The sequence below is a fragment of the Neophocaena asiaeorientalis genome, unplaced genomic scaffold (assembly GCF_003031525.2).
Source record: "Neophocaena asiaeorientalis asiaeorientalis breed wild unplaced genomic scaffold, Neophocaena_asiaeorientalis_V1.1 scaffold83, whole genome shotgun sequence".
NCBI classification, from domain to species: Eukaryota; Metazoa; Chordata; class Mammalia; order Artiodactyla; family Phocoenidae; genus Neophocaena; species Neophocaena asiaeorientalis.
The window spans coordinates 2,572,388-2,635,200 of NW_020172867.1; the positions used below are offsets into that span (position 1 = coordinate 2,572,388).

General features: G+C 41.7%; 1 protein-coding gene, 1 non-coding gene and 1 pseudogene across 3 annotated transcripts; 2 read left to right on the plus strand and 1 right to left on the minus strand.

The window, feature by feature from the left end:
- Nucleotides 1–40,440: 40,440 nt before the first annotated feature.
- Nucleotides 40,441–59,545, minus strand: EAPP (E2F associated phosphoprotein). 2 transcript variants are annotated; one of them, XM_024742001.1, is made up of 6 exons: nt 59,318–59,543; nt 55,959–56,140; nt 54,787–54,882; nt 53,658–53,775; nt 46,701–46,814; nt 40,441–41,019 (listed from the first exon to the last, which is right to left on the minus strand). In XM_024742001.1, exons 1-6 carry the CDS (start codon nt 59,389–59,391, stop codon nt 40,743–40,745), a joined length of 861 nt encoding a protein of 286 aa, XP_024597769.1. In that variant the 5' UTR covers nt 59,392–59,543; the 3' UTR covers nt 40,441–40,742. The 2 variants fall into 2 exon arrangements, with proteins under 2 accessions (XP_024597769.1, XP_024597770.1); XM_024742002.1 differs by lacking the exons at nt 40,441–41,019; nt 53,658–53,775 and having other exon boundaries at nt 46,744–46,814; nt 59,318–59,545.
- On the plus strand, nt 46,822–50,328 carry LOC112397740 (peptidyl-prolyl cis-trans isomerase FKBP1A pseudogene; annotated as a pseudogene).
- LOC112397744 (U6 spliceosomal RNA) lies at nt 47,535–47,641 on the plus strand. The gene has a single exon (XR_003002869.1). It is a non-coding gene; the product is annotated as a U6 spliceosomal RNA (small nuclear RNA).
- Nucleotides 59,546–62,813: the final 3,268 nt, after the last annotated feature.

Here is a 62,813-nt window from a genome sequence, read left to right on the forward strand (position 1 = left end):
AGATCTGGCTTCCAGAAACATCACTGTGGACACGGCAGGCCCCAAGTGGTGTCCAGGGCTAAGGGGCGACCACTGACTGCAGTCCAATCAGCAAGCCAGGGCCTTTGCTCATTCGCAGCCTGTCTTTCAATTTCATGTTAATAAGAAGTCATTTTAGGCCTCAGCAAAGCTCAGTCCTGGGGTAGCAGGTCACGCAGTTGATAAAAGTGACCAATAGCCAGTGCAAACTGCCCACCTCAGGCTCCTGCCCAGACAGGGGAAGGGGAGGGGGAAACATAACAGCTCAGGGCTTCCAGCTTCTGCAAAGAGGAGTCCTAGGTAAAAAGTGAATGGCACAATTAGGTCTAAGTGTGAAAGAAAACAATGTACACTGCAGCATCTTTACAAGAAACACACACATACACACATCCATGCACAACCACATAGCTGTATTCATGAGTAAGATCAACGCCTGACTGACATATAATGAAAGTAACTTAATTCAACCAGCATTTATTAAAGATCTAGTCCCTTCCTGTCTATTTAGATTTGTATGAAAGTGAATAGTTCTTAGTTGAATGTGACAAATGAACATCTGTATTCGCAAATTTTTGTATGTGTTTTGTACCACAAGAAACATTTGCTAACTAGCTAGCTCTCCTTCCCAGCAGAGTTTCAGAGCTTGTCTTCCTAACTGCCCAACTTCTCTGCAATTCTCTCACTCTGTGCTCCTGAGTGGCCCCTACACTGCTCTGCCAATACTCTGAGACCCTCACATTTACCCCCAGCCTCCAAAGGGTTCTCTCTAATCTGTAAAGCCACTCCCTCTGCTTAGACTGAATGTCACCCTTTGTCCAGCTCCTCAAGAATCTCCTCTCTCTCCCCCCATACTTCCCTGCAGCCTCAATACATTCTCAGCCAATCTTTCTGCTCCTACTTTACCCTTCAAATCCTTTTTGAAATGAAAGTATAAAAAAAATTATCAAACTGTCTTCCTTTTGCCACTAAGCACCTATAGTTGTGGTGATACCCACAGCTGCCACCTCCTCTCCTCCAGGACCTTAGCACCTAGTCCCAGACACTTCAAAACACATGAAGTCTGGGTTCTACCTCAACCCCCTCCTGAAACCATTTACTCAAGTTTACCAGACTCAATGGAGTTTAATCATCTCTCTTCTCACTCAACCTCTCTGCAGCGTTTGACACTGTTGAACATTTCCAGCTTCTAAAAATTCTCCATAGTCTTGGTTTCTACCACCCCACACTATCCAACCCTCACTTGGAGTTCTCACTACTCCTTTGATTCAACCCTTTTTTCTTCCCCATCCGTAAGGACTGGCTGGCCCCTCTAGCTCTCTCCACTCATGCCTGCTTCCTTCTCCACTCATGCATGCAAACTTCCCTTTGGATTCCAAATTTCACCTCGAGTCTTTTTTCTAACTGCTGGCAGAATATGTCTAAATATAATTAAAATAAGAATAAAGGGGGCTTCCCTGGTGGCGCAGTGGTTGAGAGTCCGCCTGCTGATGCAGGGGACACGGGTTCGTGCCCCGGTCCGGAAAGATCCCACATGCCGCGGAGCGGCTGGGCCCGTGTGCCATGCCACTGAGCCTGCGCGTCCAGAGCCTGTGCTCCGCAACGGGAGAGGCCACAACAGTGAGAGGCCCGCATACCGCAAAAAAAAAAAAAAAGAATAAAGGTTATTTTTACATAATTTGTCCTTCCCAGCTTTCAAATTTCAAAGTGCTCTCACATCCATTATCTCATTTCCTCAGAAATGAGAACAAGTACAATCCCTATTTAATAATTATGGACACTGGAGTTCAAAGATATATTCAAGTCCAAACTAATCTTGCACCCAAAACTCACTTTTCTTATCTCTATTAATGGTGAAAAGTACTTTGAACTCCAGGCCAGAAACCATGTACCAGTTTTAATTCTCTTGTCTTCTCCCACTCCTGATTTCCCTCCCTAAGTGATAATGGAGTCATTCTCCCAAGTATCTTAGATTTGCCTCCTTTGGTAAGATCTGCCCATAATCTCACTCTGGTTTTTTTTTTAATTTATTTATTTTATTTATTACTTATTTTTGGCTGCGTTGGGTCTTCATTGCTGCACGCGAGTTTTCTCTAGTTGCAGCAAGCGGGGGCTACTCTTCATTGCAGTGCTCAGGCTTCTGGTGGCTTCTCTTGTTGCAGAGCATGGGCTCTAGGCGCACGGGCTTCAGTAGTTGTGGCATGTGGGCTCAGCAGTTGTGGCTCGCGGGCTGTAGAGCACAGGCTCAGTGGTTGTGGCGCACGGGCTTAGTTGCTCTGCGGCATGTGGGATCCTCCCAGACCAGGGCTCGAACCCCTGTCTCCTGCATTGGCAGGCGGATTCTTAACCAGTGCGCCACCAGGGAAGTCCCCATCATCTCACTCTTATCAAGATAATGAGCTGGCTGTTGTCATCCAAACTTGGCTTATCAGCTACCACTGCCTATTCCTGCTTGAAAACTTTCATCCTGAAAATAGTTGCAGCCTATGAGAAGAGGATGACAGATTTTCAAGAAACTATCCCATGTTGTTTGCATCCTGAAAGTTTTCACTTGAATCATCTTTTCAGATAAAATGGCCCAGGAGTTCACCAATCCATTCCCCGACCGCCCACAGTATGGCAGCTGTGTCAAGGCTGGGTTACAGAAAGCCCAATGCAACATGGTCGCTGCCCTAAGAGTCTATGGTCTAATGAGAAACATGTCCCTGTGTCCCATGGAAAGAATGTTACAATTAGGTTTAAAACTGCTGTGAGTGCCTCGTTCGCCAGGGGCTGTAGGAGTGGCAGGGCAGGTCACCCAGAGCCACACTTAATGGCAAGGAAAACATGGGATTCATCCTGCCCACTAGGTTCTCATGATATTCCTGCACCAGCAGCCATAGAGGAGACTGCTCATAGAGAAGTCTGAGGCTGAGGGGGCAAGGAGGCTGGGGAAGCAGAGAAGCCTGCGGGGACAGAGGCACATAGGCTGCTGGGAGAAGAAGACGGCAGCGAGCAGTGTCTGGCTGGAAGTGTGGGGTCCTGCAGGTAGATCCAAGTGCAAGAGCTAAAGGTACCCTTTCAGCTACCCACAGCTGCAAAGCTGCTTGTCTCTTTAGCAAATGAATGTAAACTAGAGGCCCCGCTTAAGTCTCACATTAACAGCTCCTACTTCCTCTAACTCAGTCTGCTTTCCAAGTGCAAATACAAGAGTGATTTCATGTTTAGTTTCCTTTATGTTGCAAATAAATAGCTGGCCTTGTCTGTGGTGTCATTCTTCGTAGCCTTTTTAATAACCTCTATAGAAATATAGAAATATAATTTATCTTAAAACTTTGCTGTGGGGACTCTCTTGGTGGTCCAGTGGTTAAGAATCCGCCTTCCAATGCAGGGAACGCAGGTTCGATCCCTGGTCAGGGAACTAAGATCCCACATGCCGCGGGGCAACTAAACCTGCGTGCCACAACTATTGAGCTCGCGCACCTCAACAAGAGAGCCTGCCTGCGGCAAACTACAGAGCCCACGCACTCCGGAACCCGCGGGCCACAACTACAGATCCCACACACCCTGGAGCCTGTGCACCACAACTACAGAGAGAAAACCTGCACGCCGCAACTAGAGAGAAACCCGAGCAGACTGCACACCGTAATGAAAAAGATCCTGCATGCCTCAACAAAGATCCCGTGTGCCGCCAACTGGGACCCAACGCAGCCAAAAAAACAATATGGAAAATAAATACATATTTTTTTAAAACCCCAAACTTTGCTGTGAAAAGTGAATCATTCTGATAGGTGATCATCAGTTTTAGGGTGCTGAACTTTTCAAGTCTAAAATTCATACGCAAGAGATTTGGCTACTTTAGGGAGATATTTGAACTGATCAGCAGTTCACCTATGAGGCAGAATTCTACAAACTAATCATTTGGTAAGGTAAAATAACCTCCCTTGTATGACTTTGAAAATTATGTCAAATAAGTTTTGAACTCTGCTATTTATTCTAGACATAATTAAGTCAACTTAAGGTTCTGGAAGAGCTCATCCAAAACTTAACGTGGAGGTGGTTTCCAACCATGTGCTTAAACTGCACATCTACTCATTAAAACTAGTTAGTGTTTTCTGCCATTAATGCTAGAACTCTATGCTTCCTACTGCTGAATTCCAATCCCATCTGGAACATACATCACACAGGCCAGGGATTCAGGAGCAGCTGCCTTGAATGCCCTTACACGTTATCTCATTATATCTCATTATCTCATGTTATCTCATTATCTCACTATAATTTTATAAATTATATATATAATAAAAGCTGGATTGATTACATGACATTGCCCTAACAAGTTCCAGGAATTGGTGTCTCTGATACTCTCCTAAAACAAATCTTTATGCTGGCCCAGTACTAATACTGAAATTCAACCAGTGTCAACACACTCTGAAGACCTGTCAGAATTCTCTCAAAGACTTTAGATAAGCAGAGTAAGACAAGAAAAAAAAAATCAATCAATCAATCTTTCTCCCAAAATTCAAAAATAAGAAAGGCTTCAGAAGCCACTCTGGAGCATAGTATGGAGATTCCTTAAAAAACTAAAAATAGGACCCCCCTGGTGGTCCACTGGTTAAGCCTCTGCACTTCCACTGCAGGGGGCACGGGAAGTTCCACATGCTGCCACAGTGTGGCCAAAAAAACCCACTAAAAATAGAGCACCACATGATCTAGCAATCCCACTCCTGGGCATATATCCAGAGAAAACCATAATTTGAAAGGATTCATGCACCCCAATGTTCATTGCAGCACTATTTACAATAGCCGGGACATGAAAGCAACCTAAATGTGCATTGATAGATGAACGGATCAAGAAGATGTGGTACATATATACAATGGAATGTTACTCAGCCATAAAACGAACAAATAATGCCATTTGCAGTGACATGGATGGACCTAGAGTCATACTGAGTAAAGTAAGTCAGACAGAGAAAGACAAATATCATATGATATCACTTATATGTGGAATCTAAAAAAATGGTACAAATGAACCTATTAACAAAACAGAAATTGAGTCAAGATGTAGAAAACAAACTTATGGTTACCAAGGGGGGAACTGGGGGGAGGGATAAATTGGGAGATTGTGATTGACATATACACACTACTATATATAAAATATATAACTAATAAGAACCTACTGAATAACACAGGGAACTCTATTCAGTACTCTGTAATGACCTATATGGTAATAGAATCTAAAACAGAGTGGATATATGTACATGTATAACTGACTCACTTTGCTGTACAGCAGAAACTAACACAACATTGTAAATCAACTATACTCCAATAAAAAATTAACTATATAAAAGAAATAAAAATGGGAGCTTAACAGACCCTCATCTAAAAAGATGCAAGTGAAAGATGTTCAACATCATTACACATTAGGGAAATGCAAATTAAAGCCACAATGAGATACTACTATGCACCGTTTAGAATGACTAAAAGTGAAAAGGTTGACTATACCAAGTGTTGGCAAGGATATAAATGCCATCCCCATACATTGATGATGAAAATGTAAAATTATATAACCACTTTGGAAAACATTTTGGCAGTGTCTTAAAAAGTTAAACAATCACCTACCATATGATTCAGTCATTTTATTCTTAGGTATTTTCCCAAGAGAAATGAAAGCATATGTCCACACAAAGACTCACAGGTGCTTTATTTGTAATAGCCCCAAACTGCAAACAACCCAAATGTCTGTCGATAGGTGAGTGGAAAAACAAACTGTGGTTTATCCATAGTAGATAGAAATGAAAAGGCCGTGAGTCTCCTTAACTCTCCCATCACCACCATGGAGAATATCTCAGCTGGTCCTTTGACCCATTACCACTGAGGTACCCCAAGAGGCAGGGGAGTGAGTCTTCCCCTGAGGCTGGGGACTGGGTACAGGCTGAAGGGACCAGCCAGAACAGGCACAACATTTATTTGAAACATCATTCTAAATTGGCATTCTACTCCAGAAATATATATCTGCACTTGTTTCCCCCCCACAAATCTCCCCAATGAATCCAATGTTTCAGGAAGATGGGAATTGTACCTATAGTGGCTTCAAGTATCCCCAGCACACACACCAACTGAGATCCAAGTTTGAAAACCTGGCCACAGGCCTCTCCCACCTTACCTTCAACTCAGATTTGATTATCAAAGTCTGGCAATTCCAGAATTCCAGGATCTGCAGGCTTCAATCAACAACTTACACCATCTCCTAAACACATGGCTGGCCTCTTCTTTCTGCTCAGAAAGCATAGGAGGCCCCTATTTCCTTCTGCATTTGATATTGGCTCCTTTGCCTTGCTTTCCAGAATCTCCACAGCTGGACTGCACCCTCCTGGTTACTGTAGTCTCCACACCTGCTGGTGGCCTCACCCTCAAAAATGGCCTCTCCATTCACAAACACTTCATGCTCGCTCCCACCTTTATGCCTGGAATTTCTTTCCCACTGGCCTCTATAAATATCCAAATCATGTTTTTCCAGCCCCAGCTTAAGTTTTCCTTTGCAAATATAATGATTCCCTGCTCTTTCAAAATGCAGTAACAGCTGCAGTCTGTGCCAGCCATTGGGCTCATCACATGACTTTTCTTTTCTTTTATTTAATTTATGGCTGCATTGGATCTTGTTTGCTGTCGCGGGCTTTCTCCAGTTGCGGCGAGTGGGGGCTACTCTTCATTGCGGTGCGAGGGCTTCTCATTGCAGTGGCTTCTCTTGTTGCAGAGCACGGGCTCTAGGCGCACAGCCTTCAGTAGTTGCGGCACACGGGCTCAGTAGTTGTGGCTCACAGGCTCTACAGCGCAGGCTCAGTAGTTACGGCGCACGGGCTTAGTTGCTCTGGGACATGTGGGATCTTCCCAGACCAGGGCTCAAACCCGTGTCCCCTGCATTGGCAGGTGGATTCTTAACCACTGTGCCACCAGGGAAGTCCCATCACATGATTTTTTCTCACATTTTGGGTAATGTCTTCACTCTGGTCCTTAAGTGCCCTCCCTAAACCATCCCAGTAGCCCCTTTCCTCCTCCCACTCCCCCAAAATCAATACCAAGTCCTTGCCTCTCCAGGCCTTCTAGAGGCAGTAATCCTGGCCCTGAACCCCACCCCCATCCTGCTTTCATTTCACTTCTCCCTGGTGCCCACCTGTTGCTACTGCCAGGTGCCAAGAGGTTCTGCCCCCAGGCTGGGCACCCTCACATAGCCTCCTCATGGTGGGCTCTGGGTTCCAACCTTCCCAGGCAGATGGAACATTCGTTACCACATTTCTGAATCCTCTACAGCTTAACCAAATAAATTAAACTTACGCTAAATCCAGATGTGTGAATGATGGTGACTCAAATATGGGCATGTGGGGCCTCCATTAAGAGTGCATGGTCAACTGGAGAAGACAGTCTGGAAGAGGCAGTGCTTCTCCTGCCTGGGATGTGAGGCTGTCAGGAAGGCAGAAGAGGTGATATTCAACCTGGGCCTCAAAGTGTGTGTCTGACTCCCCAGTTAGTAACGGGGAGGAGGGTGACATGTGGAGACTTTCCAGACAGGAAACTGCCTGAGCCAAAGGCACTAAGGACATGAAAGGCTGCAGTCTCTTCAGAATGCCAAGTATGCCAATGCTGTTAAAGATGGAGTTTTTACCAAATTTTTCCAATTATGAAATGTTTTCCCAATTTTAGATAAAAGAAGAAAACATTTTACAGGACAGAACTTGGGCTTGTTCTCATGCAGATCCTTACTGAGGGTACACCTTACCCTTTGAAAGTAAATCCTTTTTGTAAATAACCCGAGGTCAGTTTCAATCGGAGGATAACCCAGTAACTCATGTGGATTATTAAACTGGTTCATGCTCTATGGAATAAGTAAAAGAAGATGACCAAATGAGTCATCTTTCATGCTGTGCAGAATGAGTAAAAAAGTAATGAAACTGGAAGATGGTGGTGTGGGAAGACGCTGCGTTAGCGTCTCCCCGTAACTAGGGCTCCTGCCGGCCACTGGTGGGGAACCCTGATGCCCAAGGAGAAAGGAGGAACCCCCAAATGAACCAGTAGGATATGCGGGAACTGAGTGGGGAGGCGAAGTGGAGGCCAGAGAGGATCAGTGCCCCTGAGCCTGGGGGAAGGTCAGGAAAGGCAGGTGGGAGGGGCCCTCCAGAGGAGCTGGAGAGGAGTTGGGGGAGATTGCCCCACCCACTCGGGCCCAGTGAGCCTGCTGAGCTCCCAGGCAGGTGCTCTGCCCTCCAAAGCCCCCTCCAGGCCATGTGGGTCCTGAGGGCATAGGAGGGAAGCCAGGGAGACAGTAGGGGCCCTCTGGGAGGATCGGGTGGGGGTGGGAATTTGCCTCACCCACTCAAGCCCAGGAAGCCTGCTGGGCTCCCAGCTGAGGACCCCACCCTCTGAGACCAGGGATGGGGGGCACGCCTGGGCCCCTTCTGTTCAGTTGAGCCTAAGCACCACCCCCCACACCCCCAGGGCCTTTTCCAGCCCTGTGGGTCCTGAGCATTGGCCCCGCCCACTACCCAAACCTCACCCTTGCTTAGGCCCCGCCCCCCACAGCCAAGGCCCTTCCTTCCCCTTTTTTGTTTTTTCTTTTAGCTCCTCCACTTTTTTACTATTGTGGTACTACTGTATCTTCCAGTTGTTGATTCATCTATATCTTTATTTTTATATTCTTTCCAAATATATGTTAGTTTCCTAGTCTAATTTTATTTTTTACTTTGTTACTGTTCTCGCTCTCTCTCTTTTTTTTTTTTTTGCCACCCCACGTGACTTGTGGGATCTTGGCTCACGAACCAGGGGTCAGGCTGAAGCTCCTGTGGTGGGAGTGCCAAGTCCGACCCACTGGGGGGGGTGGGGGACTAACAGAGAACCTCAGACCCCAAGGAATATTCGTCAGAGTGAGTTCTCACGGAGGTCCTCATCTCAGCACCCAGCTCTACCCAACAGCCTACAAACTCCAGTGTTGGAAGGCTCAGGCCAAACAACCAGTAAGACAGGAAAACAATCCCACTCATAAAAATAAATAAATAAATAAGACGGCAAAAAAATATGTCACAGATGAAGGAGCAAGGTAAAAACCTACAAGACCAAATAAATGAACAGAAAATAGGCAATCTACCTGAAAAAGTTTTCAGAGTAATAAGAGTAAAGATGCTCCAGAATCTCAGAAATAGAATGGAGGCACAGATTGAGAAAATATAAGAAATGTTTAACAAAGATATAGAAGAACTAAAGAACAAACAAACAGAGATGAATGCCACAATAACTGAAATGAAAAATACACTAGAAGGAATCAAAAACAGAATAACAGAGGCAGAAGAACGAATAAGTGAACTGGAAGACAAAATGGTGGAAATAACTTCCAAGGAACAGAATAAAGAAAAAAGAATTGAAGACAATCTCAGAGACCACTGGGACAACACTAAACACATCAACATTTGAATAATATGGGTCCCAGAAGAAAAAGAGAAAAAGAAAGGGTCTGAGAAAATATTTGAAGAGATTATAGTTGAAAACTTCCCTAACATGGGAAAAGAAATAATCAAGTGCAGGAAGCTCAGACAGTCCCATACAGGATAAATCCAAGCAGAAACACACCAAGACACATATTAACAAAAATTAAATTCAAAGAAAAATATTAAAAGCAGCAAGGGAAAAACAAAAAATAACATACAGAGGAATTCCCATAAGGTGATCAGCTGATTTTTCAGCAGAAACTCTTCAGGCCAGAAGGGAGTGGCAGGATATACTTAAAGTGATCAAAGAGAAAAACCTACAACCAAGATTACTCTACCCAGCAAGAATCTAATTCAGATTCGATGGAGAAATCAAAAGCTTTTCAGACAAGCAAAAGCTAAGAGAATTCAGCACCACCAAACCAGCTTTACAACAAATGCTAAAGAAACTTCTCTAGGCAGGAAACACAAGAGAAGAAAAAGACCCACAAAAACAAACCCAAAACAATTAAGAAAATAGTAAGAGGAACATACATATCGCTAATAACCTTAATGTAAATGGATTAAATGCCCCAACCAAAAGACACAGACTGGCTGAATGGATACAAAAACAAGATCCATATATATGCTGTCCACAAGAGACCCACTTCAAACCTAGGGACACATATAGGCTGAAAGTGAAGGGATGTAAAAAGATATTCCATGCAAATGGAAATCAAAAGAAAGCTGGGGAGGGCTTCCCTGGTGGCACAGTGGTTGAGAGTCCGCCTGGTGATGCAGGGGACACAGGTTCGTGCCCCGGTCCGGGAAGATTCCACATGCCGCAGAGCGGCTGGGCCCGTGAGCCATGGCCACTGAGCCTGTGTGTCCAGAGCCTGTGCTCTGCAAGGGGAGAGGACACAACAGTGAGAGGCCCGTGTACTGCAAAAAAAAAAGAAAGCTGGGGTAGCAATACTCGTATCAGATAAAACGGACTTTAAAATAAAGACTGTTACAAGAGATAAGGAGGAACATTACATAATGATCAAAGGATCAATCCAAGAAGAAGATATAACAACTGTAAATGTTTATGCACCCAACACAGGAGGACCTCAATACATAAGGCAAATGCTAACAACCATGAAAGGAGAAATCGACAGTAACACAATAATAATAGGGGACTTTAACACCCCACTTACACCAATGGACAGATCATCCAAACAGAAAATAAATAAGAAAACACAAGCTTTAAATGACACAATAGACCAGATAGATCTAATTGATATTTATAGTACACTACACCCCAAAGTGGCAGAGTACACTTTCTTAAGTGCACATGGAACATTCTCCAGGATATATCACATCTTGGGTCACAAATCAAGCCTTGGAAAATTTTTAAAAATTGAAATCGTATCAAGCATCTTTCTGACCACAATATTATGAGATTGGAAATCAATTACAGGAAAAAACCTGTAAAAAACACAAATACATGGAGGCTAAACAGTGTGCTACTAAATAACCAAGAGATCACTGAAGAAATCAAAGAAGAAAATAAAAAAACACATAGAAAAAAATGACAATGAAAACACTACGACCCAAAACCTATGGGATGCAGCAAAAGCAGTTCTAAAAAGGATGTTGATAGCCATTCAATCTCACCTCAAGAAACAAGAAAAATCTGAAGTAAACAATCTAACCCTACACTTAAAACAACTAGAGAACGAAGAACAAAGAAAACCCAAAGTCAGTAGAAGGAAAGAAATCATAAAGATCAGAGCTGAAATAAATGAAATAGAAACGAAGAAAACAATAGCAAAGATTAATAAAATTAAAAGCTGGTTCTTTGAGAAGATAAACAAAACTGATAAACCCTTAGCCATACTCATCAAGAAAAAAAAGGGAGAGGATGCAAATCAATAAAATTAGAAATGAAAAAGGAAAACTCACAACTGACAGTGCAGAAATATACAGGATTATATGAGACTACTACAAAAAACTATATGCCAATAAAATGGATAACCACAAAGAAATGGACAAAATCTTGGAAAGGTATAATTTTCCAAAGCTGAACCAGGAAGAATTAGAAAGTATAAACAGACCTATCACAGGTAATGAAATTGAAACCATTTTTTTAAATCTTCCAGCAAACAAAAGTCCAGGACCAGATAGCTTCACAGGGGAATTCTATCAAACATTTAGAGAAGAGCTAACACCGATCCTTCTGAAAGTCTTCCAAAAAATTGCAGAGGGAGAAACACTCCCAAATGCATTCTACAAAGCCACCATCAACCTGATATCAAAACCAGAAAAAGATATCACAAAAAAAGAAAATTATAGACCAATATCACTGATGAACATAGATGCAAAAATCCTCAACAAAATACTAGCAAACAGAATCCAACAACACATTAAAAGGATCATGCATTATGATCAAGTGGGATTTATTCCAGGGATGCAAGGATTCTTCAGTATATGCAAATCAATCAATGTGATACACCACATTAACAAATTAAGGAATAAAAAGCATATGATCATCTCAATAGATGCAGAAAAAGCTTATGACAAAATTCAACACCCATTTATGATAAAAACTCTCCAGAGAATGGGCATAGAGGGAACCTACCTCAACAAAATAAAGGCCATATATGACAAACCCACAGCAAGCATCATACTCAATGGTGAAAAACTGAAAGCATTTCCACTAAGATCAGGACCAAGACAAGGATGTCCACTCTCGCCACTATTATTCAACATAGTTTTGGAAGTCCTAGACACAGCAATCAAAGAAGAAAAAGGAATACAAATTGGAAAAGAAGTAAAACTGTCACTGTTTGCTGATGACATGATACTATACATAGAAAATCCGAAAGATAACACCAGAAAACTGCTAGAACTAAGCAATGAATTTGGTAAGGTTGCAGGATACAAAATTAATGCAGAGAAATCTCTGAAATTCCTATACACCAACAACAAAAAATCAGAAAGTGCAATTAAGGAAACACCCCCACATACCATTGCAACAAAAAGAATAAAATACCTAGGAATTAACCTGCCTAAGATGGCGAAAGACTTGTACTCAGAAAACTAAAAAACACTGATGAAACAGATCAAAGATGACATAAACAGGTGGAGACATATACCATGTTCTTGGATTGGAAGAATCAATATTGTGAAAATGACTATACTATGCAAAGCAATCTACGGATTCAATGCAATCCCTATCAAACTACCAATGGAATTCTTCACAGAATTAGAACAAAAAGTTTTACAATTCGTATGGAAACACAAAAGACCCCGAATAGCCAAAGCAATTTTGAGAAAGCAAAACAGAGTCGGAGGAATCAGGCTTCCCGACTTCAAACTATACCACAAAGCTACAGTAACCAAGACAGTATGGTACTGGCATAAAAACAGAAATATAAATCAATGGTACAGGATAGAATGTCCAGAGATAAACCCATGAACATATGGTCACCTAATTTATGACAAAGGAGGCAAGAACATACACTGGAGAAAATAGTCTCTTCAGTAAGTGGTGCTGGGAAAACTGGACAGCTACATGTAAAAGAATGAAATTAGAACACTACCTAACACCATACACAAAAATAAACTCCAAATGGATTAAAGACCTAAATGTAAGACCAGATACTATAACTCTTAGAGAAAAACATAGGCAAAACACTCTTTGACATAAACCACAGCTAGATCTTTTTTGACCCACCTCCTAGAGTAATGGAAACAAAAATAAACAAGTGGGACTTAATTAAACTTAAAAGCTTTTGCACAGCAAAGGAAACCATAAACAAGACAAAAAGACAACCCTCAGAATGGGAGAAAATATTTGCAAATGAAACAACTGACAAAGGATTAATCTCCAAAATATACAAACAGCTCATGGAATTCAATATCAAAATAACAAACAATCCAGTTAAAAAATGGGCAGAAGACCTAAATAGACATTTCACCAAGGAAGACATACAGATGGCCAAGAGGCACATGAAGAGATGCTCAACATCACTAATTATTAGAGAAATGCAAATCAAAACTACAATGAGGTATCACCTCACGCTGGTCAGAATGACCATTATCAAAAAATCTAGAAACAATAAATTCTGGAAATGGTGTGGTGGAAAGGGAACCCTCCTGCACTGTTGGTAGGAATGTAAACTGATACAACCACTATGGAGAACAGTATGGAAGTTCCTTGAAAAACTACAAATAGAACTATCATATGACCCAGCAATCCCACTCCTGGGCATATACCTTGAGAAAACCATAATTCAAAAAGAGTCATGTACCACAGTGTTCAATGAAGCACTATTTACAATAGCCAGGACATGGAAGCAACCTAAATGTCCATCGACAGATGAATGGATAAAGATGTGGCTCATATATACAATGGAATATTACTCAGCCATAAAAAGAAATGAAATTGAGTTATTTGTAGTGAGGTGGATGGAATTAGAGTCTGTCATACAGAATGAAGTGTGTCAGAAAGAGAAAAACAAATGCCTTATGCTGACGCATATATATGGAATTTTTTTTAAAAAATGGTATTGATGTACCTAGTTGCAGGGCAGTAATAAAGATGTAGACCTAGAGAATGGTCTTGAGGGCATGGGGTGGGAGGAGGAAGCTGGGCCAAAGTGTGAGTAGCATCAACGTATATACACTAATGAATGTATAGTGAGAAGCAGCTGCATAGCACAGGGAAATCAGCTCGGTGCTTTGTGATGACCTAGAGGGGTGGGATAGGGAGGATGGGAGGGAGACTCAACAGGGAGGGGATATGGGGACATATGTATGCATATGGCTGATTCACTTTGGTGTACAACAGAAACTAACACAGTATTGTGAAGCAATTATACTCCAGTAAAGATATATTAAAAAAAAAACATTAAATGGCAGGTATTCCTAGGGCAACTGCCAGCAGGATAGAAGAAAAATCATGAGTCAAATTCTAAGAAAGGTCCTAAGAACCTGAATCCTTATAACTACGTGCACATACCCCATACTAGCATTCCAATATGGGGATTCTGAACCAGAAAACAAAATGAATGAGAAGTGGTCAGGGTTCAAAACCTTCCTTATCTTCATAGCTGGTTGTTTGTAACTCTGTTTTTAACCCTTAAACTAGTGCTTGGTTTTATGGTTAATTGTTGGACATATCTGTCTCCCCATCTCAGTTTTAAATTCCTTGAAAACAAATGGTTTCTTTTTCATCTTTATGCATCTCAAGTTGCTCTGATTATAAAAGGTTCCCCGATAAATAATTATTCAGTAAAAATTTTTTAAAAAGTAATGAAACTGATCTTCTTGACCCATAAAGGGACTCAGAAGGCAATTTTAAAAGTTAGTGACCAAGCTGGAAATATAGGAATTATCCTAGACTACTCCTTTAGCCCCTACCTTCACCTTAAATTACTGGCCAAGATCTGTAATCATTTGCCCAACCACTGAATGACTCCATTGTCCTGGCCATCTCCCTCCTTTCCTTCCCAGTCCCTACCTTAGGTTAACCATTGATTCTGACCTGGATGGACCAAACGTGCAGCATGACTGACAGGTTTTTTGATTGGGAGGAGGATGGGGGAAACCAAGCTGTCATTTTCTATCTTGAAGAAAAATGTTCAATTGTTATGTTCCCGGAGAACACATGGAACTGTGGGCTACATTTCACCATGTACATGTACGGTTCACCAGTTGGATAGTTATCACGTTTCTGAGAGTTATAGAAGTGTATAAGATACACACTACTATATGTAAAACAGATCACCAAGCTCCTATTGTATAGCACAGTTCAATATATATATTGAATTATATATAGTTCAATATATTGAACTATATTCAATACCTTCTAATAGCCTATAATGGAAAAGAATCTGAAAAAGAATTTTACATATATATATAAATATATATATATATATGTGAACTGAATCACTGTGCTGTACACCTGAAACTAACACAACATTGTAAATCAACTATACTTCAATTAAAAAAAAAAAAGTACTTCAAGTGCCTCTAGGAATACAGGGAGGAGGGTGCATATTCCCTCGGTTACCTCCCCTCCTCCCATTTGTGCAGATAAGTAGTATTAGCCTCATACCCCATCTTCCTGTCTTGCCCCCAAATCCAGTCCTTCCTCACTACTGCCAGAGTCAACTTGCCAAGAATCTTTCCACAACTTTTCATCACCTCAGCATGGGGGGCAGAGTTCTGCACATTCTGCTCTGCCCTCTCTCCCCCAAGCCTGCTGAGCTAGGAGCACAGGCTCCTGGACGCACAGGCTCAGCGGCCATGGCTCACGGGCCTAGCTGCTCCGCGGCATGTGGGATCCTCCCAGACCAGGGCACGAACCCATGTCCCCTGCCTCGGCAGGCGGACTCTCAACCACTGCGCCACCAGGGAAGCCCATAAGAGAACTTTTATTCCCTCTACCAGGAAGCACCTGAGTCCCCACTCCTGCCCCTCCTGGCGAACTCCAGCTCACCGTTCAAGGACCAGCTCCACGGCTTCCTCCTGCAGGTGCCCTCACTGTCTCCTTTAGACCCCCAGCAGCGCTCCCTCCCTCCCTCAATAAGGACCCAGCACCTCACACCCCCTCCCCTAGAGCACCTTCTACCTGCATTGTCACTGTCACTGCACTGTAACTGTCGCCCCACCATTCAGTGAGTTCCTGGAGGACCAGCCCTAGGCCTCTTCATCTTTATGTCTCTAGCAGTGCTTGGGACAAAATAGATTCTCAACAAATGTTTGTCAAAAGAATAAATAAAAGAATGAAGAGCTCCGAGAACATTTTAGCAACAAAAGCATCAGAAAAATAAGCACACAGTTTCGCAAAGTCACTGCTATTAAGAATAAAATTAATTTTTAAAAGTTATTTTTAGGGAATTCCCTGGTGGTCCAGTGGTTTGGACTCTGCACTTTCACTGCCGAGGGCCCGGGTTCAATCCCTGGTCGGGGAACTAAGGTCCTGCAAGCTGCATGGTGTGGCATGACCAAAAAAAAAAGTTAAAAAAAATTATTTTAAAAAATAGTGGTGGGGCTTCCCTGGTGGCGCAGTGGTTGAGAATCCGCCTGCCAGTGCAGGGGACACGGGTTCGATCTCTCGTCCAGGAGGATCCCACATGCCATGGAGCAAATAAGCCCATGTGCCACAACTACTGAGCCTGTGCTCTAGAGCCCATGAGCCACAACTACTGAGCCCATGTGCCGCAACTACTGAAGCCCGCATGCCTAGACCCCGTGCTCCACAGCAAGAGAAGCCACTGCAATGAGAAGTCCACGCACCCAACGAAGAGTAGCCCCCGCTCACTGCAACTAGAGAAAGCCTGTGCACAGCAACAAAGACCCAACACAGCCAAAAATAAGTAAATAAAATAAATTAATTTATTTTAAAAAATATAGTGGCATGTTATAATTACATTGGATGTTGCAGGAGGAAAGTCATGTTTTGATTTTATTTTTAATACAAAGGTTTCAGTGATATCATCTCCTGATGTTGAAAGATATTTAAAATGTGTCATACTTAAACACCTAATAGCCATGACTAACTAAGACAGAAATGATCACCTTCCTCTTCTTGTTCCAGCCTGAAGTAAAGATAGAAATCAGAAGGTATAAAAATTTGATGACTAGCAAAAAAAAGCAAATGTCTGACGTACTGATATCATTCTAAGTACTTAATAAGAGATACATCAAACCAACAAACTAGAAGACTTTTGCCTTCTCTGTCGGCTTTTTCCTTCCTCCTTCTCAGGTCAGCCCAGCTAAGAGCTCATTCGAGGGACTTCCCTGGTGGTGCAGTGGTTAAGAATCCGCCTGCCAATGCAGGGGACACGGGTTCGAGCCCTGGTCTGGGAAGATCCCACATGCCACGGAGCAACTAAGCCCGTGCTCCACAACTACTGAGCCCGAGTGCCACAACTACTGAAGCCCGAGCGCCTAGAGCCCGTGCTCCGCAGCAAGAGAAGCCACAGCAATGAGAAGCTGCACACTGCAACGAAGAGTAGCCCCTGCTCGCCACAACTAGAGAAAGCCGGCGTGCAGCAATGAAGAACCAACACAGCCAAAAATAAATAATAAATAAATAAATTTATTAAAAAACAAAACAAAAAAAAAGTTCATTCGATGAACATCGTCAATGTGCTGCACAGGCCCTGTGAGTGCTACCCCCACCCCATGCCCTGACCCTGAGGAGCACTCACTCTAGTCTGAGAGACATCCCCTGGATGTAACTGTAACTGCTCTGATAAAAGGCCCAGGCAGGAGGCACCCAGACCAGTGAGGAACACCACCCATTCCCCAAGGAGCTCAGGCTGCCCTTGACTTTCATTACTTATTACTTCCACAGAACTTGCATTTTTCAAACTTACATCGATGCCCCCAAACAACCCTTCATGAACAGAATTCAGCTCTCTTCCTCAACTTGACCAACTTTCTATCCTGGTACTTCCCATTCCAACTAAGAGAATCTTGGCATTTTCCTAGGCATGACTTGTTCATTCCCAACTTAGAGCCTCCATGAATGCCATCCTCTAGAAACCTTTTCCCTCAGGCAATCCAATGTATTCTCTTCCTATCAGTCGGTGGTTCTCGTCTAGGGGTGATTTTGCCACCCAGGGAATATTTGGCAATATCTGGAGACATTTTCATTTTCAGAACCAAGGGTTGCTATATGTGGAATCTAGAAAAATGGTACAGATGAACCGGTTTGCAAGGCAGTAATAGAGACACAGATGTAGAGAACAAACATATGAACACAAAGTGGGGAAAACGGGGTGTGGGGAGGGATGAACTGGGAGATTGGGATTGACATATATACACTAATATGTATAAAATAGATAACTAATAAGAACCTGCTGTATAAAAAAATAAATTAATTAAAGAACAAACAAAAAAAAACTAAGAGTTGCTACTGGCATCTAATGGGTAGAGTCCAGGGACGCTGCTAAATATCCTATAATGCATAGGACAGCCCCCAACACAAAGAATTACCTGGCCCCAAAAGGTCAACAGTATACCCAGACTGAGAAACTCTGCTTTAAGTTGAGCTTTAAATTCATCTATTTGGATTAGGGAAATGTTCGGCAGCACATATACTAAATTTGGATTAGGAAATATTCCTGAAATTAACCATACCCGACTCTGAACATGCCCTTGCTTTGCATTACCCCAAAATGTACAGAGTGCTCTACAGTAACTTGAATGTGAGGTTAAGAATCATAGAGTAAAACAGAAACTAACACACCATTGTAAAGCAATTATACTCCAAAAAAAAAATGCTTCAATGAATTCTTTTATAATACCAATGAAATCTTTTGTAACGCAAAGACTTAGTAAACTTTTATCAATTTTTAAATAAAAAAAAAAAAAGAATCATAGAGTATCCAGACAGAACAGGACTTCAAAACTCTTATATTCTAACCACTTCCTTGTTAACATTGCTTTGTAAACATCTGTTGCATGTGAAAATGTTGTCTTTCTTCGACTAGATTATAAGCAATTCCATTAAATCCTTTTATGTCTGTGCACTCTGCAAACATTTATTGAGCACCTACTATATACCAAGCACTATTCTAGGCACTGGGGACACTGATAATTAAACATTATCTCTGCTCTTATGGATATTAATTTTAGTGGGATAGACATATTTTTTAATTATGTAACTTCCATGGTGATAAGTGCTCTAATGGGAATAACATGGTTTACCTGATAACAGGAGCTCCTTAACCTGATCTGTGACATCAGAAAAGGCTTCCCTGAGGATGGGACATTTAAGCACCTATCAGACATTCAGTCAGTATTTGTTGAATAAATAGAGGTGAAGCATGAAAGATAAATAGAAGTTATTCAGGGACTTGCCTGGCGGTCCAGTGGTTAAGACTCTATGTTTCCACTGCAAGGGGCACAGGTTCGATCCCTGGTCAAGGAACTAAAATCCCTCATGCTGAGCAGTGCAGCCAAAAAATAATAATAGAAGTTATCCATGTAAAGTAGGCAGAGGTGAGAGGGAGACAGCAGGGGAGCTGAGTGGCCATGGTGGGTTTGAGGTGCCAATGAGACATCAAGATAGAGAAACCAGGTGGTGCATTGAATGTATGTGTCTGGAGCCCAGAAAGAAAGGCTGGGACCACAGCCAGGGGGCCTCCAACTCCAACACGTAAGTCAGGAAGAGGAGGAAAAACCATTGAAAGACTAATAAGGGGAGGCCAGAGACACAGGCAGAAAACTAGGAAAGGATATGTCATAGAAGAAAGCTTTTCAAGAAGAAGCCAGTCAGTTTCCAAGACTGACCAGGAGGCCCATCCTCTTGCCGCCCACATCTCCTCAGTGCTGGGAAGTGAGCAGCCTGGACTGACTACACAAGCTTCCTATAGGACAAACAAACTACTGTTTTTTTCATTTTGAATTAGTATAAAACCTTTCTTCCTAACGAATTTTCTACTTCAAAGTTAACCATGTTGATCTGAGTAGCAATTAGTGTTTGATTTTGTGGGTGTTTTCATTTATGACACTCAGATTTTAAAAGATAAACTCTACCTAATCTCAGTTTCATTTTAGGCCTCAGTGTCACAATGCTCTCCCAGTTTAGAGTATCAGAGGGAAAGAGTCTGGAGCTAGGATTTCAGTGGCTTAATAAACAAAAGATCTAGTAACATGAAATTAGATCTTGATTACTTTTGCCAGTGAGGGGTAGGAATACATGAATAAAATTAATGGAACCTAAAACCCCAAGTTCAACCTTTTTTCCAATTAAATATTTATTTTTTAAATTACTAAATAAATACAGAAAATCTTACAGTGATCTCACTGTCAGTTTCCTTTTACCCTGATCTTCAAGAGATGAAGCTGCTGAAAAGATGGGGGGGGGGATTGATAACGTGCCAGATAACCTAGAAACTGAGAAATCAACTCCTCAATAATATTAATATAGCCATCTCTTACTGCTTCCGGTTAGATCTCCAAAGAGTGCTTCTGTTTCTAATTTTTTTTAACAAGCTTTCATTGAATATTTACCCAGTACAAGACACATGCTAGAATTATGAAATGAAAAAGACATTGTCTTGTCCTGAGGGGTCTTAGATTCCACCAGTGAGACAACAAGCTACAAGGCTGAATGCACTAAGTCTAACAGAATCACTGACAAAACGGTGCAGCACAGGGGAGGGAATGACTTACATTCCAATGTGTGTGGCACCCAGGGAAGGAAGTGGATCACGGAGGCCTTCGTGGAGGATGATGAGAAGTAACGACAGGTAAGACAGGAATAAAGACACAGACCTACTAGAGAATGGACTTGAGGACACCCGGAGGGGGAAGGGTAAGCTGGAACGAAGTGAGAGAGTGGCATGGACATATATACACTACCAAACATAAAATAGATAGCTAGTGGGAAGCAGCTGCATAGCACAGGGAGATCAGCTCGGTGCTTTGTGACCGCCTGGAGGGGTGGGATAGGGAGGGTGGGAGGGAGGGAGACGCAAGAGGGAGGAGATATGGGAACATATGTATATGTATAACTGATTCACTTTTTTATAAAGCAGAAACTAACACACCATTGTAAAGCAATTATACTCTAATAAAGAAGTAAAAAAAAAAAAAAGTAACGACAGAACATTCTGGGTGAAGGAAGAGCAGGAACAGGACTTTGCAGTTACTCTGTGAGCCTGAGGTAAAACTCTTGATTGATTTGGCTGAAACGTGCAGGTGCGTGAGGAAGGGTTGGAAGAGTGGGTAGGAAAATCTGTTGGGGCTGAAACATGAAGGATCTTGAGGATGGACTGTATTTTTCATGAAAATGGGGAAGCTTTCTGAGAACTGAAGTGCCAAGATTGGCTTTGTGAGTTAGAAAGAAAAGTGTGGCAACAATGTAAGTCACGGGTTTAGGATGAAAGAGGCTGGAGATAGGGAAAAACCCCTTAGGCAGTTATTGAAATGACCAAGTTCAGGGTTGCCCAACATGTTCCAAGGAACACTGGTATTCTCAAAAGAAAGGCGGGGGAGGACAGTCTTCCTGGGGGGTCATAATGCATATTAGCATATTAGGTGCTCTTAGATGTCCTGCAGCAAAAACCTAACTTTGCACAACGCAGTGTATCCCAAACTCATCTGACCAAAGCATCTTTGTTGTGATGGTGGTTGTAGAACATCTATTAATACTCAGTAAGACCCTAGGGTTAAACAGGGTATAGCTCGTGAAATGTAGTTCAGGTAGTAGATGATGAGGTTCTGAACTAGGATATAGCAATATAAGATATAGCAATCAGTCCTGTATTCAGTATTTAAAATCTTGAAATATTTCCAATACAATGATTTCCTCAGTTCAGTCATTTCTCTTTGTATCCTGTGCACAGGAAAAGCCAAAGATGAGAGGTTGGGGCCACGTCAGGAACTGGGAATCTTGGGTTCTGCTGGAGGGCTGAGGGAGTGACAGGAGAGGCTGGGGACAAGAGAATTGGTTAAAAGGCTGGTTAAGAAGCTGTTGGGGGGGCTTCCCTGGTGGCGCAGTGGTTAAGAATCCGCCTGCCAGTGCAGGGGACATGGGTTCTATCCCTAGTCCAGGAAGATCCCACATGCCACGGCATGCCGCGTATCGCAAAAAAAAAAAAAAAGAAGCTGTTTGACACCAGGTGTCATCACCACCCCAGAAAGCCAAGCGACTTTCCCTTTCTCCCAACCCTGCAGGAAACAGGAAGTAAAGGCAAATTATACCTCCAGTAAAAGTACAATGTAGAGGGCTTCCCTGGTGGCGCAGTGGTCGAGAGTCTGCCTGCCGATGTAGGGTACACGGGTTCGTACCCCGGTTCAGGAAGATCCCACATGCCACGGCATGCCGCGTATCGCAAAAAAAAAAAAAAAGAAGCTGTTTGACACCAGGTGTCATCACCACCCCAGAAAGCCAAGCGACTTTCCCTTTCTCCCAACCCTGCAGGAAACAGGAAGTAAAGGCAAATTATACCTCCAGTAAAAGTACAATGTAGAGGGCTTCCCTGGTGGCGCAGTGGTTGAGAGTCTGCCTGCCGATGTAGGGTACACGGGTTCGTGCCCCGGTTCAGGAAGATCCCACATGCCACGGCATGCCGCGTATCGCAAAAAAAAAAAAAAAAAGTTATATAAAAATAACTTGATTAAAATTTTAAAATTCCAAGATTTGCAGTGATAAAGAGCAAAGCTTTATGCATTACCTAAAGATGAAGACCATTCTTTTTTTTTTTTTTTTTCGGACTGTGCCACCAGGGAACCCCGAAGACCATTCTTTTATTCAAGACACATGGCAAAAGGTACCTTCTGTGCTAGTCTGGATCATCTGTGTAGAGTTCTCTTGAGATCTCCAGGTAAAAGCTACCGAAGGCACAAGCTATATTTTGATAATGATTCTCCCTATGAATTATTTATCATATTTTTATGTAGTGGAAAACTACCTGGCAACTGGTATATCATGGTTACATTGTGGATACAGACGGTTAATAAGCAGGGACTGCTATATTTGATTCAATAAAATAATTCTAAACCAGAAGCTGAAGTTACTTTAGAAAGCAGCTTACTACAGTAAAAGGAGAAAGGAAATCACTGTGGCCCTAGCACCTAGAGACCCTGTAAAAGCTGACATTTCTGCGCATGCATAGGAATCCCAGGTCAAACACCGGGCAACTGAAAACCCAAGAAAAAGTGATTTAACTTGAACGCCTTTAAAGAAATTCATGTGAGCTACTCCTATGACAACACAGACGGATTACACACCAATGAAGTTAGTTTGAGGCTAAGAGTTCATTTAACTATGAGACGGCTCCTTTTAAACTCTGTGAGTTGAAAAATCCATGACTGTTGCGTACCTGTTTGCATTTTTTTTTTTTTAAGGATCTTCCAGAAAAGGATCATCTCACTTTCCCATGACAGCCTATGCCTGGAGGGAGCTTCAGTACTACACCTGCACAGCTAAAGAAGAGGCCTTGTTCGTAAAGGCTGGGCCAGGGATTCTGCAAGAAGCTCAGAACATGACTTAAGTCTCTGTGTGAAGTCATCGGATTTTGACACATACGCAAATAACTTCCCCTGCCATCCTTCACTGATCAAGCAACACTGGGAGTCAAAAGCACTTTTACAGTCCTTGGGACTCTAGAGACACACCGCTTAGGTGACTGCTGGTGTTTACTACCTCCACCTTGGATGTGTTGAAAGAGTGGCAGATCAGTAAAAACTGAGGGGTGAGCAACCCTGATGACTCATCTGTGAGTCCATTCAACATTGTGTGCCAGAACTGGGAGGACAAAAGGAATCTTTGAAAGGCCCGGTACTCAAGAAGCTCACAGCCCAGATTCATAACAGATGATTACATACCAGTCTTTTACAGAGGTAAGCAGCTGAGGCCGGGAGCGTGGAGGCCTATTAATCACAGGCTTCACAGAGGAGCACCCGTCTTCATCAGACCCCTCTCTGCCTTTTGTCGACAGATCCTGCCTTACTGTGATGTGAGCACTGAAAAAGTCAAAATTTGGTAGGACTGAGAAAATTTAAAATCTGCCTTGGCATTACCCAGGCTAGGATAACAGACACAGTTAAAGGCAGCTGCAAAATAACAAGAAAAGCCTCTCTCCCCGTGACACATTACAGCTGTAAAGTATCAAAATCACACCCTTCTTTGCATGACTCCTGCTTTCCTAACTCACTGAAAGCATTTGTTCTCTAAAATTATAGATTATCAGAAACTTTCCTATTTGAAATTATATCCATAAAAATGAAACATTCCATTCCTGATTGAGAATCCAAGCCACTTTGACATAGAGCAGCAGCCTTGATTTACAACCCAGGTGTAAAGCTTCAGAAAAGGAGTTGTGGACACAACATTCCACACTTAAACTTTTACTTTCCCAGGAAACATCACTCTGAGCTCAGTTCAACACTTTAAGCCTGACACTGACCACATGAGCCCTGCTTTGCTTTCAGCCTGTCACTGCTTCTTTGAAATTTTATCTCCACCATTCCCTCAAATCTTGTATTTAAAAATTTTTTTTAATTTATTTATCTGCTCCAGGTCTTAGTTGTGGCACGAGGGGTCTTGGTTGTGATATGCGGAATCTAGTTCCCTGACCAGGGATCGAACCCCGGCCCCCTGCATTTGGAGCGTGAAGTCTTAACCACTGGACCACCACGGAGGTCCCTCAGGTCCTGTATTAACTCTATACTTTGGTCCTCTGGTGAGTAGCCTCCCTCATTGCAATGGGTTAACAAACCTGACTTTGTCACATTACCGGTCTGTGGATGGGGTAATACAGCATCATAATCTATGAGAGTCTTGTTGATTTCCAGAATCCTATAGTAACAATCTAGATAGTATTTGGGATATGACTATACAGCTGTGGCAGAGGGAAGGATTTGTACCTGAGGTTTAGTTTCTTAGTACATCTACCCATTTGTTAGCTTGAAATTTGATTCCACACTTGAATTACAATGATTGAAATGTGATAACTGCACTTAAAGAGTCTTAAAGTCTACTACAAATAAATAAATAAATAAGATATATGGAAAATTTGCATTCAGAGAAAAAACTTTCCCAAAGAAGAGTTTGATCTAACAAAGAGTTAAAACCTCAGAGGGCTGAATTCCTGGCCAATTCATACCAATCGTGTAAGACTCAGCTCAAAAATTTCCTCCTCTCCAGAGCTGTCCCAAGTCCTTCCTTTTCTATACTCTGGTGGCACCTGGTGTTACATTTGTGCCATGGCCGACACCACACAACATTGTGATTGTTTACCTGTTTTCGCCACTCATTTCAACTCGTTGAGAGCAGGCCCCTGTCTGTAAATTCCTAACACCTGACACAATCCCAGGCAGAGAGGAGCTCAGTTAATGTTGATGAACTAATGAATGAAGGGGAGACTGGCAGCAAGAAAACCAGTTGGCAGGTGGTTGTAATGGTCCAAAAGGGATGGAAATGACCTGGACTCAGTGTGACTAGAGGAAAATGATAGATAAGTAGGGGACATTTGAAAGGAAGATGGAAAAAAAACAAAGAAGACTCGATAACTAAGTAGAAGTGGGAAACAAAGAAGAATTTTCAATTTTAAGCCTACACAGCTAGGAAGTGGATACCACAACAGGCATAAAGGAATCCTAGAGTAGACAATTTTTTCAGTTTTGGGGTTTTCGGGGTTTTTTTTTTTCTTTGGCCATGTCTTGTGTGGCATACAGGATCTTAGTACCCCGACTAGGGATCGAACCTGAGCCCCTTGCAGTGGAAGCTTGGAGTCTTAACCATTGGACCGCCAAGGAAGTCCCTGTTCAGTTTTAGATAAGCAGATTTTGCAAGGTCCTAGGTAAATCCAGTGTGCTTCTAGACATTCAGAATTAGAGTCAAGGCTCAAAATAGACTTGGGAGTCATTAACACTGAGACTGAAACTTTTGAAAAAGTGGATGAACATTCTAAGGAAGAGACTATGCACTGAATGGTTGAGGGGCTGAAACTTGGGGAATGAGAAGGTCTAGAGGAAAAGAAGTAAAAAGGCAACAAAGAGAGAGCGTGTTCACAGAGGAACAGGGCAGCACAATATCCTGCACAGCAATGGAGAAGGACCACCTGCAGGTGAGAGGAGGAAAACCCAAGAAAGTCACCTGAAAAACTATCAGAACTCCAAGTTCAGCACGGTAGTGAGTTATAAAATACAGCAATTGCTTACAACAAACAATGGCTTTCCTCCAACTATTACCTGTTAGAAAATATAATGGACAAAAGATACAATTTTCAATAGTAAAATCAAAAACAAAAATACCTAGGAGTAAACTTTGAAAATGTGTGGTAAATTTTACAAAGTTACAAAAATCGAAAGATTTTTTTTTAATATTTATTTATTCATTTATCTGGCTGAGCCAAGTCTTAGTTGCAGCGTGTGGGAGCTTTAGTCACGGCATGTGATCTCTTAGTTGCAGCATGTGATCTCTTGGTTGTGGCATGTGGGATCTAGATGGAACCCGGTTCCCCTGCATTGGGAGCGTGGAGTCTTAGCCACTGGACCACCAGGGAAGTCCCCAAAACCGAAAGATTTTAACAATGAAGAGATGTAGTAGATGGGAAACATTGTATTATGAAATGTTAGTGTCCTCCAAATTTACACATTAAATACAATTTAAAGCCAAAATAAATTCCAAGTGGACCAATGAGATACTTGAAAAATAAAAAACAGATAAAAGATGTATAAATGGGGAGAAAAGGGAGAATGTGTCCTAGGCATAATCCCAAAAGCAGGACTAGTAAAAAAAAAAAAAAAATTGATAGATATGATTGTGAACGAACCTGATCCTAGACCCCAAGCACCCCAGCTCAGGCCTTTAAAATGTCCTCCCCAGTCCTTGGATCTGTGATCCTTACAATCTGCCCCCCACCAGCCCCCAACACCAACCCTGGCCTTAGCTCAAGGTATTTCCATCCCCTGTACAGATGAATCATCTGTAAGTATTTGCCAATGACCTTCACAATCCCACTGTAGGTGAAGCAACACTACAGATTCTCAAATTCTGAAACCACTCCCACAGCCTTGTGATACAGCTAGCCCTCAGCCCTGGCTGAGAAATAGGATCAAGAGAAAAAAACAACCAGGCCATGGCTGGCACTGATAAGCCCAAAGCCAAAATTCCACACCATGAGTGTGTTTGGGCTGGGGTTGTTCCAGTCCTAGAAGTAACAGCAACACACCCCACCTGACCAAAAACAGGGACCAAAAGCAGGGGAAAGATAGTAGCAAGTACCTATTAGGATAAATGTTCAAATGTTCTCTGGCTTGTTTTTTCCTTGTCTTAAGAAAAAACAGGGACTTCCCTGGTAGCACAGTGGAGAGGAGTCCACTTTCCCAATGCAGGGGGCCCGGGTTCAATCCCTGGTCAGGGAACTAGATCCCACATGCAAGCCGGAACTAAGAGTTCGCATGGCACAGTAAGGAGCCCACTGGGCCACAGTAAGGAGCCCACATGCTGCAAGTAAGACCTGGTGCAACCAAATAAATAAATTTTTTTTAAAAAGAGAAGTTATTACACAGCCTCACACCATACACAAAAATAAACTCAAAATGGCTTAAAGACTTAAATTTAAAAAAATAAATAAACAGGGCTTCCCTGGTGCTGCAGTGGTTGAGAGTCCACTTGCCGATGCAGGGGACACGGGTTCGTGCCCCGGTCCGGGAAGATCCCACGTGCTGCGGAGCGGCTGGGCCTGTGAGCCATGGCCGCTGAGCCTGCGCGTCCGGAGCCTGTGCTCCGCAACAGGAGAGGCCACAGCAGTGAGAGGCCCGCGAACCGCAAATAAATAAATAAATAAATAAATAAACAGTCCTTCATAGTGGTTCTCAAACTTCAGAGCACATCAGAATCACCTGGAAGGTTTGTTAAAAAGATGGCTGGGGGCTTCCCTGGTGGCACATTGGTTGGGAGTCCAGCTGCCAGTGCAGGGGACATGGGTTTGATCCCTGGTCAGGGAGGATCCCATGTGCTGTGGAGCAAGTATGCCCTCGAGCCACAACTACTGAGCCCGCATGCCACAACTACTGAAGTCTGCGTGCCTGGAGCCCATGCTCTGCAACAGGACAGGCCACTGCAATGAGAAGCTCGCACACCGCAACAAAGAGTAGCCCCTTCTCGCCACAACTAGAGAAAGACCACGCACAGCAACAAAGACCCAACGCAGCCAAAAATAAATTAATTAATTATTTAGAAAAAAAAAAAAGATGGCTGGGTCCCACCTCCCATGGCCTGGAGTGGGACCTGAAGGTTTGCATGTCTACAGGTGAGTTAAACCAAATTTTGAAAGAAAAAATCATCACAATCTTATACAAAATCTTTCAGAGCACAGAAAAATAGAGTTCTCCCCACCTTGTTCTATGACAGGATATAACCTTGATCCTAGAAACAGATAAGAACAGCTAAGAAAGGACAAGTACTGGACAACATCACTTGAGAACATAGGTAGAAAAATTAAAATTGACAATCTGATTCTAAAATTTATATAGAAATACAAAGGGCCTAGGATAGCTGAAACAACTTCAAAAATAACAAAACTAGAGGGATTATACTACCTGATTTCAAAGCTTATTATAAAGCTATAGTAATTAAGACAATGTGGTATTAGCATAAATGTAGACCTATATTTCAATGAAACAGAATAGAGTCAAGAAACAGACCTACACATATATGATTATTTCATTTTCAACAAAGGTCCCAAGGCAATTCAATGGGAAGGATAATCTTTTCAACAAATGGTGCAGGAACACTATTGGGTAGCTATATACAAAAAAAAAAAAAAAAACACTCAACCTTTATCCCACATCACATACAAAAACTGACTTAAGACGGATCACAGACCTGAATGTAGGAACTTAAAGTGTAAAACTTGTACTTTTATTATTTTTGGCCATGCCACACAGCACGTGGGATCTTAGTTTCCCAACCAGGTATCGAACCTGTGCCCCCCGCAGTAGAGGAGCGGAGTCTTAATCACTGGACCACCAGGGAAGTCCCTAAAGTATAAAACTTGCACATGAAGGGACTTCCCTGGTGGTCCAGTGGTTAAGAATACGCCTTCCAATGCGAGGGACGCCGCTCGATCCCTGGTTGGGGAACTAAGATCCCACATGCCGTGGCGCAACTAAACCCACGCCTGGAGCCACAACTACTGAGTTCGTGCACTCTAGAGCCCGTGCACCACAACTAGAGAAGCCCACACAGCACAACTAGAGAGAAGCCCACAACGAAGACCAAGGGACGCCACTCGATCCCTGGTTGGGGAACTAAGATCCCACATGCTGTGGCGCAACTAAACCCACGCCTGGAGCCACAACTACTGAGTTCGTGCACTCTAGAGCCCGTGCACCACAACTAGAGAAGCCCACACAGCACAACTAGAGAGAAGCCCACAACGAAGACCCAGCGCAGCAAAAAAAAAAAAAAAACTTGTAGAGGAAAATAGGAGAAAATCTTAGTGACCTTGGGTTTTGCAAAGATTTCTTAAATATGACACAAAAAGAAAACATTGATAAGTTGGACCTCATCAAAATGTAAAACTTTTGCTCTGTTAACTAAAATGAAAAGGCAAGCCACAGACTGAGACAAAATATTTGCAAAATACATATCTAACAAAGTAGACCCAATTTTAAAATAGTTCACCAAAGATGGCAAATAAGCATAAGAAAAGGTGATCAACATCAATTAATTAATAGGGAAATGCAAATTGAAACCATAATGAGAAATCTCTACACACCCAATTGAATGGCTACAATTAAAAAGACAGACTAGGGACTTCCCTGGTGACCCAGTGGTTAGGATACGGCACTTTCACTGCCTGCTATGGCCCCAGTTTCAATCCCTGGTCCTGGTGGGGGAACGAAGATCCCACAAGCCATGAGCTGCAGCCAAAAAAAAGACAGACTTAAAAAATAAAAAGACAGGGGCTTCCCTGGTGGCGCAGTGGTTGAGAGTTCGCCTGTTGATGCAGGGGACCCGAGTTCGTGCCTCGCTCCGCGAAGATCCCACGTACCGCGGAGCGGCTAGGCCCGTGAGCCAGGGCCGCTGAGCTTGCGCGTCCGGAGCCTGTGCTCCGCAACGGGAGAGGCCACAACAGTGAGAGGCCCGCGTACCGCAAAAAAAAAAAATAAAAATAAAAATAAAAAAAATAAAAAATAAAAAAATAAAAAGACAGACTATACCAAATGTTGCTGATGTGCACCAGGTGGAACTCTAATACACTGCTGGTAGGAATGCAAAGTGTTGCCATCACTTTTGAAAATAGTTTGGAAGTTTCTCAAAAAGTGATACCTATACCAACCACACAGCCTAACCATCCTAGTCCAAAATGTTTACCAAAGAGAAATGAAGGCATGTGCCCCTACAAAGACATGTATATGAACATTTATAGCGGTGTTATTTGTAATGGCCAATAATTGGAAACAACCCAAATGTCTATCAACAGGTGATAAATAAATTGTAGTATAATCCATATGAAGTTCATACAATAGAATACTACTCAGCATTAAAAAGGAACAACTATCTATAATATGCAACAACATGGATGAATCTCCAAATAAGTAGTCTGAGTGACTGAGGTCATGCAAAGAGTATATACTGCATGATGCTATTTATATAAGATTATGGAAAATGCAAATTATAGTGATAGATCAGTGGTTGTCTGGGGTGAGGGGGTGCAGAGGAAGAGATGGATTACCAAGGGGCATGAGATAACTATCAGGGTGATAGATATGCTCAATATCTTGACTGTGGTGATGGTTTCATGGGTATATACATAGGTCAAAACTAATAAAACTGTACATTTTAATATGCATTTTATTGTATATGTTTATACTTTAATAAAGCTATAAAAACATTAAAATATGCAAAACAACTCCAGCGACATATAAAAACTATAATTTGAACCAGAACTGCTCTTAAAAAATTCGGTCTATTAAAAAAAAAAACTATAATTTGGTCAGGGGAGAGGTTCCCAAGACCACCCCCAGTTTCAATGATTCATTAGGAGGACTCACAGGACTCAGCGTGTAGTCACATTCATGGCTATGATTTATTACAGTGAAAGGGTACAAAGCAAAATCAGCAAAGGAAAAAGGCAAATGGGCAAAGTCCACAGAAAACCTGACACAAGCTGCCAAGAGTCCTCTCCCAGTGGAGTCACCAGGACACACTTAATTCCCCCAGTTGTGACAACACGTGTTCTCTACCAGAGAAGCTCATTAGAGACCCTGCTCCCAAGGTTTTTATTTGGGCCTGGTCACGTAGGCACCCTTGGTCTAGCAGTACCAAAATTCCAGACTCCCAGGAGGAAAGCCGGTGTTTAGCATAAACCACATTGTTTATACAAACAGTTTAGGCACAGTGAGCTATTTCTATCAGTTAGGGTGGTTGAAATCCTCCCCAGATTCTTAGTTTCCAGATGCCAGCCAGGGCCAACCTTGTAAGCAGGCTTTTCAAAGGATAGCAGTCAGGGGGACTTCCCTAGTGGTCCAGTGGGTAAGACTCCACACCCCCAATGCAGGAGACCCAGGTTCGATCCCTTGTCAGGGAACTAGATCCCACATGCACGCTGCAACTAAGAAGTCCGCAACTAAGAGTTCACATGCCACAACTAAGAGGCCCACATGCTGCAACTAAAGATCCTGCATACCACAACGAAGATCCGAGTGCCGCAACTAAGACAAGGCACAGCCAAATAAATAAATAAATAATAAAAATTAATTGGCTTTAAATGGGAAAATTGTATACTGTGTGAATTATATCTCAACACAGCTCTTGTATTTTTTTAAATCAGTTAGGGTTGGTGAGTTTTGGTGAGTGGGGACAGTGCAACTGAGCATCTGCAGTTCCCAGGCTTGTACTGACAGCAGGGATGGCTCCACTTCCCATCTAAAGGAAAATACCAGATTTTTTTAAATATAGCAGATATAAAGAGATATAATCTACATACCGTACAACTCACCCATTTAAAGACAACCTATTTGTTTATATATCAATCTTATATTCAGTCATCTTGCTAAATTCCCATATTCCTGAAAACCTGTCTGGGCTTTTTTAGGTAGAGAACGCCATCATCTATGAACAATGACATTTCTTTTTTCCTTTCTAATTCTATACTTCTTTTTTTTTTTTTTTTGGCCGAGCCTCGTGGCTTATGGGATCTTAGTTCCCCAACCAGGGATGGAACCCGGGCCCCAGCAGTGAAAGTGCCGAGTCCTAACCACTGGACCGCCAGGGAATTCCCTAATTTATTTTTCTTATCTTACTCCACTGGCAAGGAGCACCAGAAAAAGCAACCTAGGCCAGACACTTACTAAAGTTTGGGCACTCTAACAGAGACCATGATAATGATATTGTTTAATTGTACCTTAAAAAATCCAAACATAATCTGGAGTTAGAAACAAAAACTAAGTTCAAAATTTTAAATCTGAAGATGCTCCACTTCAAGTGAAAACTCCATCCTTAAACAACAAGCTCTACCAGAGAGATTTAGAAGTTACATCCGTACTACCAGTGAAGGAACCATCAACAGACTCCACTGGTGTGCAGGGGTTTCAGGGTAAAGGAATTGAAAAATGTGGCAGAACTAAAACAAAAACAATGAATAAGCTTTCCCATTTCTCTAATTGTAGCATAATTAGTGATTATTTGAATTTGGATGAAATTACGGAAGATGATTTGCATGATGGTTAATGCTTGAGTAAAACAGAGGAACATTCTTTTGAGAGGAAGCACTAGACCCAGTATTAGTGATCCGACTTCAGTGAGAGTGAGGAAAATGAAGAACTCACTATAAGTAAAAATGAAGGAAAGTTTGTTTTAAGTGAAGGAAAAGCCCCAGTAAAAAAGAATCCACCTAGGGCTTCCCTGGTGGCTCAGTGGTTGGGAGTCCGCCTAGCTATGCAGGGGACGCGGGTTCGTGCCCCGGTCCTAAAAGATCCCACATGCCGCGGAGCGGCTGGGCCAGTGAGCCATGGCCGCCGAGCCTGCGCGTCCGGTGCCTGTGCTCCGCAACGGGAGAGGCCCGCGCGTACCGCAAAAAAAAAAAAAAAAAAAAAAAAAAAAAAAAAAAAAAAAGAACCCACCTAAATTAAAATGTAATACTTTGAGGACACCAGTAGATGGGGCTGCTGTAGCAGCTAAAATAATCAACTCACACCAAAAAGTGTTTCTTTCACTTCAGAGCCTATAAGGAAACGATTACAAATATTCAGCCCCGCAGCTAAAAGCAAGAGGTCAAAAGATTCCACCAGCAGCATCAGGAAGTAGTGGCAAGAGCAGCAGACTACTTGTGAATGTATTAAGTCTTGATAACTGGTACAATGTTTTAAAATTCCAAGCATATTCCTATAGAACACAACATCTGCTGAAACAAATACAGTGAAATTGAGAGATCAGCACTTCTATTTAAGGCGTGGACGAAAGCTATGTGAATGCCTATGTGTGCATGTGTCTGTTTAAACACTCACTTTGTATTAAATCAATAATATAGCAGGGCTTCCCTGCTGGCGCAGTGGTTGAGAGTCCGCCTGCCAATGCAGGGAACACGGGTTCGTGCCCTGCCGCAGAGCGGTTAGGCCCGTGAGCCATGGCCGCTAGACCTGCGCGTCCGGAGCCTGTGCTCCACAACGGGAGAACAACGGGAGAGGCCACATCAGTGAGAGGCCCGCGTACCGCAAAAAAACAAAAAATAATAATAATATAGCAAGTGCTTCTCAGGTACTCAGTTAGCCCTACTATAATGCCAGGTAATATCTTTTTTAGGTAGATCTAAATTTATCATGAATAGAGTTACAAGTATTTTATGTAAAGGTGTGAATTTTAATCATCTGCTAGTTATAACTATAATTTATATCATATATAGACATCATTTATATATGTCTCAAACCTTGTTATCCGTTAAAAATTAAAAATACCTAGCCTAGTTTATTGTGCTTTGTAAAAACATAGGTGTTAACACAAAAAAAGCAATCCAGAATTATGATTAAAGTGGGCATTTGCCTTTTTATTAAAAAGCAATTGCTCCTTCAATAGCTGAATGGCTAAACAAACTGTATCACACAGAGAAAATGTAATACTACTCAGCAATAAACAAGGAATGACCTATTGACACATGCAAAAATTTGGATGGATCTCAGGGCATTATACTGAGTGGAAAAAAAAAAAACTTCTCAAAAGACCACACACTGTGGTGGGAATGTAAATTGACACAGCCACTATGGAAAACAGAATGGAGGGTCCATAAAAAACTAAAAATAGAACTACCGTATGACCCAGCAATCCCACTACTGGGCATATACCCTGAGAAAACCATAATTCAAGAAGAGTCATGGGGCTTCCCTGGTGGCGCAGTGATTGAGAGTTCGCCTGCCGGTGCAGGGGACTTGGGTTCATGCCCCGGTCCGGGATGATCCCATATGCCGCAGAGCGGCTGGGCCCGTGAGCCATGGCCGCTGAGCCTGCGCGTCCGGAGCCTGTGCCCCGCAACGGGAGAGGCCACAACAGTGAGAGGCCTGCGTACCGCAAAAAAAAAAAAAAAAAAAGAGGGGGATGGGTGAGGTGGATGAAGAAGAGTTCATTGAGAACTTATCTACGAGACAGACTCACAGACATAGAGAACAGCCTTGTGTTTGCCGGGGGCGGGGAGCGAGGGGAGGGATGGATTGGGAGGTTGGGGTGAGCAGATGCAACTATTATATAGAGAATGGATAAACAACAAGGTCCTACTGCATAGCTCAGGGAACTATATTCGATATCCTGTAATAAACTATAATGGAAAAGAATGTGAAAAAGAATGTATATCTATATATGCATAACTGAATCACTTTGCTATAGAGCAGAAATTAATACATTGTAAAACAACTATACTTCAATAAAATTAATTTTTTTTTAAAGTTCATTGAGGGGGTTTCCCTGGTGGCACAGTGGTTAAGAATCTGCCTGCCAATGCAGGGGATATTGGTTCGAGCTCTGGTCCGGGAAGATCCCACATGCCACAGAGCAACTAAGCCCGTGCACCACAACTACTGAGCCTGCGCTCTAGAGCCCGTGAGCCACAACTACTGAGCCCACGAGCCGCAGCTACTGAAGCCCGCGTGCCTAGAGCCTGTGCTCTGCAACAAGAGAAGCCACCGCAATGAGAAGCCCATGCACCGCAACAGACACAACGCAGCCAAAAATAAATAAAATTATTTTTTAAAAAAGTTCATTGAGATCTCAGACAACGGGGGAAAAGGGAGCCAAGGTATAGAATCTACCACATGGAATGGAGCAACTCTGTATCTGGAAGGTATGCTCATCACCTGAGGAAGGACTAAAGAAAGACAACATAAAGAAAAGACTTGGTAAAACTGGAAGAAGAAAAGAAAAAGATTTGGGGAGAGGATCTGGAGGGTACTGAGGAATTCAAAATTGTTTCCACTTTCTAGCTTAAGGTCTTACTCTCCTATTGATATGTTTCTTTGAGGGGTGGGAGGGCAGTATATTCCCATTGGAAGATGGTAGGAAATAAGATTCACCTTAATTGCAATGTGCTTTATCATCAACTTTGCTATTGCATAAAATAAAGGATGACAATTGTTATGGGCTTAATTGTATCCTCTCATAATTCCATATGTTGAAATCCTAACCCCCAGTGCATCATAATGTGACTGCGCTTGGAGACAGGATCTGTAATGAGGTAATTAAGGTCAAATGAGGTCATATAGGTAGGCCCTAATCCACTATGACTGCTATCCTTATTAAGAGGAGATGAGGACAGACATGCATACACACAGAGAAAGATCATGTGAAGACACAGCAAGAAGGCAGCCTTCTGCTAGCCAAGGAAAGAAGACTCAAAAGAAACCAAACCTGCTGACCTTGATCTTGGGCTCTCAGCCTCCAGAACTGGCAGAAAATAAATTTCTGTTGTTTAAGCCACCGAGTCTGTGGTATTTTGTTATGGCAGTCCTAGCAACACATCAATCTAAATAAAAAGTACTCTGCCTAGAGTTGCTTTCATGCCAAAGAAACTTTCCTGTGCTTCCCTAGGTCTCATAAGCCAACATCTATTAAGAGATAGTAAAATCTGTCATGCTATTAAGAATTATTGAAATTGCTTAATTATCTGAATATGGGATGTTGATAAACTACTGCCAACTTTTTGTCCCCTTACTGATCCATAGGAAGACTCAAACAAATCCAATTTATCCATTTGGCACTGCAGGCAGAGTGCCCAGGGCCCACAAGCTTTTCCAGAAAAGGAAATGTACAAGAAAATGTCTGAGATCTGGGCATGAAAAGGGCAGGTACCAGTTCTAAATAAGAAAACAAAACTACAAAATTAAGAGATGCTTCATTAAATTTATATATAAATTTCATTAATTTTTCATTTTAAAACACATACAAATTTCCCTACATTTGAAAATAATGAGGACTTTAGCTTTTTGCATTTCTCAGGAATTCTCACATATGCACAACGATTGCCTAAAACTCACATCAAATCATGAGTCAACACACTCAAATAATTTCAAAAACAAGAATAATCCATTCAAAAAATTTTTGAGAAAAATTTTCAGCATTGGATATGGGTGCATCTTAATATTTGATGACACAGGGTAGGGTCTCCCTTTTCTCCCTCCATTCCCTAACTGCCTGTCTCCTTCAGCTCCAAATCACTAATCATAGTTCAGAGAGGCGGGGGCAGTGATTCCTGCAAGGGCGGGCTGGGTTGTTGTGAGGGCAAAACTTCCAGGGGCTAGGAGGATGAGGAGCTCAGAAAAGAAGCAAACACAGGGACTTCCCTGGCAGTCCAGTGGTTAAGAAACTGTGCTTCCGCTGCAGGGGGCACACGTTCCATCCCTGGCTGGGGAACTAAGATCCTGCATGCTGTGAGGTGCAGTCAAAAAAAAAAAAAAGAAGCAAGCACAAACAGGTCGTGTATGATATACATGGAAATGCAAAACATATAAGCCTAAATACATCCTGGACCCTTTAAAACATAAGTGACAGATTTAACAAGTAGTGTATCTAATGCTGTATTTCCACATCTAGAGGCAGGAGGCCACCTCTAGAGAGCAGCCCCTGGCTTACATCCAGCAAGAAAACAGCAACTTCAGTCCTACAACATTGCAACAACTTGCAGTAGCTTGGAAATGGAGTAGCTAGTGGAATCTTCCCCAGTCAAGTCTCCAGATAAGACTCCAACCTGGCCAATAACTTGATTACAACCTTCTCGGACCCTCAGTAGAGGACACTGCTAAACCATGCCCAGACTCCTGACTCACAGAAACTATGGGATGACAAATATATGTCACTTTATGCCACTAGGTTTGTGGTCATCTGTTCCACAGCAATAAAAACTAATACAGTGAGCCAAGCTAGGCCCACATGTTTTATTTAAGCCTCATTTAAATATTAAATAATTTATGCTTCACTTAAAAAAGGAATTGGGGCAGATTAAGGCTACAAGTGATCCTTTAAGGTTCATGTGTAGCTGTTTAACACACAGATTAGAGGAAAACAATTAAAATTACAAAATATGAGGTTATGGTGAAAAGCACTATGATTGTTGAATAATCTGAATGTAATCAAATTGTAAATAACAGCATCCTAAGAAAACAAAAGAAAAAATACTCAAAGGTATGCATTAAAACTGAGGTAGGGACTTCCCTGGCAGTCCAGTGGTTAAGACTGTGCTTCTGGGACTTCCCTGGTGGCGCAGTGGTTAAGAATCCACCTGCCAGGGCTTCCCTGGTGGCGCAGTGGTTGAGAGTCCATCATGCCTACTGAAGCCCGCGTGCCTAGAGCCCATGCTCCGCAACGAGAAGCCACCGCAATGAGAAGCCCGTACACTGCAATGAAGAGTAACCCCCGCTCACTGCAACTAGAGAAAGCCTGCATGCAGCAACAAGGACCCAACACAGCCAAAAATAATTAATTAAAAAAAAAAAAAAAGAGACTCCATGCTTCCACTGCAGGGGGCACGCATTTGATCCCTAGTCGAAGAACTGAGATTCTGCATGCCAAGGGGCACAGACAAAAAAAAAAAAAGAGGCAGAAAAATTGTTGCAGCCCTCTCTGCTTGAAGTCAAAACAGTGTTGACCACCAATCTCCTTTAAGTAATATTTCAAGGATTTTTTTTTAAGTTAAAGGGACATAAAGAATAATTGTACATAGTTTTATATTTTGTAATACTTAAATGTATTATAGTCTACTCATGGATCACTTTATATTTTCTTGTTGCAACATCTTCATGGTTACCCTTTGGATTACAACTGTCATCTTACATTTCTATGAAACTAGCTTGAATTCAGCTTTAGTAGTATACAAAACTGATTCTATACAGTTCTGTCCTTCCCCTTTATGTTGTTACTGTTACAAACTATATCTTTGGACATTGTGATTTCCTGCCTCATGTTTATTATTTAGTCACATTCTGAGTAGGGCCTCCAACAATGTGTCTTTTTAATATCTGCTCCAGGTGATCTTTACGTGTAACACCACTGAGATACTCCTACTCAAGTGGAAATAAGGGTACAATGAGGGTGGTGGAGCAATCTAGGAAGAAAGTAGGGTTTGCAATGATAGTAAGACAGAAAGACATCTTGCAAAGTTACAATAAGGCAAACACAAGGTTAAAATAAACAGACTAGGGCTTCCCTGGTGGCGCAGTAGTTGAAAGTCCGCCTGCCGATGCAGGGGACACGGGTTCGTGCCCCGGTCCGGGAAGATCCCACATGCCGTGGAGCGGCTGGGCCCATGAGCCATGGCCACTGAGCCTCCACGTCCAGAGCCTGTGCTCCGCAACGGGAGAGGCCACAACAGTAAGAGGCCCGCATACCGCAAAAAAATAAAATAAAAAAAATAAACAGACTAATAGTGTTATTCTGTAACGTTATCATCTGGCAACATGTTGAAATGTTTAAAAGTACATATATTGCTTCCAACTGGACAGGTATCAGCATATCATAAAAATTATCAAGTATGCTATTAAGACATTGGAAATTTCCTAAAAGCAAATTCTTTATCATTTTTTTACCTCCATCTAATTCTTACCAACACCACACCATTACTGGTTCCAGTTCACCTTATGTGTAGCTTTTAGAAAGTGCAAAATACAAGGAGGTGGAAAGGATATGTTTTCCCTTCTGGAGGTGTATCATTCTCTGAGGGAGTATGCAGAGGTCCCCGTCAAGCTCTCTTGAGCCCTGACCTCTGTGGGGAATCACTGCTCTCCTCCAACCTTTTCATTTTATAAGTGGAAAACTGGGACTCAAAGGAACAGACCTGCCAAAGATTAGCGTTGCTGAGCCTGAATTAAAACCTATTTCCTTGGAATTTAAGAAAAAAAAAATGTCATGAAGAACCTAGGGGTAAAACAGGAATAAAGACACAGAGCTACTAGAGAATGGACTTGAGGATATGGGGAGGGGGAAGGGCAAGCTGTGACAAAGCGAGAGAGAGGCATGGACATATATACACTACCAAATGTAAGGTAGATAGCTAGTGGGAAGCAGCCACATAGCACAGGGAGATCGGCTCGGTGCTTTGTAACCACCTAGAGGGGTAGGATAGGGAGGGTGGGAGGGAGGGAGACGCAAGCGGGAAGAGATATGGGAACATATGTATATATATAACTGATTCATTTTGTTGTCAAGCACAAACTAACACACCATTGTAAAGCAATTATACTCCAATAAAGATGTTAAAAAAAAAAAAACCTATTTCCTGATTTCTTTCCACTGTATCACATCTCTATTAAAATAAGAGGACTGTGAGTTTCCTAATGTTGTTTTTAGAAACAGTCCAATCATATTCTTTTTTTTTTTTTTTTTTTTTTTTTGACACTACACCACCAGGGAAGCCCCAATCATACTCTTTTAAAAAGCTAAAATGTACAGATGCCTACAATGCAATTTCCTCCAAGCTGCCACTAATAATTTTTCTATTATTAAGAGCAAAAACAAACACACCTTCATTGCTGGCAAGAGAAATTCTGGAATAAATGGTAGTACAAGCGACAGCAACAAAATTTTTAAGTCTAAGGCTGGAGGGTGAGTTTGCTCTTCCTTACCACAAATTTCTATTTTACTGTGTTAATTCATTAAGTTTAGAATACTGATTAAGTACCACCCTTTTAAGGAAAGACCTATGTTAATTACTCAAGGCACCCCAATACTAACTTCATGTAATTGTAACAGTTATTAATACTATTCACTCCATCCTATGGGTTAGAAGGGAAATAAAGATACTTCTCAGCAAAAACAATATAGACAGAAAGGGTGGGAGGGAGGTCCAAGAGGGAGGGGATATATGTATACATACAGCTGGTTCACTTTGTTCTACAACAGAAACTAACACAACGTTGTAAAGCATCTATACCGCAATTTAAAAAAAGAAAAAAAAAATATATATATAGACAGAAATGAGGAAACAGTTTCTAGATTAAGCACACCAAGGGTATATCCAAAATAAAAAATAAAAATAACACTCTGAAACAAAAGTTACCTGTAACTCCAGAACATTTTAATTCTAAAGAGCTTTAATATATAAAAAGCCCATTTCCAAATATCTATCAAAAAGAGAATGAATAACAAGTCCCATCAGAGCTGGGGAAACATTTTTTTTTAAAAGGAAGGGGAGGGATGAAGGTAGATAACCATTTTTTTTCAAAAAGATAAAGACAAAACACTGCTTCCTCAAATAACCACTCAGAATGTCACTTGAGATGAGTAGGCAGGAGGAATATAACTGTCCATATTTGCCTTGTATACAGTACTGGGCAACTAAATGCCAACTTAGCTATTTAGGAATGGCTTGCTAAAACGTTGAAAAAATGAAAGACTTCATCCTTGTCATAGACTGCCACTTCGGTGGAACATTCAGTGCACATGACTGGGTGATAGATTTCTTCCACATCTGTCTGTGCCTGCTCCGCAGCATCTTCTTGGTTAGACCTCATCTTCTTATGGCCTCGCCTTTTCTTCCTGTTCTCTGGGGTTTTGTATCTTAGAATCTCTTCTTTGTTGATAGAACAATTCATTACAAACATTGCTCTATACTGAGTTTTGTATGATTCATGCCTAAGAGGAAAATGAAATGGAGAATTTGGATTTACATTCTATTTTAATAGTTACACATTTAGATAAAATGTGAGAATGCCAAAAACTTACTGAAATACCAACCAAAGTAAAAACATGAGAACAAAACGGGAAATTAAAGAGTTTTTAAGAGTTATTTTAAGAACAGGAAGAGAATTGTTAACAGATACTGATGAATATATCCTCTTTTCTACTGCTCTATAAGTAATTTTTATCTCAGAAAAATATGTTTTGATTTGCTCTTCCACCTTAGACAAGGAAAAGCTATTGGAAACCTGAGAGGTAATGTTTAAAAAATCTTTGACTGTGTCTTTTTCCTGTTGTGACCTGAGACTCTGCCCTCCTCTCATTACTAGGTAGTGCCATTCTGGTCACTATTTTAGTAAAAGCTACAGTTTTAGAAGCTTAAAGAGCATCTGATTTATAACGTCCACTCTTAGCTTTACTCCAACAGTCTAAAGAATAGATAATGTTTTCTTTGTTCTCCTCATACACTTAATATTTTCCTACTTCTTTCTTGACTTAGTAAGTTATTTTCCTTTTTTTCCCCCTTAAACATCATGCAACAGAAATATCTATCTGGTTAGAAACAGTGAAGTCAAGTTATGCCTTCTCATCTCCTCTTCCACCACCACCACTACCAGGCTGGTGTTTCTCAAAACGAAACCATAAAAATTTCATTTATACTCCACCGTACTGTAATCCTATCTTAATATGGAACACAATTTTTACCAAGCCCAATTTCTACTGTTAGATCATGAAGCAACTTTGTTTGGGTACAGGAACCCTGTAACATGGTAACATGGTTTAATTTAAAAGAGAAGCAACTTAAGTACAAAGATATTTTACTTTTTCTTTATTTCATATTCTAGGTGTCAATTTATATACAAAAAGCTTAACAGGGCTTCCCTGGTGGCGCAGTGGTTGAGAGTCCGCCTGCCGATGCAGGGGACACAGGTTTGTGCCCTGGTCCGGGAAGATCCCACATGCCGCAGAGCAGCTGGGCCCGTGAGCCATGGCCGCTAAGCCTGCGCGTCCAGAGCCTGTGCTCCGCAACGGGAGAGGCCACAGCAGTGAGAGGCCCGCTTACCACCAAAAAAAAAAAAAAAAGCTTAACAGCTCATATGGAGAGTACAAAAATTAATTGTTGCAGATGATCAGAAACCTCAAGCTAGCTAATAAGAGTAAATTACATCTGGCTTCCCATTAGTAACTAGAACAAATCCACCACCTAACATCATCATTTAATTTCAGTTAACCTGATTCAGAACATGGACTAAGCCAGACATTTATAAGGCTACCAGAAAAAGAGAAAAGAAAATAAAGAAAAGGAGAGGAAAAGGGCAAAAGTATATTTGGATTAATAGAATATAAGGGAAAAAAACACATGATCATCTCAATTGATGCATAAAGAAAATCTGTAAAATTCAACACTCTTTCGTGATAAAAACACCCAATAAACTAAGAATAGAAGGAAACCTCCTCCATATAATAAAGACCACATATGAAAAATTCATAGCTAACATCATACTTAATGATGAAAGACTGAAAACTTTTCCTATAAGACAAGGAACAAGACAAAAACGCCTGCTTTCACCACTTCTATTCAACAAAGTACTGGAAGTTCTAATCAGAGCAATTACGTAAGAAAAAGAAATAAGGGCTTCCCTGGTGGCACAGTGGTTGAGAATCTGCCTGCCAATGCAGGAGACACGGGTTCGAGCCCTGGTCTGGGAAAATCCCACATGCCACGGAGCAACTAAGCCCGCGCACCACAGCTACTGAGCCTGCGCGTCTGGAGCCTGTGCTCCACAACAAGAGAAGGCTGAGACAGTGAGAGGCCCATGCACCATGATGAAGAGTGGCCCCCGCTCACCACAACTAGAGAAAGCCCTCACACAGAAACGAAGACCCAACACAGCCAAAAATAAATAAATAAATTCATTTAAAAAAAAAGAAAAAGGAAAAGAAATAAAAGCCATCCAAATTGGAAAGGAAGAAATAAAATTTACTTTGTTCACAGATGACATGATATTATATGTAGAAAACTCTGAAGATTACACAAATAAACTATTAGAGCTAATAAACTAATGCAGCAAAGTTGCAGAGTACAAAATGAACACATGGAAATCTGTTGTGTTTCTATACACTAGCAATGAACAATCCAAACAGGAAAGTAGAATAGAGATTACCAGAGGCTGGGGTGAGTAGGGGTGGAGAATAGGGAATTATTGTCTAATGGGTACAGAGTTTCTGTCTGGCGTGACGAAAAAGTTCTGGAAATGGATAGTCATGATGGCTGTACAATTGTGACTGTAGTTCATGTCACTGAATTGTACACTTAAAATGGTTAAAATAAGGAACAAGATAAGAGTGCCCATTCTCAGCACTCCCAGTCAATGTATTTCTGGAAATCTTAGCCAAAGCAATCAGGTAAAAAAAAAAAAAAAAAAAAAAGGAAGGAAGGAAGGAAGGGGGGTGGAGGGAGGAAGGGAGGGAGAAAGGAAGAAAGAAAGAAAGAAAGAAAAGGTGTCCAAATAGAAAAGGAAGAAGTAAAATTGTCTGTTTGCAGATGACATAATCTTATATATATAAAACTCTAAAGACTCCACAAAAAAATGTTAAATAAACAAATTCAGCAAAGATTCAGGATACAAAAGCAATAAACAAAAATCTATTGCATTTTCACTAAGAAACTGAGAAATTAAGAAAACAATCTCATTCAATCTCATCAAAAATAATAAAATACTTAGGAATAAATTTAACCAAGGAGGTGAAAGATCTATACACTGAAAACTATGAAACACTGATGAAAGAAATTGAAGAAAACACAAATAAGTGTAAAGATATCCTGTTTTCATAGATTGGAATAATTAATATTGCTACAATGTCCATGGTACCCAAAGCCATTTATAGATTCAATGTCATCCCTATCAAAATTCCAATGGCATTTTTCATAGAAATAGAAAAAAAATCCTAAAATTTGTTATGGAACCACAAAAGACTCCAAATAGCCAAAGCAATCTTGAGAAAGAAGAAGAAAGCTGGAGGCATCACACGTCCTGATTTCTAACTATACTACAAAGCTATAGTAATCAAAACAGTAGGGGATTGGCATAAAAACAAAGTCATTGATCAGCAGAACAGAATCAAGAGCCCAGAAATAAACCCATGCATACACCATAAACTAATATTTGACAAGGGAGTCAAGAATATTCAATGGGGAAAAGACAGTCTCTTCAATAAATGGTATTGGGAAAACTGGAGATTCATACGCAAAAAACTGAAACTGGACCCTTAACTTACACCACTGACAAAAATTAACTTGGAACAGATTAAAGACTAAAATGTAAGATCTGAAATTATAAAACTCATAGAAGAAAACATAGGGAAAAAGCTCCTTGACATTGGTCTTGGCAATGATGTTTTGGAGCTGACACCTAAAGCACAAGAAACAAAAGCAAAAATAAACACATGGGACTACAGCAAACTAAAAAGCTTCTCATAGCAAAGAAACAATCAACAAAATAAAAAGGCAACCTATGGAATGGTAAAAAAATATTTGCAAATCATATATCTGATAAGGGGTTAATATCCAAAATATATAAGGAACTCATACAACTCAGTAGGAAAAAACAAACAAAATCCGATTAAAAAATGGGCAAAGGACTTGAATGGACATTCCTCCAAAAAAGATATACAAATGGCCAACAGGCACACGAAAAGGTACTCAATATCACAAATCATCAGGGAACCACATATCCGAACTACAATAAGGTTATCACCTCATACCTGTTAGAAAAGGTATTATCAAAGAGACAAGAAATAACAAAAGTGAACCCTTGTGCCCTACTGGAGAGAATGTAAATTGGTACAGCCACTATGGAAAACAGTATGGAGGAGCCTCAAAAAGTTAAAAATAGAACAATCATATGATCCAGCAATCCCACTTCTGGGTATGTATACAAAGGCAATGAAATCACTATCTCAAAAGAGATATCTGGGCCCCCACCTCAGCCAGGTGATCAAGGTCAACATTAATAGTCATAAATCAGGCTTCCCTGGTGGCGCAGTGGTTGAGAGTCCGCCTGCCGATGCAGGGGACACGGGTTCGTGCCCCGGTCTGGGAGGATCCCACATGCCGTAGAGCGGCTGGGCCCGTGAGCCATGGCCGCTGAGCCTGTGCATCCGGAGCCTGTGCTCCGCAACGGGAGAGGCCACAGCAGTGAGAGGCCCACATACCACAAAATAAAAAGTCATAAATCATGTTGATAGTTTGTGCCCATGACATAATGTGATGAAAATAGCACTTTATTTCTGTGGTCTTCCTCCCAGAAACCTACTATTGCAGCCTTACTTACAATAGCCAAGACATGGAAACAACCTACATGTCCATCAACAGATGAATGAATAAAGAAAATATGGTATGTATATACAATGGAATATTATACAGCCATAAAAAAGAAAAAATCCTGCCACTTGTAAGAACATGGATGAACCTTGAAGGCATTATGCTAAGTAAAAAAAGTCAGACAGAGAAAGACAAATAGTGTATGATCTCACTTATATGTGGAATCTAAAAAAAAAACTGAACTCATAGAAACAAAGTAACTGGTGGTTGGTGGGGAAGGGCAGATGGATGAAGGCGGTCAAAAGGTACTTATAATGAATAAGTTCAGCAGATGAAAGGTACAGCATGATGACTACAGTTAACAATACTGTACTCAATACTGCATACTCAATGTACTGCATACTTGAAAACTGCTGAGAGTAAATCTTAAAAGTTTTCACCACACACACACACACAAAAAAAGGTAACTATGTGAGGTGACAGCTGTGTTAACTAACCTTATTGTGGTAAACATTCTGCAATATATTTGAATATCTAATCATTACACTGTATACCTAAAGCTTATACTATGTTGTATGTCAATTACATCTCAATAAAGCTGGGAAAACAGCTTTATTTAAAATTAAAAATAGGAACTTCCCTGGTGGCGACATGGCTAAGACTCCATGCTCCCAATTCAGGGGGCCCAAGTTCGATCCCTGCTCAGGGAACTAGGTCCCACATGCATGCCGCAACTAAGAGTTCACATGCTGCAACTAAGGAGCCTGAGAGTCGCAACTAAGGAGGCTGCCGCAACTAAGACCTCGCACAATCAAATAAATAAATAAAGTAAAAATTAATTTTAATTTTTTTTAAAAATTAAAAACTAAATTTTTTAAATTAAATTTTTAAAAAATTTTAAATGGTCTAGTTGACAATAAATTGAATATTCAAATGAAGTACTCTTTTACAGCAAAATTTTTAAGACAGTTAAAATAGTAAATTTTATGTTACATGTATTTTATCACAACAGAAAAAAGAAATAAGAGTGTATTTGAGAGATTTTGTCATTCCACAACAAATATGCAGTTTTACTGAACCCTTGTCAGCACTGGCAAGTACTTTATTAGAAAACCTATTTATAACAGACTACATGTAACAAAAATTATTTGTATAAAGATTAGTCATGCAGCACCAGGGATATATGAGGAAAGAACTTTATCAGAATTCCTAAGTACCTCAAAAGTCTATTTCTGATTTAAACAAGGACTACCAAGTGTTTTTTTTTCGTGTGTGTGTGTGTGTGTGTGTGTTGTTATCCTTTATCCATTACCTTTGGCAATCAAGACACAGTGTGGTCATGCAGGCAGGGCAATTCAAGACAGCATCACTATTTGGAAAAGGCTGTTGTTGTTGACGTGGCCGCTGTATTCCAAAACCATGGTAGCTAGAACAGAAAAAGAAGGTGAAGAGGGGAAACACATTAAAACCAGATCTTGCTTTCAAATGCCACTCTCCCAATAAAAGAAACCAGTACCCCTTAGAGAAATGGTTGATTCCAGGAATGGGGCATACAAGATGGACCTGGAACATCCTGTAGGGCCAGAAAGTAAGAAAGTGCTCAGAAAGAAAAAACAAAAAACCCACAATGAGACAGGAATGTTAAAGGGGCACAGGAGCCAACTGAAAGAGTTCCCAATGACTGAAGCCAAAACAATTAGAGCATCAAAATAAAGTAGTATTGAATTATAACCAAAATATAAATAAATACCCATGAGTCCATGCTGACATAAATGACTTAATAAATAAATAAATGGGGGAGAATAGACACATCTCCCATACATAACAATTACAAATAATTTATGAAGATACTCTCCCCTCAAGGAGGAGGAGCATAACTCCAGACTCCTTAAGTCTAGGCTGAACATGTGACATTCTTCCAAAGAGTATGGTACAGAAAGGGGTGGAAAGAGTAACTTTACAGTAGAGAAACCTGACGAATACTACTTCACTATCGTGAACAAGATCGACATTAACAGTCATAAATCACACTGATAGTATGTGCCCTTGATACAAAGTGATGAAAACGGCACTTTACCTCTGTGGTCTTCCTCCCCAAAACCTCTAATTCCAGTCTAATCATGAGAAAAACATTAGATAAATTCCAGTGCTCGCTTCAGCAGCACATATACTAAAATTAGAACGATACAGAGGAGATTAGCATGGCCCCCGTGCAAGGATGACACGCAAATTCACGAAGCATTCCATATTTTTTTATCTATGATTGTTGAATCATTCCATGAAAAGGCACTCTACCACAAGATCAGCTGCATTGTGCGTTTAACGGATGTGGGAGTGGGGGAGTTGCTTGTTCATCCCTTCCGTTTGCACTTGGAACTCCTTTGATACCTCAGAGTTGGGATGGAGCTGGCCAGCCTGTGAAGACCTCCTTTGGGGGGCGCGGGGAGAATTTTTTTCCCCACTTTTATGAAGTGCTTTTGTTTTTTTTTTTTTTGATGAAGATATGTTGTTTTGTATACTATGCTTTCAAAGTGCTAACTGTCATTATCTAGCGTTATCTTGTTGTTTGTACAGAGCTACACTGGCCTAGCACAGGCAGATGTAGATTTTGTTATACTTGTCATAGCTGTTTTAATAAACTTGAGTTCTGCTGCTGAAAAAGAAAAATTCCAATAGAGGAGCCTCCCACGATATACCTGACCAGTGCTCCTCAAAACTGTTAAGGTCATCAAAACCAAGGAAAGTCTGAGAAACTGTCACAGCCAAGCAAAGCCTAAGGAGACATAACAACTAAATGTAACATGGTATCCCGGATGGGCTCTTGAAACAGAAATGGGTATTAGGTAAAAACTAAGGAAATATGGGGGAATTCCCTGGAGGTCCAGTGGTTAGGACTCCACACTTGCATTGCTGAGGGTGTGGGTTCAATCCCTGGTCAGGGAACTAAGATCCCGCAAGCCACGTGGTGGAGAAATAAATAAATAAATAAAGGGTGTCATTTGAAGCCCACTGGGCTTCACTGGGATGGTGCAGGATCAATAATGTGACAGAGATGACTGAGCTTTAAATACAACTGCTACCCAAAGGTAAAACAGGATATTTTTAAAAAAGAGAAAAAAAACCTAAGGAAATCTGAATCAAGTATGAACTTTAGTTAACAATAATGCATCGATTATTAACTGTGACGAATATACCATATTAGCGCATGGCGTTAACAACAGGGGAGATTCGTGCGTTGCTGTTGTTGCGGGGGGTGTGGGCAGTACCATGGCAATTCTCTGCATCATCGGCTCAATTTTTCTGCGCACCTAAAACTATTCTGGCACAGCAGCGGAACTGCCGCCAGATCCACTGCCAGTCCACGCCGCCTGTCGCGCCGCCTGCCCACCCGGCGTCCACTGCCACTGCCACCGCCATGGGAGTGCAGGCGGAGACCATCTCCCCCGGAGAGGGGCGCACCTTCCCAAAGCGCGGCCAGACCTGCGTGGTGCGCTACACGGGGATGCCTGAAGATGGAAAGAAGCTGGACTCCTCCTGGGACAGAAACAAGCCCTTTAAGTTTGTGCTGGGCAAGCAGGAAGTGATCCGAGGCTGGGAAGAAGGGGCTGCCCAGATGAGCTTGGGTCAGAGAGCCAAGCTATCTCCCCAGACGATGCCTACGGTGCCACTGGGCACCTAGGCATCATCCCACCTAATGCCACTCTCATCTTTGACGTGGAGCTTCTAAAACTGGAATGTCAGGAATGGCCTCCTCCCTGAGCTCCCCATTCTTGGATGTGTCATGGAAGGATCTGGTGCCTCCAGATGAGCACAGCGAGTCCATACGGAGCTTTCCCTGATGTTCCACTACACTCTGTATAAATATCTTCCCAGACTGAATGTGTTGTCACCGGCTTTGCTCTTCCCCTTTCTCCTTGTATGTGTGTTGACCTGAACTATATGCCATAAACCTCAAGTTACCCATTTTAGTTTGTTTTCATTTGGGGGTGAACGCTGGGTTTCAGTCCTTTTGATCCAGGTTTCCAGTTACGTATTATTCAAGTATTAACAGCACAAGTAATGGGTTAACTTTAGAATAGGAATTGTTGTGGGGGGGGGGGAAATAATCTATATATATATTTTTTTGGATGAAAGTTTTATCTATTATATATTAAACATTCTTGCTGTTGCAACTGCAAAGCCATAGCAGATTTGAGGTGCTTTTGAGGGCCAAATTATTCTCCAAGTTAAGTGACGTCCTCGGGCTGAATTAAAAGCCCTACCCAAAACTAAAGTGGGAAGGGGAGAGCCTTTGCCTCCACTGTCCCACCTCCACCCTCCCCTTAACCCTCTGCCTTTTGAAAGCAGATCGTTTTCACTGAGATGTTGGACACTACAGGTGTCTATCCCTGGGCCAGCCAGGGACCTCTGAAGCCTAATTCATGGCCTGGATTTTTTTTTTCTTTTTCCATCCTCTGGTTTTTCTAATGGATATTTAGGACTTTTGTAATCTCATAGCTATCCAAGCTCCACTTCCTAAATTTTAAGAATTTCAATCGAAAGTTAAATTGAAGGTGCCGTTTGTAGACACAACACCCATGAAAGCCCAGCCATCATAACAAATCCGAGTGCTGTCTTAAGAAAATGAAGCTGGTCATCACAGCTTCATCATCTCCTGTTTTTTGATGCTCAGCTCCCCGTGCTGATCTCAGTTTGCTGGCTTCTCCTTCACCCCCTCTCACCCCTTTGCTGTCCTGTGTAGTGATCTGGTGAGAGAAATTGCTGCCTACTCCCGCAGCCCTACCGCTACCCCCAGCACTACATATGAGTTTCATTATTGCAATGAAAGTGCCTTATGCTGGCTTTTCTCAAAAAAAAAAAAAACACTATTCTAAAAAATAGTCTACTAATTAAAAACCAAAAAAACCCCATAAAGATACATTTAAAAGGCAAGGGTTGGGGCTTCCCTGGTGGCACAGCGGTTGGGAATCCACCTGCCAATGCAGGGGACGTGGGTTCGAGCCCTGGTGAGGGAGGATCCCACATGCCGTGGAGCAACTAAGCCCGTGAGCCACAACTACTGAAGCCCGCGCGCCTAGAGCCCGTGCTCCACAACAAGAGAAGCCACTGCCATGAGAAGCCCGCAGACTGCAAACGTGCCACAAATACTGAAGGCTGCCTGCCTGGAGCCCGTGCTCTGCAACAAGAGAAGCCACCGCAGTAAGAAGCCCGCGCACCGCAATGAAGAGTAACACCCACTCGTCGCAACTAGAGAAAGCCCGTGCGCAGCAACGAAGACCCAACGCAGCCAAAATAAATAAATAAATAAATATTTTTAAAAATTTAAAAAAAATAAAAAGCAAGGGTTGTGGACTCCCCTGGTGGTGCAGTGGTTAAGAATCCGCCTGCCAAAGCTGGGGACACGTGTTCGAGCACTGGCTGGGCAAGATCCCACATGCCGCGGAGCAACTAAGCCCGTGAGCCACTACTGAGCATGTGCTCTACAGCCCGCGAGCCAGAATTACTGAGCCCGCGTGCCACAACTACTGAAGCCAGTCCTAGAGCCCGTGCTCCGCAACAAGAGAAGCCACCACAATGAGAAGGCCCTGCGCACCAGAAAGACCCAATGCAGCCAAAAAAACAAGAAAAACCCACAACATTGTAAATCAACTATATTTCAATAAAAGTTATTAAAAAAAAAAAAAAGCAAGGGTTGTAAGCTCTAAGTGCCTAAGGATTTTGGTCTGTTTTGTTCCCTGTTGTATTTCAAGAATCTAGAACAGTGTCTGGCATATAGTAGATGCTCAACAGATATTTGCTGATTTAAAGAATAAAGCATGAATCTGCTTATGAAGACACTAAAGTATAAAAATATATATTCTTAAAAGGGGCTTATGGAAAACACCTAAAAATTGAACAGCAAAATGTAAATCATTTGGCATTACTTCCTAAACTCTTTAAATATTTGTGAGGAAAAATACTGAGACCATGTGGTATATATTTCATAATTGTTGTTAAATACCTCCAATGCTTAGCAAATTTCAAAACCCAAACCCCAAGAAAATAACTTAATCATTCATTCAATAGGTGCTAAGTGCCCATACAGCAGTGTGCAAGATGCTTGGCATACAGCATTGAACAAGACAGGTATGATCACTGTCCTTGTGGTGCTTAAAATGTAGTGAATTCATTATTTGAAGCTGGTTTCTGTGGTCTTAAAAGGCAACTACTGCTTGACACAGGAATGTGAATAAGTCAATAAGATGTTATTTCTTCTCAAGATTATGTAAGAATGAAAATACATTCCATCTTACTTCCATGACAAATTCTGTTACCAGAATAAGGAGCTAGACCGTAAGCTCCTTAATTATTTCAATAGCACTCATAGCACTTAAAACGTTCATTTCACACTGTGAGTGTGAAAAATATTCATCACATAAATGCAAGGGGCAGTTGGAGGAAGTGGTGCACTGGTGAAACTAGGAGAGGAAAAAGGGACAAAGTGGGAGGGTGGAAGCTAAAGGGTGGTGCACAAAGACCCACATAACATCACAAGCCCTCTGGGCTTGACATGTACAGATTCCTGGGCCCCACCCTAGCGGAATCAAAACCTCCTAGAGTAGGACTCAAGGGTTTGCATTTCATTCTAACCAGGTGATCCTGAAGCACAGCTAGGTTAGGGGAAAATAGTTGTAAGTTGCCCAGCTTTCACTTTTATGATAAATCAGCCTTTATCAAATCAAATTTGAAAATGGGTATGGAGTTTCCTCTTAGGATGATGAAAACGGTTTGAAATAAATATAGGTAGTGGTTGCACAACATTGTGAATATACTAAATACCACTAAATTGTTTTCTTTAAAATGGTTAACATTATGTCATGTGAATTTTACCTCAACTTTAAAAAATCAAATTTGTATACCGTATACTAACGCATATATATGGAATCCAAAAAAAAAATAAAATGGGGACTTCCCTGATGGCACAGTGGTTAAGAATCCACCTGCCAATGCACGGGACATGGGTTCGAGCCCTGGTCCGGGAAGATCCCACATGCCACAGAGCAGCTGCGCGCATGCGCCACAACTACTGAGCCTGCGCTCTAGAGCCCGCAAGTCACAACTACTGAGCCCACGTGCCACAACTACTGAAGCGCATGCACCTAGAGCCCATGCTCTGCAACAAGAGAAGACACTGCAATGAGAAGCCTGCGCACCACACGAAGAGTAGCCCCTGCTCGCCGCAACTAGAAGAAGCCTGCGTGCAGCAACGAAGAACCAACACAGCCATAAATTAATTAATTAATTAATTTTTAAAAAGGTACTGATGAACCTAGTGGCAGGGCAGGAATAAAGACGTAGACATAGAGAATGAACTTGAGGACATGGTGAGAGGAAGCTGGGGCAAAGTGAGAGTATCATTGACATGTATACACTACCAAATGTAAAATAGCTAGTGGGAAGCTGCTGCATAGCACAGGGAGATCAGCTCGGTGCTTTGTGTCCACCTAGAGGGGTGGGATAGGGAGGGTGGGAGGGAGACGCAAGAGGATATGGGGATATGGGGATATGTGTATACATATAGCTGATTCACTTTGTTATACAGCAGAACCTAACACACCATTGTAAAGCAATTATACTCTAATAAAGATCTATAAAAAAATTTTTTTAAAAATCAAATTTGTAAATAATTAAAAACAACAATTCAAGCATTCAAGTAGAAAACATAACATCCACTGTTTATCCACATAAACTCTTTTTTGGCAGTACCACGGCATGCAAGATCTTAGTTCCCCAACCAGGAATTGAACCCGTGCCCCCTGCAATGGAAGCACGGAGTCCTAACCACTGGACCGCCAGGGAATTCCCCACATAAACTCTTAATCTCCAAGTAATTTTAAATTGTTGATTTGAAAAAAGTCAGTTTTGTTTCTTAAAGGGAGAGACTGACTAGCTATAACAGTCTGAATGTGACAACAATTTTTAAAAAACCAATGGCCTAAATATGTGTGTGTATAACTGAGTCACTATGCTGTACAACAGAAATTAGCACAACACTGTAAATCACCTATACTTCAATTATAAATAATAAATATTTTTTTAAATAAATAAAAAACCAATGGTCTGACTGAAATTTGCTTTTCATTTTTAAAATAAACTATTCAGTAGTTTTTTCACAAACTTAACGCATGTCTGTATAAACATATACACATACACTCAAAATGTGAATATAGCGAAAATCATCTTTTAATCATTTTTCCTAAAGATTCTAATTTTAAATTTAAGTTCTTACCCTCTTCTCTGTGCATCAACCCAGGCCTGATCTCTGTCATCTTTTTCAGGATCATATAGTAATTCATCATTTGTTGGAATTCTGTGTTGTTTCTTCTTCTTTTTCTTGGTCACCTGTGCTAGTTTTGAAAATGTTAACGATATGGCTAAGTATCATGTCTAAAATCCACACCTCTTTTATACAAAATGAAGAAACCTGTTTCCTAAGGTACATATTTTTTCTAGTTATATTTTTCTAAAAAAATATTTTAAACTATTCCTCCAAATAAAGTTCAGAAATGAGTTCAAATAATGAGACGTCAGAGTCCCAAAAAGGCCACTCAAAGTAAGTTAAGAATAGAAAGTTTTTTTTTTCGGCCATGCTGCACGGCTTGTGGGATCTTAGTTCCGTGACCAGGGATCAAACCTGGGCCCTGGCAGTGGAAGTGCAGAGTCCCAACCACTGGACCACCAGGGGAGTCCCTAGAAACTATTTTCTTAAATTCTCCATAAGTTCTCATACATAAAATGCTACTGAAATCAGAACAAAAATGAATGGAAAAAAAAAACTATGGTCATCCACATACACTAGACCTACTTGGGCAGGTCAATGTTAATGTAACAACATATAAAAATATAAAATTGTTTACCATATAAATTTGTTATTTGTGTATTCCATCATAATTACTGATATAATTTAGTTTTAGCTCTTGTTGTTGTGTTCAACTTTGCTCAAATTTATACAAAATCAATTCCAAAGAACAGAGAGATTGATTGATTTAAAAAAAGCAACAAGTTAGGGAAAATTCTGCAAGAGAGTAAAATCTAGAAACTATCTGCAGTTGTGAAAGCAAATGTTGCTGTGCTAAAGAACCTGAAGGAAGAGGGGGCCAAGAGCCCTGAGGAAAGAGATACTGAGTCAGGACACACTCTTCCTCTCCCCAGACATGCCGCTGCAGCACCACCCTCAGTCCCTGTCCTCAGGTGTGTTCCCATCTGTTCTTATGCGCAATCCTGCTTTTGTTTTCACATCAACTGCCTGCAATTTCTTAAAAGATGAAACTCAAAGGGAAAACCTAATATCAAATAATTGCTAGGTAAACCTTCCTTCATAAAATATAACTGCTAAACCTGGTAAACATGTTACTTACCTGATTTGTCTTCATCCTCAGAATCAGAATCAAAATATATATCATCATAGTACTTTGTCGGAGCTGTTCCAACTTTCCCATTTCCTGAGGAAGACCCTAGTCAAACCATAAGGGAAGTTTAAAAACTGAATCATACTGGATTGGCAAGGAAAAAAACTCCATATATTCTTCCATCACTTCAAAGTGATATCAACTCATTCCCAATTTCATTTGGGTGGAAGAATACTTTCACATCAATGACTTACTGGATTTCTATGCCCTATGCAATTACAGAGAACTTCCCCTCCTTGAATAACTGTTCCAAATCATGAGAAAGTTATTCTCTCCCCCTTCCCACAAAGAGACTGAAAGCATATATAAATAATGATAAAAGCACATCTAATTAAATAAAATAGCCATATTTTCACATTGCCGGCATATATCTCTCTACCTTTCAGCCGTGCAGTATACTGTGGAGAACAGAATAAACATCTTGTTTTAAGGAACTTTAGAAGAAAGAGGATAAGAGCTCTACAAAGAGTCAGGCAGAATGAGTCAAGGACACATTCTTCCTCTCCTCAGCTGTGCCTAGTGCCATGACATCACCTATACTTATGCCATCATATGCCTGCATCCCTAATTCTTCCTCTTAATTAACATCTGCTTTTGCCTTTATCATTATTACATATGCTTTCAATTCTAAACAGTTATATATAGCATAACAACATGGAAACCAATTCTGAGGAGTCCTACCTTCACAAACAAGTTTTCAAGTCAGATATATTTTACATAGAAACCAAGTATCAAAATGAAGTATGTTTCATTACTTACTAAAATGAGACAGGAATTTGTGGTGACACATCATTCAACCTGCTATATCAGTGCTATATAACCTTAAATATACTTCTATAAGCTAGTGTGTCTTTTTTTCTTTTATCCTGAGGTAAAAATTACAAAAGGAAATCATACAAGTAAACAATGCTAAACAGTCTCTTTCCAGCAACACAGGAAACTTCTCACTAGCAATGAAAGAAAACTACGCTCAGGTTGCCAAGCACATTTATTCATTCATTCAATGAGTATTTACTGAGCACCTAGTGAAAGTGCTGGGGCCATAACAGAGCACAAATAAGGGTCCCTGCCATTATGGAACTTAGAAAAATATCTATATGAAAATCTAACTAAAAATTTACCTGTTTCTAGAGAGGATAACTTGTCCTCCATTGTTTTTATGGTGGAATTTAATTCAGCTTCCATTTCTTTTTCAAATTCATCTTCACTAGAGGATTCACTTTCTCCAGTAAGACATTCTCTGATAAGTTTTCGTTTTTGCTCGGGAGTTCCATGTAAAAGCACATCCACCTCATCTTCAGAACTAGAACACATTTAAATCATAAAGAATATAAATATTAAAGAATTAAAATAACTTCAAATGCCTATCATCTCACTGCCCAACAAATTTAAATTTTATAAGGTTACATTTGATTCAGCTATCATTACATACAGCTCTTCTCACTTGATAGTTCAACCATTTCTGCATATTTCCAAATATACTTTTTAACGTCTGCATAACATTTCCCCTTGCAGATGCTGTACAGTTATTTCTCTTCGCTATTAAACACTACAATGAATATCTCCGTATATATAATTTTGTTTCTGTTGATTTCCTTAGGTTAAATGTCTAAAATTAGATGCAAACGTCTTCCTGACTTCTAGAATTATCACACTACTTTCCAAGAGTACTGCACCAATTCATAATTCCATCAGCAATGAAAAATTTACCTCACAGAACTGGGAGTTTGTTTTAAACTCTGGATACGTAAATAAAACTTAATATATGTAACAAATAGATAGCTAATACATCCACACAAAATGTAACAGACAGTAAGTAAATATTACAGTTTAAAAGGCATAGTGCTACGGAGAACTAAAAAGAGAGAGAGGGCTAAATTATATTCCAAATTCTCCTGAGCAATTTCTGCCAATTTCCTTGGCCTTTTGTGCCTGGGTTTCCCCATCAATAGCAGTATGACAGAATTAAACGAGATATCAGAAGGAATGAAATGTTATCAAGATGAAATGCCTAAGACTTTTCTACTATAATCAATAGTACACACATAATGTTCAATTATTCATGATCTGATGAGCGGTTACAGACTATTCCTGGGTTTTGCTTCTCTATTTTTCTCTTCTACAACAATGCTTGTGAGCCTCAAGCAGAAGGTAAATAAGAAAAATACAATTCACACCAATCAATTTTGCTAATGATAGAGGACTTATCCAGATTCTACTTCCAAGAAAATTCCCCATCTGACATTCCTCATCCTGACCAGCATGCTCCCTTTCTCCATTACCACTATATTCACTCAGGTCCTCTTTTTTTTTTTTTACATCTTTATTAGAGTATAATTGCTTTACAATGGTGTGTTAGTTTCTGCTTTATAACAAAGTGAATCAGTTATACATATACATATGTTCCCATATCTCTTCCCTCTTGCGTCTCCCTCCCTCACTCAGGTCCTCTTAACTCTGCCTGTACCACCATGGCCTAAGGATCTCCAGGTCTCTTTCCACCCTTAACCCTGCTGCCAGAATGTTATTCCTAAAGAACTCTCATCACATCACTACCCAAATCCAAAAGAAAATCATCCGTGACCAAAACTCTAAGTACAGCATTCAAAAGAACCTTTCACAATCTGGTTTCAACCTATCTTTCCAGCCTTACCTCTCACTACTACCCTTGAACTACCCCAGTACTCTTCAACTGGGGGGCAATTTTGCCCCCCAGGGAACATTTGGCATAGCTAGACATATTTTTGATTATCACAACTGGGAGGTGGGAGGAGGGGTACTGGCATCTAGTGGCATATTTACTCCCTGCTGTAAAAGAGGTGGATTCTCCAAGCTCAAGTGGTCCTCAGCCATGGTACCAACCCAATGAATGTGTAGCACCCACCTGGGCCTCTCCATGTAACCCCTACAGGAGTTGGGAAGTAAGAGCAACCAACACAAACATGATGCCCATGCTGTATGCTCTGCTGTCAGGTGTCTCCAACTCAGAAGACTCATGTGTTCTGCCAGCTTCCATGAAACAGTACTACGCTATAAAAGATTCACTTCTAGGTATGGTAAAATCAAATCCTGAGAGACACCTCTTAAACACCTCTCTAACACAATCTCCCTTTTTAAAATGAGCATTCGATTCAGAGCCTTGAGCGGGCAATACTGCCTAATAACACTGTTTTGTTTTCAAAGTATTTATTTTTACCGTTACCTTACCAGTAGCAACTGTCACAGGAATATAAAGCCTCTTTAAAGACATTTAACTACATGGGAATTCCCTAGTGGTCCAGTAGTTAGGACTCCGTGCTTCCACTGCTGGGGGCCCAGGTTCAATCCCTGGACGGGGAACTAAAATCCTGCAAACCGTGAGGCCAAAAAAAAGACATTTAACTACAAAAATGTAAATTAACTTAAAGAAAAAGATTAACTAAATAATAAGAGGGGTGAATACAGGGATGGTAATGGCAGAATAGCTCAAGTTCAGGAAACACTGAATCCAATCAAACTGAATTACTAATTGAGGCCTAGGTCCAGTTTCACAAACTGGACCCATTAATTGAAATTCTTCATAAGGGAATCTTGGAATCCATTCTCATTCCCCACAACAGAAATCTTCAGAGCAGTGTGATCTCCCATGCCTATAATCCCTCCTCAGGATAATATAAAGAAACATTGTGGCTGAAAGAAGGACAGTTCCACTGAAAGCTTAGTTGTACAGAATGTTTTAAAGTTTATGAACAGGATCTGCTGACAGCTTAAAAAATGGCTAAATTTTCCTGGAAATCTCTTGTCAAAATAACTGCAATTTTCCTCCAGATAGGATTAATCCCTCCCTTCTGCAAATTCCCATAGAACTTCATCTGTGACTATCCCAGGTCATCTTCTTCTACAGTGGTCTTCAGAGATACACGTTTACTTCCGAGACATATATCTTCCGAGATATATTTATCTTATGTCCCCTACTTTACCGTTAAACCTGTCAAAGACAAAAATCTTATGACTAACCTTTGTAGCCCACAGCAAGCATACAATAGGTGCTCAAAAAAAAAAGTTAAATACCCCCTTATTTCTGTTTATTGCAGTTTAGTCTCATGATGGTCACTTCACAGTAACTCCCATGTGCCTCACAACATACTCGTGATATACTTATTACACCTCCATTTTATAGATGAGAAACCGACGATAAAGGACTTGCCTTCGGTCACAGTGCTAGTAGCTGCAGAAGCAGGATTCGATTTCACGGCTTTTGAATCTTACGCCTAATTCCAGAATGTGCCCCTTACCCGCGCCAGTGTCGGTCCCGCCTCCCCCGTGGCTACGCGACCTCACCAGACCCCCCTCGGCCTCCCACAGGCGACAGCGAGGCGCGACAGGGGCCCGAACCGTTGGACAGAGGATCCGCACGGGTCCGGCAAGCGCAGCGAGAGGGGGAGGCCTCGGCCTGGCCTCGGCCCGAAGCCTCGGGGACCGGGGCGGGGTAGGGGCCTACCTGCTCAAAGCCGGCTCCTCGTCACTAGGCTCTTCAACTGCGTAGGGGTCATAGTCATCGTGGAGGCGGTTCATGGCGGCCTACCCCCTCCGATACCGTCCACAGGCGTCAGCAGAGTACCTGCTTTCTCCGCAAGTCCCTTTCCTAAAGCGCTCCAGCACCACTTCCGCCCGCACGTCCTCGCGCTCACTGCGCGCCTGCGCAGATCTTCCAAGCGAGGGGCTGGAGGAGGAAGCGGGGGAGGGGCCGCGAGAAGGGGATATATATATATGTATGCGTGTATATATATGTATGCATATATATATATATATATATATAGTTTTGGCCATGCCCTTTGGCTAGTGGAATCTTAGTTCCCTGACCAGGGATTGAACCCAGGCCCATAGCAGTGAAAGCGTGGAGTCCTAACCACTGGACCGCCAGGGAACTCCCTTCCCTGGTTTTCAACTATTGTTCCACCCAACTCTTTTCGAGGTATAATACTCTCCCATGAGTCACAGTGATGTGAAGGAGACACTTGTTGGGGAACCCATTTTTCCTTTTCTGAGAATGGTGGCCCTCCTCAAGGATGTGCCCTTATATCCATATTCATTCTGATCCACAAAAATTGAGTCATTACTTATTTACTCCCATAAACTTAAAATTAAGAATTAGAGATTCTGGGACTTCCCTCCCTAGTGGTGCAGAGGTTAAGAATCCACCTGCCAATGCAGGGGACACGGGTTCGAGCCCTGGTCCGAGAGGATCCCACATGCCGCGGAGAACTAAGCCTGTGGCCCACAACTACTGACTGAGCCTACATGTCACAACTACTGAAGCCCGCGCGCCTAGAGCCCGTGCTCAGCAAAAAGATAAGCCACCGCAATGAGAAGCCCGCGCCCTGCAGTGAAGAGTAGCCCCCGCTTGCCGCAACTAGAGAAAACCCGCGCAGCAACAAAGACCCAATGCAGCCAAAAATATAAACAAATAAATAAATGAATTTATTTAAAAGAAAAAAGAATTAGAGATTCTAAGGAGTTGGCTGTAATCCTACAACTGGTAACAGAACAAGTAAACTCAGGGGCTGAGCCTGCCATTTTTGGTGGCTGCTTGGGGGTTACATATGCTAATGATGAGCAAGCAAAGAAAAGCACGAGTATGTAGCAAACTGAAACAGAGGCTTTCCCTGAGCCCCTTGTCAAAAACTGTAAGCCCTCAACCCCACCCTCTTCTCTCCATCCCATCTTCTCTAACCCTAAATCCACTTTTCCCCCTTCAACTTCATGTTACTTATTTGTTTGCTTACTTCTGTCTCCCTCTTCCATTTCTCTATCGCTGCACAAAAACATCACCCCAAAACTTAAGAGCTTTAAAACAAAAACACTCATCTATTTTTATCCAAATCTGCAGTTTTGAAAGGCATTACCCTGATCCCCAATGTCTAGGGTCTCGGTTTGGGACTAAAACCCGAGCATGTCTCTTTTCCATGCATCGTTCTCCACAAAGCCTTGGGCTTCTGTTGAAGGAGATGATTGGTGGGCTGTGACCACTGGTTGATCTTTGAGCTGGACTCAGGCAATCAATTTTCCTCACCTGCTGCCCTATCCTTGCAATGTACACTTTGCCTCCTGTTCCCCTCCTGTTCCTCCCCTGTTCAGACAGTGGGAGCTGTCCGAATGATGAAGCCTTGAGGGAGTAGGGTGTTGTTGAGACCATCTGGACAGTATACCTGACAACCCAGTTAAGGCTTCTGTATAAACTTTTAAGAATTGGCTGGGGGACTTCCCTGGTGGCACAGTGCATAAGACTCTGTGCTCCCAATGCAGGGGGCCCAGGTTCGATCTGTGGTCAGGGAACTAGATCCCACATGCGTGGCGCAACTAAGGAGCCAGCGAGCTGCAACAAAGGAGCCCACCTACTGCAACTAAGACCCAGCGCAACCAAAATAAATTTTTTTAAAAAAAGAGACCTTTAAAAAAAAAAAAAAGAATTGGCTGGCAGGGATAGAGATCTTCTACTCTTTCAGCACCCAAAACAATCCTAGTAAGTTCCCTTGCCTCTTAAACCTGCCTGCCTCTTTCTTTACTCTCTCCTTAGTGAGGGAGGGGAGACAGTTTGTAAACCAGCAGCTTCCTCACAACATGGCAGCCCCAGAGTTGTCAGCTTTCTCACTCACAGCTCAAGTCTCCCACACAGGGTTCTCAGAGGCCCAGAAGGAAGCTGCAAGCCTTCTGCTGACCTAACCTCGGAATCCCCCGAACATTACTTTGGCCTCATGCTGTTGGTCAGCCTGGTCACTAAGTCCAGATTCCAGGAGAGGGGTAGATATACCTCTCAATGGGCAGAATAGCTGGGATATAAAAGGTCTCAGTTTACAGTCTTAAAAATTGTGTTTGGAATTCCCTGGTTGTCCGGTTGTCAGGACTCCGCGCTTCCACTGCAGGGGGCCCAGGTTCAATATCTGGTCGGGGAGCTAAGATCCTGCAAAATGCCTGGCACGGCACAAAGAAATAAACAAAAGTTTGTTTGTCTCACCGTCTAAAAACAAAATGAGAGTTCAATGAATTAAATGGACTATTTCAGAACTCGTGAATTGACTATTAAACATAATCGACTGTTTTTAACAAATTTTAAGTGTTTTAAATGTTTCAAGTATTTTAAAATACTTTGTGGGGGAGTTCCCTGGTGGCCTAGTGGAGTCAGGCTTTCACTGCCTGACCCAGGGTTCAGTCCCTGGTTGGGGAACTGAGATACCATAAGCCACGCGGCACGGCCAAAATAAAACAAAAAACTTTTGTGTTTGCCGGTACTATATACTTAACTCCAGCACTGCACAATTTACAAAGTGGAAGAAGTTTGTAGCAATACTTTGCCCTGTTTAATTCAGTGTTAAAATTTTGACTTTTTTTCCTTTAGTTTTCAGCAGGTTTAGTTGTTGTGTGTTTTGAAGCAGTTCATGTGTTGAAGCAGTTGATGAGACGCTACCTCAAGAGGACGCCACGAACAAAACGATCGCTTTTAAGTTGATTGGGGAAATCTTACTACGTAAATGCTTAATGGGGGTGGGGAGGAGGGAAAGGTCCTCATAATAACCATGCCTAGTGGGGATGAGTTCGGTCGGCTGCGAAACCAAAACCAGAAGGTGAGACCAGCCCCGACTCACACCCTCAAATGCCTGGCACCAGGCGCCCCGAACTCCAGCCATCCCCATCGCCCCTCCGGGTCCCGATTCTTCGCCGCGCACCCACGCCACCTGGACCACCAACGGCAACGTGTCTCCGCTGGGAATTAGAAGGTCCCACATCCACCACAGAGGACGTGGTGTACATCTAGAGAAACCTGGAGGTCAAGGAAACCTGTCCTAGGCTCTTCGAGGCCACACAAGCCAAAGAGAAAGTAACAAACTAGAAACCCGCCTGAGGGCTAACTACCCCCAAACATAGTGATTTCTCAATGGATATGACAAGGGTCACTCAACCTGTCTGCCTGTTTCTCTACCATAAAAGACAATTATTGA

What these genes read in the sequence shown, in the direction of transcription:
- EAPP (XM_024742001.1), bottom strand. Translation starts at nt 59,391, where the DNA reads ATGAACCGCCTCCACGATGACTATGACCCCTACGCAGTTGAAGAGCCT. An exon ending in GAGGAGCCGGCTTTGAGCAG is followed by an intron (nt 56,141 to 59,317) that starts GTAGGCCCCTAC and finishes AATGTGTTCTAG; the next exon opens with TTCTGAAGATGAGGTGGATG. An exon ending in GTTATCCTCTCTAGAAACAG is followed by an intron (nt 54,883 to 55,958) that starts GTAAATTTTTAG and finishes TGGTTTGACTAG; the next exon opens with GGTCTTCCTCAGGAAATGGG.